Here is a 72089-nt window from a genome sequence, read left to right on the forward strand (position 1 = left end):
AACGACCCTCAGATTCCATCTTACCCCCATCAGAATGGCTAAGATGAAAAACTCAAGTGACACCACATGCTGGCGAGGATGTGAAGAAAGGGGAACACTCCTTCATTGCTGGTGGGAATGCAAACTAGTACAGCCACATTGGAAATCTATCTGGCGCTTTCTCAGAAAACTGGGAATAGGGCTTCCACAAGACCAACTATTCCACTCCTTGGAATATACCAAGAAGATGCTCCTCCACACAACAAGAACATATGCTCAATCATTTTCATATTAGCCTTATTCATAATAGCCAAAACATGGAAACAACCTAAATGTCCCTCAGTCGACGAATGGATAAAGAAACTGTGGTACATTTACACTGTGGAATACTACTCACTTATTAAAAACAAGGACATCTCGAAATTTGTTGACAAATGGATTGAACTAGAAATGACCATACTGAGTGAGTTACCCAGAAGCAGAAAGACTCACATGGTATATACTCATTTATAATTGGACACTAGCCCAAGGGACATGTCCTAAGAAAGTATTCACTTACCAGGAGATTGGGACAGATGTGAGAACATCCTATTGGGACTGTAGTGACAGAAGTATGGGAGAACGGAGAAATAGAAGGATACAGAGGGTCCTAGAAACCTACAATAAGAACATCAGGATGGACAGATCTGGGCCCAGGGGTTCTGCTCAAAGTACTGCACCAACCAAGGACAATACATGCAGTAAACATCGAACCCCTACTCAGATCTAGCCAATGGACAGGACATTCTCCACAATTGAGTGGAGAGTGGGGGCTGACTCTGACACGAACTCTGGTGCCCCATATTTGACCATTTCACCCTGGTGAGGAGGCCTGGTGTCCTCCAGAGAAAGGATAAGGAGGCTACTAAGATGAGACTTAATAGCCTATGATCATATAGTGGGGGAGGAGGCTCCCCTCAATCACAGTCATAGGGGAAGGGAATAGGGCAAAAGCAGGAGGGAGGGAGGAATGGGAGGATACAAGGGATGGAATAACAATTGACACATAATCTGAATAAATTAATAAATGAATAAAATGTATTTAAAAATAGATTAAAAGGTTTATTTTAAAATGAAAGATGGAGAAGTGGAAGGAGAGAGGGAGGGAAGGAGGTGGGAGAGAGAGAGAGAAAGAGAGAGAGAGAGAGAGAGAGAGAGAGAGAGAGACTTTTAGTTCCTCTCCTTAGACCCCAAGTAGGCATAGTTAGGAGAATCTACTGTGACTGTCCCTTCTATCGCTGACTGCCAAAGTGATTCTTGCCTATGAACTGATTCTTCTGACAGAATTGTACCCTTTCACTCTGGTAACAACCAAATGAGGTCCTATGTGACATGATCTGGCCAACGAGAAATATGTAGAAAGAAGGGAAATATTTGTAAAACAGATGGAATTTTTCGCAGCTCTATAAACATCATGCAGACAGGCATTGTCCCTTTCTATTGAGCACCAGATTGAAAAGTCATCAAAGCTAGAATTGTTACTAATTCCAGAGCTTTGGGCCTAAGTATGAGAAAGGGAAACATCTCCTGTTTGGGTGGATTCATAGCTGTTTCACCTAAGTTAACATTACTTGATTCATTCTACCTTGGGTCACTGAGCTAAGATTCTTCTTGATAATGCAAGACTGTATGAAGAAGACTGTCTAGATATATAGATCAGAAATAAACTCATTTTCTCTCACCCTAGGGACATGACCATAAATATTTCAAAGTGTCACCTACAAAAGACTGATAATTATGGAAAATGGTTGAGTAGAAAAGAAGAAAGTCGCAACTAGTTGTGACAAATATTTTAAGAAAGTAGCCTACAGCAGTCCCTATATTATACAGATTTGCTCTCTGTGCTTTACAAGCTTTCATGTGGTGAGAAAAAGCACCTGCTTAAGGCAAGCAACTCTAAAGCAGGTATCATTCATTCATTAGACAAAATATAAACTAGGAACAGCTGAGCTGGAAAGAATAGGAACAAATTGTGGTGAAGGCAGACATGAATTGTATATTTTTGAATTTCATACTACAAAGAAAAAAAATCTCTAGAAATCTAGAATTTTGTGTTTCTTATGATAAATAAATGAATTTGCAATTCAGTCTACCTAAGAACATATAATAAGTTAAGATCCACACAATTCCCATAAATTCCTTGCCTACCGCTTACAGAATATCAGGTTGTAAACTGAAAAAAAAAAAAAAAAAAATTAAGACAAACTTAAAGTAGCATATATTTTTTAAAAATAATAAAGTTTTTCAATGAAAATATAGTCTAAAATGTATTTGCATAATATGCATCCTTATGGTCACGCTCAATTAACGTATATGTATCAGTTTTCTTTTATGTGCTCAACACTTTGTACAGTATTCAAAATCATAACAAAGACATCAGAAATTTAATGCATGTGAAAAGAATATGAAAACCAATTACCTACTGCAATCAGCAGTAATAATATCATAGACAATTTTAAGAAAATAATCAGTAATAAATATCATTAAAATTTCAGTTCAGTTTTGAAGCAGAGGTAAACTGATACATTATGTATTAGTAAGACAAACATGAACTAATGGCAAATTCTAGATGTAGAAGTTCAGAATTTTGGTTAGGAAAAAAATTAGGAATGTAACCAAGCATTATTAAGGAAATCACAGAGAACTACATGAATATGCTTTTTGAAACTACCTAACATCTAGAAAAGGTATTCTGGAAGTTCTACAATGCTATGTACATGCTCAAGAAACATGGAACACCAGAAGCTTACTTATGACTCCTCTCAAATAACACACAACAAGGAAGTAAAATAGACAAGAAAAGTGTGTAGTTTTTAGGTGAGCCTTCCCACACAGAGCCTATGGCAAAGGGTTTATAAAGAAAATATAGTCAAGGAATTTAAGAATGTGTAACCAATACCTGACAGGCAACTAAATTACATTAAACTAAGTACAACCCCTAAAATGTCAGTTAAAAACAAAAACAAAAGCTGGAAACACACACACACACACAAAACTATTAGAAATCTCAGGGTCCATATACACTGCAGGGAATAACAAAGCTGTAGAAGTAATTCAACAAGACTGTCAACCATCAAGCAACAACATAAAGTAGAAGGATAGAACTAACAGCAAATGAAAACCTTCAATGGGGTAGGCTAAAAAGGAAATAGGGATGTCTCTAGCTCAGCCTCTTAGCAGTGGGGGACATGGAGACTGAGGTGTCCATCTTCTAGCCAGGCAGGACCTAGAGTGATGGGAGGAGAACACCAATCCACCTACAAAACCTTTGAACCAAAATTTGCCCTGCTTACAAGATGTGCAGAGATATAGATAGAGAAGACTGAGGGAATTTCCAAAGGATACCTGGTCTTAATCTCATACCCACCCCATAGGAGAGATCCAGCCCCTGACACCACAGGGCTGCCTTGCCTGTCCTCAGTGGATGAGGAGGAGATCAGTCTTGATGCAACTTGATTGCTGAGGCGGGGTGGTGGGGAGGGCTCCCCTTTTCTGAGGACAAATGGAGGGGAGATGGATGGAAGAGGGTGAATGAGAGAAACTAGGAGGAGAGGAGGGGGGGTTACGATTGTGATGTAAAGTGAATATATAAATTAAAATTAATTTCTTTTCAAAGAAATAACAGCAAATGCTGGATAGTTGCTACATCTGACACCAAAAGTGATGCCTTGTCCAAAATTCTAGTTTCATGGGAAAAAACAAAACAAAACAAACAAACAAACAAAAAACAAAGAGAACCAAGAAACACAGTGTATGAGAACTATAAACAAGCCAGAAACGTAGATGGAAAAATACACTAGGAAGAAAAGCCACCAAGAGATAATATTTGAAAGAGATAGCTGTGACTTCTACATGTTTGTATATTATGTATCACACATATATAAGTGTATAAAAATTTACAACTATACCCAAAGTATTGAAGACAGTATCACAAAGACAATTCACTAAAATATAAAATGCTACTGGCAATGAATGATGACATAAAATAGAAAAAATATCCAACAGATTTTCTGTGGTTGATGATACAATGACATATCTGAAAATTCATTGGAGGTAAAAATATTAGAAAATTAATCTGTTGACTTGATAAAAGATAAGTATATGATAGGTAATCTCTGAATAGAATCAAATGAAATGAAAAAAGCAAGTACAGAGCTTGAAATATGTATAGTATTCTGTCAAATATACATACAATGAGTTTGAAAAAGAGAAGGCAAAAAAGAAATAGCAGATATTTGAAAATACTTATTAAGGACTTCAGGAATTTGCTTAGCAATATTATTCTATCAACTCATAAAACTGAAGTATGAAAAAGGCAAAGAGAACCAGCCCTAGTCACATGTTACACATACTGGAAAAAGTAAAAATCAACGAAAAGTCTCAAAAAAACAAACAAACAAACAAAAAACAGAATAAGTATTTGAGAAACATTTTAGAACTATTAAAAGATTAATAACTGAGTGCTCAAAGACTTCTGAATCAAATTATTAGTGAGATAAAATTCTCAGTTTTAACTTTTAAACCAAGAATTCTATACCCAGCTAAACTCCCTTTCAAATCTGAAGCAAACATTAGGACATTGCCAGATAAGCAAAACCCATGAGAGAAAGTGTGCTCTATAAGTAAACTAAATGACTATATTCAGGCTCTAATAAAATATCTAATGGAAATTAAGTCCATATGAATAAAATTTTAAAAACATAAAAATTAATAATATCATTATGATAGGATAAAATTAATTGTAATATTTATCAATTTTTATTTTAATAGATAACATGTTTATAATTATAAAACTTTCATTGATACAGAAATTGTATTTATTATATTTATATAGTGATGGTATAAAGGATGAGCAAATTCTTATCATATTTCAGGAAATAAATTATTCACCCTAAGTCATCTTAAGCACAAATAATATGTTCCTTGGGACAATAAAGGGGGAAAAAGAATGAAATGAAGAAAATACTAAAAGAAACAAGGCAACTTCAAATGAGTACAAATGTATCTATTCAATAAAAGTAATCCAGGAAATGAATATAGAAGACAAAAAACCCACAAAAATATGTAGATATCAAATATTAGTCTTCATTGAAGCTACTAACATGAGGCACATGTCAATTAAGATGTTTATATTCTTATTAGGTGGAAAGAGTAAGTAGTTAGTGATGATGCAAGACCTCAATGAGTCCTAGAATCTATTAAAGGAACCATAAAAGTTCATGCAAGAAACATATACTTAACCGATCATGGTGATTCATGTTCTTAATCCCAGCATTTTTGAGGCAGAAGCAAATGTATCTTTGTGAGTTCAAAGCTAACCTGGTCTACAAGCTAAATCAAAGCTACCCAGGAATAATACATAGTGACATGCTGTATCAAAATGAATAAATAAATAAATACAATTGGTACATAATTAATAATAATTTTAGGGCAAGTTTTCTCACTAAATCTGAAGCTCACTTATTGACTATGAATTCTCCTTTTCCCACTTGTCCAGGGCTGAGGTCAAAGATATCCTGCCACTATGCGTAACTTTTCAAATAACTTTAAATAATCCATTTATTAAATTACAAAAAATGTAATGTTTTAAAATTTTGTTTCTAAATAACTCCATTATGTTTCCTTAACAAAATTATATTCAGAGATAAAATTTATTCTACTTTGTCATGACAATATTTTATCACTGATTATAGATGTAGGTTTTGGAATTTTTATGTATTAAAAAAATCTACAAAATTATATTGAAATTTACTCTCAATACACTGTGAAGGAAATTCTTTTCCAAGGTAATTTTAGACGTGTGAATAGATATGGCTTAACCTTATAATGCTATGGTTGTCAGCATGGATTTTATTCTTGCTCTCCATAATAGTGCAGGTGACACACAGGTGACTCTTGTTACAGAAATGCCTATCAAATTGAACAGAGTTTTGAGGAATGTAGCAAAAAACAAAAAAACAAAACAAAACAAAAAACTACATAGTGATTTGTAATTAAGAATATTACTCTTTAGAGATCCGTTGTCTCCCATTCTAATTTATTTTCAATTTATAAATACAAAAATTGTAACAACTTCACTTTCCAACTATTTTGACCAACTGCTGTAGGCATTCACTTCTGTAATTCTGGGAATTATACCAAAAACAAAAAAAAAAACACGTTTTACTAAGACTTAGCAGGTAATTACTACTTATTATTTTTCACTTAGTGGAGTTCCATACAACTCATTATACCTGAAACGGCTGGTAAATTAAAATATTAATTACATTACAAATTTGCAAATACTTATGATGAAGTTTTTTTTTTTTTTTTTTTTTACTTTGACTTAAAGACATTCTAATTAAAACCTTTCCTCTGCAAGCTCCCTTCCTATTTAAATAAATATTTGCCATTTAAGATTCTTGGCAAACTCAAATCAAATTGACAATTCAATTTGTAAGGTCTTACTTTACATCTAGAGTTATATATAACATCATTTTACATTCTAATTTAATGGATTTAATTCTTTTTAACTATAATTTAAAAAGTAATTTTTAAAAAGTTGAGATATGCAGGCTGTAGGTATAAGGTTATTGTGTAATTCCAGTGCTGACTTCTGTGTCCCACACATGTGCTTGCAGTCCTTGTTCTGAGAATCTCCTGCCTCAGTGTTGTGTAAACACTGCTCCCCAGTCATCCCCTGCTATGCCAATAAAGCAGCTTACAGGCAATTTCTGAGTAAAAGAGAATAAGCGTGGACTTCCTGCCGGCCAGGGAGGAGGAGTTAGAGGAGGAAGTAGGGGGTTGAGCCACTGGCAGATGTCCAGGAGGGAAGAGAATATTCATCTGGTCCAGAGATTGCATCAAGTTTATCGATCTCGGGTATTTATTACTCTGAAAGGACACCAGACATGCTTAGAGGGCAAAGAATAGAGTTAAAACTGCTCAAGATTGTGCCAGGAAGCTTGTTAAACAAATAATACAATAGGGTTTCATTTATTTGTCTTATAGGCAGGTTAAGAGAGAATCTGAGAAACAAACACAATTTTATAAAAATAACTGTGACAGCAGATAACTACATAAGACACATTATTAAAGAGCATTAAGCACAAAGTTAAAATATAGATATAATTATTTTTCTACTTTGTAAGTTATAAATGAAAGAAAATAAATCGTGGTGTTTATTATTTATTCTATAATATCTCAAAATAATGGCTAGGTTAAGAAAGATTTTTTTTTTCCTAAGCTGAGAAATTACTTTGATATATATTTGTCTGAACACGCACATAGCCCCCAAACTCTGCAGTTCAGATTTAGTGAATCATTAAATAAAAAATAAGGATGAAAGTAGTAATGACTATCAATGTCAATGTGCATCATAGTTTCACTTGTTTGTGCTTTTAGCCAAAGGAGAAATTTGTTATATAAATGTGTCCAGTAGCTATAATCGATGTCAAGAAAAATTTAAAAATGTTAAGCCATTTGTAGAAGCAAATACAAGAAACTTGACTATGACCCAAAGAGTCTGGATGATAAAATTTGTCTTTTACTTTTCTTTGTCTTTTAGAAAATATTTCATTTCTGCATAGCACCTCCGCAAGCTTAGTTTCTAGGGGATGGAGAGGTGGCTCTGCACGGGAGTGCTTTCTTTATTCTCCCATTGGACCTGGGATCAACTCCAGAAGCCACATGTCAGATCACAACCATTTGTAACGCCGCAGACATCTCTCTTCTGTAGACACCAGAAATGCGTATGGTAAACATACATGTAGGCAAACATCCAAAATATATCAAATAAAATATATAAAAAAAGATTAGTTGCTGATAAAATTCCTTGACAAAACCCACCTTGGAAGAGAAAGCAAGTTGTTTTAGCTTTCAATTCCACCCTAAAGTTTATCATTGTAAAGAAATCATGGTGGGAACTTCTCCCCGCTGCCCATATCACATCCATAATGAACAACAGGAAAAAAAAAAAATCAATGCGTACAATCTCACATGTTTGTTTGAATCACCTCGGTTTCTCCACTTTATACAGCTCAAGACGCCATGCCTAAGAAATAGTACTGTCGTTCTTTTTCGTGGCGCGTCCTAGGTGGTCAGCTGTGTCCATGTGAGGCTGAATATCTCCTTCCCTGGCACCGGCTGTCAGAAACTAATTGAAGTAGACGGTGAGCGCGAGCTTCTTCCGTTCACGAGAATCGCAAGGCACAGAAGTGGCTGCTTATGGCTCTGAGTGAAGGATGGAAGGGTTATGTGGTGGGAACGACAAACAGGGGTTTCCCACGAAGCAGGGTATTTTGACCCACGGCAGAGTGCACCTGCTGTTGAGTAAGGGCCGTTCTTGTTATAGACCAAGAAGAACTAGTGAGAGGAAGCGGAAGTCTGTTTGTGGATGCATTGTGGGTGCCAATTTGAGTATAATTAAACTGGGTTATTGGGGGGGAAAAGAGAGAAGTATATTTCTGGACTGGGAGATGCTACTGTGTCTCATCGGCTGGGACCTAAAAGAGATAGTAGAATCAGAAAGCTCTTTAATCTCTCTAAAGAAGATAATGTTCGCCACTATGTTGTCAGAAAGCCCTCAAAAACAAATAAGATTAGAAGCCCAGGACCAAAGCACCCAAGATTCAGCGTCTTGTCCCTCCCCGTGTCCTGCAACACAAACACCAACGCACAGCTCTGAAGAAACAGCTGGGCGTGGTGGCGCATGCCTTTAATGCCAGCACTCAGGAGGCAGAGGAAGGCAGACCGCTGAGTTCGAGGCCAGCCTGGTCTACAAAGTGACTGCAGGACAACCAAGATAACACAGAGAAACTGTGTCTCAAAACACCAAAAAAACAAAAGAAAAAAGAAAAAGAAAGAAAGAAAAGAAAAAAGAAAGACAAGGAGGAGGTTGTAGAATATGCTAAACTTTTGACCAACAGACTAATGAAGGAAGCCAAAGAAATGCTCCAGAAACAAATTGCCAAGACAGATAGAGCTGTTCTTCCAGAAAGCTTCTACTTCTAAGTCTGAGTCCCGTCAAAAACAAGTCTTTAAGAGTAACAAATAAATGATCAGACCTTGAAAAAAATAATACTGTCCTCAGTGTGGTGAATCTTCCCACATCAATTCATTAAGCCAATTCCAACACAGACATGCCCACAAGGCACTCCCATTTGTAAACAACACCTCACTGAGACTCTCTTCTCAGGTAAATCAAGGTTGCATTATGTTCCCAAGTAAAGGGAATAAACAAGTAAGTAAATAAGTAAAGATGAGGTGTCTAAAGGAGATGATAGTTATATAAAATATAAGTGTGAGGGAGGCTGGGACACCTCAAGCAGAGGGGTTTTAGGAAAAAGAACAAAAGAAAAACGCCCATCTGGAAATCACTAGTGTGTTTCCTGGAAATTCTCAGCTTGATGACCACAAACTTTAAACATGGACTTGGGAGGGGGCCTGGGGGGGGGGGGGGGAGGAAGAAAGCTGAGTCAGCATTACAAGGCAATTGCTTAATTTGGCATAAGACGGAAGCATAAAAGAAAGCTGAGAATAAGGACCCGTGAGCCATTGTGCCAGACTTCTGAGGTGGCTCCAAGTAGTCCATGCTCCCCAGTGTTCACACTCATTAACTCAGGGAGCCATGCAGCCTTGGAGTTCTACTGCTGTGGAAAGTCATCATGATCAAAAACAACTTGGGCAACAAAGGGCTTATTTCTAAAAATTTTATTTTTGAGCTTATAAAATAATGACAATATTTCTTCCTTCCCTTTCCTCCCTTTAAACCGTTTTGTGTACTCCTTCCCACTGTTCTTCAAATTCATGGCTCCTTTCAATAATTGCTGTTGTGTTCATATATGCATAAGCACATACATATACATGCCTATAGTTCCTTGTGCAGGCTTATTTCATAATAAACTTCCAAGTGACAGCCTATCACTGAGAGAAGTCAGGTCAGGAACTCAAGGCAGGAACTTGGGCACATAACCTGAAGAAGAAGTCATAGAAGAATGCTGCCTATGGCTTGCTCATCTGGCTTTCTTATACCATCCAGGACCATCCACCCAAGCGTGGCACCATTTCTTATGGGATATGTCCAACAACACAAACATCAGTTAATAAAATGCACTCAAGTTTGCCCATAAGGACATTTTTTTTCTGTTGAGTCTCCCTCTCCTCAAATGACTCTAGCTTTGCCCATCTAGCTGGATAGGACACATGCTCTGATCAGATTTGCCAATTTTGAGTTAACCATGTTTGCTTATCTTTAATGAATTTTTTTTTTACCTACCGCTCCTTCTCTGTCACACAGGTTAAGCATGTGTACAAATTCACTCATGAATGTACACACATAATTTCATTTTTCAATAGGTTTAGAGTTGTTGCAGGACCCAGGCTACTAATATTACAATCACCTAATACTATTTACATTGATATTCAAATTCACAACAAATCAACCACATTTTGTGTCAGATTTGACTTTTGAAAGTCAATGCACTGATACCACAGTTTTGCCTATTTTGGATCTCTGAAGTAATCTTACAAGTGTTCAGCCTGAAGAAAGTAGACATCACATGCTGGCAAGGATGTGGAGAGAGAGGAACTCTCCTTCATTGCTGGTGGGAATGCAAACTAGTACAGCCACTTTGGAAATCTATCTGGTGCTATCTCAGAAAAATGGGAATAGGGCTTCCTCAAGACCCAGCTATTCCACTCCTTGGAATATACCCTGAAGATGCTCCATCCAGCACACAACAAGAAAATTTGCTCAACCGTGTTCATAGCAACCTTATTCATAATAGCCTGAACCTGGAAACAGCCTAAATTTCCCTCAGTAGAAGAATGGATAAAGAAACTATGGTACATTTACACTATGGAATACTACTCAGCAATAAAAAAAAACAAGGAACCCCCGAAATTTGTGGACAAATGGATGAAACTAGAAATGATCATACTGAGTGAGTTAACCCAGAAGCAGAAACACTCACATGGTATATACTCACTTATAATTGGACACTAGCTCCAAGGGCATGGCCCATCAAAGTCTTCACTTACCAGGAGATTAGAACAGATGTGAAGACATCCCACTGGGACTCTAGGTAAGACAAATATAGGATATGGGGAAATAGAAGGACCCATTGGGTCCTAGAAACCTACAAGAAGAACATCATGATGGATAGATCAGGGCCCAGGGAGGACTGCTCAAACTATTGACTAACCAAGGACAAAACACATCAAACCCCTACTCTGATCTATCCAATGGACAAGACATTCTCCACAGTTATGTGGAGAGCAGGGACTGACTCTGACATGAACTCTGGTGCCCTATATCTGACCACCTCCTCTTGGTGGGGAGGTCTGGTGGCACTCAAAGAAAGAATAAGCATGCTACCAAGATGAGACTTGATAGCCTATGACCATATAGTGGGGGAGGAGATCCCCCTTGGTCATAGACCTAAGGGAGAGGAATAGGGTGAAAGTGCAAGGGAGAAAGGAATAGGAGGATACAAGTGATGGGAAAACAATTGAGTTGTAATCTGAAAAAATTAATAAAATACATAAAATAAAATGACTACAAAGTACTAGTAAGACCTTTCTTTTAGATCATTTGACATCTGATATTTTATTTTTCATTCCACAACAGGAATTCTCTTCATACAAAATTTCAGCAAAATGTCAGCACTTGTCAGAGAGGAAGATGTCAGCATTGAATCCTGGATAGAGATGTGGAAAATGAGTGAATTGTTTACTTTTAAGTTTCAAAATGTTGTGAAGATAAATTCATACCCCCACATACAATTTGTTTAAGGAAAATTTACTTATTCATGTATTTGAATATGTTTATAACTTTCTTAATTCTCTTGCTCTAAAACTTACTGCCTTTTACCTTGTGCCTTTTGATATTTTAATAGTCACTGCTGTTAACACAATAAAATTGTTTTAATAACCAACTATACTTCCATTTCAACAGAATAAACTTCTATTGTGGAAGATTTCTGCTCTTGTAAAAGTGTATGCTGTGCACAAAACAAACCACATTACTCACAGTTAGTCTATTTGGAATAAGCTCATGTAGAAGAATTTTTCCAACAAATAAAGAAGAGCCACAGCTTTCAGCCTGAGCTAAGGAATCTGTTATACTTTGGATAAATCTGACTGTGTTTAAATGGTCTCTCAGTGCTTTGTGAAAACTAAACTTGGCTGATCATTTGTTTTCCAGGGTGATCATTAAGGACAAAACAGAACTCGTTAGAGCTGTATTGTCACTGGGAAACTTTGCATGTTTGCTTTTCTATGTAATGAGCAGCCAGTGAAACTTCTGCATAGAGGACCACGTTCCAAGCAGCCCAGTGCTCAATGCTGTGTCTGTCTGGACATCAATCCTGTTTACTGTCAGCTTATCCTATACTACTTGTGTTCATTAAAGGTATCTTACTTCAGATATTCACTATTTTCATCTTTTTTTAAAGTTCTTTTAAAAATTTGTATACACTATATTTTTTACCACAGTCTTTCCCCTTCCACAATCCCTCCATGGGGATGTGGCCAATGGCACATCTACTTCTGATCTCTACCATTTCATGTTCTTTCAATCTCTTAAAAAGAGAGAGAGAAAGAAAGAAAAGTCTGGTTTTTGTTGTTGTTGTTTGTTTTTTGTTTGTTTGTTTGTTTGTTTTTTATGAGACAGGGTTTCCTCTTTGTAGCCTTGGCTGTCCTGGACTCTCTTTGTAGACCAGACTCACAGAGATCTGCCTGCCTCTGCCTCCCTGAGCGCTAGCATTAAAGGCATGAGCCATCATGCCCAGCCATATAGTCTGTTTTGTATTGATCAGTTATTCCTGAGCATGAGGCTTGCTCTGGAATATGGTTGACAAATTCCTTCTTATACCATTGAACAAAACTTATTTTCCCTATCCAACCAGCTATCAATTGCAAATAGATTATTGGTTAGGAGTATGACTTTGTACCCAATTCCCCTTTACCTTAATGGGGTTTTCTGTAGCTTGAAGTTGTAAAGTTCATGTATTTGCTGTCATAACATCATATGTGTATGTTGTGTCCAGAAAACAGTTTTTCTAGAATAATCCTGAGTGATGTAACCAGATCCAGAAAGACAAACATGGCATATTTTCTCTTATAGGTAGGTGTTATTTTTATGCTTTAGATATGCGGGGTTTTTTTGTTTTGTTTTGGAATATCTACCAGAGTGGGTGAGGAGATCTTCCAAGGTCTGGGAAATAAAATGTAATGTTATAAAGGGATAGTGGGAGAATTAGATAAGAGGATTATATGGTGAGGGGAGTAGGAAGACAGCACAGAAGGATAACAATAACAAATACTAAAGGCCTTTTTGAAAAGCCATACTGAAGCCCTTCAGTATGAAGTATTGTATGAAGCCTTCATACACACGTGATGGGGACAAAGTGCCCCCTACTAGACATCTTGTGCTACCAAATAAAGCTCTTCATACCCAGAATAGATTACATTTTTGAGTCCTTGTCCAGAGGGGCCTTATAGACACTCCCCTTAAACACCATAGGTTATTCCCAGTGTTATTCATTACCCTTCACAATATCACACCGAGAAATCAAACTGGTGGTCAATTAAAACCATCATCTCTAATGACTAGCATCCATAGTGCTGGAAGATACTGTGAATGGTCTGAAGGAGGAAATTGATCATCAGCCTCAACAAGCTATGAACCATGTGAGCTACTGTAGTTATCTGCCTGATACAATAGTGGCACAAATATTATAGGAGTAAGCAACCACTTTATTATAGACAGTAAGGCTTGTTACATGAAATAGAAGCCATATGTGACACTGCTAATGATGCCAAGAACCTAAGATTAGATAGATCATGGGACCTAGCAGGGAAAACAACTATTGCTGGTATTCTAATACATGAACATAGCAATAAAATAATTTGTAATTATGTCCTGTTATACCTATAGATGACTACATTAATCCTCACTCTTTATAGAAGCTTCTTAATGCAGTAAAATTATAACTAACATAGTGTGAGAGACCTTGGAGCACTCACCCTTAAATAGATATCTTTTTTACACTCATCCCCATCAAGGCTAAGGAATCCATGTTTAAAAGAAGGCAAAAAGGTTGTAAGAGCCAGAACTGGTGTGTGGCTCCAAGCAATCAGCTTTTATTCCATTTAACTTAAAGTACAAATTCTGGAAAGATAATTTTATTTTGTAAAGTCCCTTCCCAGCAAAAATGAGGACCATAATTCTGATCTCAAGAAGGCATGTACAAGGCAAAAGGGTGTGGCAACGCATCTATAAACCCAGAACTCCAGAAGAAAGCACAGAAGGGCAGGCTTATGGATTTTGGACTGGCTAACTTGATTAGCTAGCATATGCCAACTCCAGGTTCAGCAATAAATTATACCTCAATACATAATAATATGAAGAGCAATAGAGAAAAGAAAAACACCAACATCAACTTTGGAGCTTCTATATACATACTGAGCCCATGCACACACACAACACACACAAAAAGCAAATCCAAATATAAAAATAATTGTGATTTATTTAAAGATAATTCAAAGGTAAATGCAATTAACCATGTTACCTATACTCCCTTTAATCATAATGATCAATGATTAATATTTTAACACACTTGCCCAGGTGCCCTCTCTATCCCTCCCTACATCTCTCCATAGACATATATAACCTCACAGAATATGTGAACATGGGTCCCTTTCAGAATCCTCAGGCAACCTACAGATGACATAGGCATTTTTTAGTCAGTAAATACTGCAAATTCTCCTGTGTGTATTTCTCTCAAAGTGAAACATATTCATCAGATAACTGCGCTAATCAGTTACCCATTCAACACTAAAATATCATTTCCATCTATTATCCACTGCTTGTTATAACAGAGGGAGATCAAAGAACGCCACAATAATTTTGCTATTACTTTCACTCAGACATGATCTCTACCTCTATTGACCTGGAATTTGGACTGACGATATAATTTTTACCAACAGAAGGCATGAGACTATGAACGTCTAGTGGCTGTCAGACGGTAATTCCCTACTTCTAACACGTATCAGTTAACTCTGTACTTTGAGAGCTCTCTCCTTCGATACTGATTACATATTTATTTAAATTAGTATATATTTACTGACAGTGTGATAACTCATTGCTATCATTATTGTGATACTGGGGTCGTCTTCATTTGGCCAATATAAAACTCTTCAAACTGTATGTTTTTTCTCTTGCTATAATCTCTTTATAAAACAGACCTTTTTGCATGAGGTATTTAAACATACATTGCATGTTCCCTGTCCCATGTTATAAAAGCACTTTTTTTTTTCTTCTACGATCTGATCTAAATTGAACCTGTACAGTTATTATTTGAACATTGGGTCCTAAGCTTGTACTGCTCTTTTGGAAGATTTTGGAGCCTTTAGTAGAGGAGTGTTGCTGACAGCAGCAAATCCTTAGAGACAGGCTATGAAGCTACACTTGCCTGTGGTTCTGCCTTCCATTCTGTGATTCCCAGTCTACTTCATTTGCCATGTCTTCTGTGCTATGATAGACTGAACCTCTGAAAGAATAAGTAGCACTAAACCTTTCCATAGTCTCTGCTCAGTAATTTGCAATATTCATCAAAAAATAAATAAATACATCTTTCAATTGTTTTGAGTCATCAAATTCCTTCATACTATAACTTTCTGCTAGGATAGCAATAAAGTAATGAAAAGTAATATGTCCATGAATGATTCTAGTTGCATTTCAAAGAAACCTTATTTAAAAGAGATGATACAACTTGTTGAACTCATATTCAAGACCCTAGGTTAAATTCCTAGAAAAATAAATAAATAATAATGGAATTAAATTCATTTAGGAAAAATATAAGTAGTAAGATGGCCTTCAACCTAAGAAACTATAAATCATATATGATATAAATTAACTATTAATCATAAAATAACAGAAAAATTCAAGTTCCTAATATTTCAAGGTTTATATTCCCAGAGAGAAAGAAAATTACAATAAGGGCTTTAAAGAGAACTTACATGTGCACCCTCATGGAAAATGTGAAAATTCTTGGACTCTTAAGATTCTCAAAAGGAGAACCTTTGGCCACTACACAAATAATTTGTGGGATATTGTTTAAAGACCAATACTAAATAGAAACAGTCTTTCAGAATCTTATGCTCATTAGGTTACAATTACAAAAAAAACTAAAAGAAAATCTTACTTTGGGCTTGAAACTACGTATTCATACAATTTTTTATTAACATGTAATATCGTATCACCTAAGTAAAACTATTTCCATACATAATACATATGTGGAGCAGTTGCTTCAAATGTCACTATAAATTACTTGCTCATAAAATGTTCATTAAATGTATTCATACCATAAAACACATGTTATTCTCATGAGAGCATCCCCAAGGACACCCATGCAAAACACTTCTCTAAAGTAACAAGTGCACACACACCGTGTGTTCTCCCAAATGGCAAGGACACTCAAGGAAAAGACCGTGAGTTCTAACCATCAAGTATGCATAGCAAACAGGCATAACATTTAAAAACAAAGGCTTGTTATAAGATGTCTCTCAAGAATTTTCTGGGAAAATGTGACTAGCAATTAGAGATGAAGTTTTTCACGTATTTGCCAAAAACAAACCAGGGAATTGGTCATTTGGCATCCATATCTACTTGTTGATTAGGTTTCTGTTGTATTATTTTTGCTATTTGCTGTGGTAAGTTCCTTCACATTTAACAGATTCAAACTTTAAAAAAATTATCTTATATTCTTGAGTCCATACATCTGCAGTGAGTCTCACAAAATGCTATCCGGCTATGATTTGCTTTTCTTTTTTTCTGTAAGCTTTAAAGGGTACCCAGTTTTATGGTGGGGGAAGGGGTCCTTGGGTGGATGCTGAAATAGTGTCCATCATTCTGCCTAATACACCTACAAAGAAAGTCCTGAGTCATAAGCCAATGGTTAATCAGGAAAAGAATGATATAAAAAAGTAAGACGGAACTCTGAGAACATCAAGGCTATAAAAGACACCATCATCAGAACCAGTCATGCAGGTGAAATGTCAAGTGTAACCTGGATAACATCCTCAGTAGAAATAACAAAGAGAAGAAACAAATCACATTATCTTCTAAACAGAGTTTCAGTAATCATTGGGGAAGGGAAGAAAATCTGTTATTAGAGTAATGAAAAATAAGAGTCTCATCTTTTCTAAATCTCATATTTTAAAGCCATAAACCCTCATATTTACAGGATTGACCTCCAAGGCAGTAATTAAGGCTAAAGGATATTTAAGATGTAATTTTTTCCACAATGTTATCCTTAAAATATAAAGCAGAAATGTCTTACGCAGGCATATTTTTCCTTACACGTGTCACCAAAGGACCATGAGACATTATCATCTACAAACCAGAAAGTTCCCACCCAAAACTGAATCAAGAACCTTGATTTGGATGCTAGCTACTAACCTGCACTTCCTGTATAGTCACATAACTAATTTTATTCCTTCTCAAGTCTCTGATGGGGTCGAAGACCAGATAGTTTAGGTTTACAATTAAGCTTAGTTGTTTAGGGGTTAAGATGTTTCTAGGTCTAGATAGATGTTTTAAGTTGATAGAGATGAGATATGATGCATATTGATTTACATCCAGAATTTTAGACTAAGCAAGATAGGAGAGATGTTTTCTTCAAGGCTGCCAAATACAAATAACCAAAACACAATGAATGTAACATTTATATAATTCACAATTATTCTGTGGTTCTTCTTGCTGTAGTTTATTTTATATGTGTGTAATGATATAAACGTATATGTAAAAATAAAAACTATTTTTAAAAGCCGTTGATTTGATTTTGGCCTTCTAGTTTCAAGAACACTAAGAAAGCGAGTCTTTTTTTTTTTTTTTTTAAACAAAATCAACTCTTTAGTCTTTGGTATAGTAAACTAAGACCAGTTTAGGGAAAGTGGAAGGACAGAAGGCAAATGACTAGATGCCTAAAAGTATTCACATGGAAACCTTATCACTCTGAAAACTGACATATGTTTCCTCAAGCTTAAGCTGCTTAGGCAAACCTCATGCTTGACGAGTGGGTTGTATGCAAGGGAGCTTAGAAAAGAAACTGCTGAAATGATCATTCCTTTAGGGAAAAGGTACATGTATCGTCTCATATATATATGAGAAAATATTCAGAGGCATATAAAAGAGCTCAAATCAGAGAAAGGAATAAGTAGACTGGGCATGGCTAGGGCTATCTGTGAGAAAAAAATGAGGGATCAAGGGATACAAAATTCATACAGTTTATAAGGAGAATGAGAATTGGAAGACGGGTAAGCCATGAGCAGAAACAGCCTGGAAGTTTGGGGTAGAGGTGGAGGTGGTGAGAAGGGACAGGATCCTAGTATGGGGCTTTGAAATGTATAACAAGTGCTTGTGAGCAGGGACTGAGGGAACCTGGAGGTCAGCATTGTCTTTAATACACAATCATAGTATATGTCAATGGAGAGCCATATTTCCCTTCTACCAGAGTCAAGGTAAATGACTCCTTTTGGGACACAGAATCTTGTTTCACAGTGAAGAATGCTGGCATTTATCTAAGAAATCCTCCTATAGTCTAGCTTGAGCTCATTTCTAGACATCTATAGTGTCAGAGACCTAACATGTCAACTTACTCTTATTTGCAAATATTGCAGAGATATTAACAAGAAACATTATTCATATTAACTGATAGTAGGAAGCCATCCATCACAACAAAACTCACCTAGAAAAATAAATAAGTACATTGTAAATATTTATTGAGTTGTTATCTTTAATAGTGTGCAATATATGATACAAAACATATCATATTAATTGATTCTGAAATATTCAGTTGTTTATGTGGCATGCACCAACTCAATGCAGTCAACATTTACTTCAGTTTTCAAGTCAAGAAAGTTTGAAGTTTTCTTGAAAAATTGTGCCCACACAGTTCACTGTGTTTTTGTTTGTGAGTCATTTTTATTTGATAAATTGGTTTTGGAAATTAAGTTTTTAATGTCCAAATTCCTTTCCAAATATAGAAAGCCATTGGAATTAAAAGACAAAATGCTGTCTTTTTCTAATTTCTTGAACTACTAAGAAATAGGTCTCATTGAAAAGAGATAAGTAAAACCTCAGAGCCATAAAAATCTCCATGTTTCTCTAGTTTTCCCTCATTTTCACTTTGTTCATCAAAGGATTTCCAGTATCCATGTAGACAAATTCTGGGTGTTCTGAGAAGGGAATAAATACTGAGTGACTTGAAATTAAATAAAACCTTATTTAACCTTCAGCACATCCTGTCTTGAACAGGAAACCCAGTAAGTAGATATTGGTTCTGTCACAACTATAGGACAAGTAGGTCATAAAAGTCCAGTCTATGTCTCTTAGCCTATATTGGACATCCCTTCCCTATAGCACTTATCCACCCTTAGCGATACCTTACAATACTAGTAGCAGAGACAAGAGTTTTCTTGGAAACAGCTAGTCAAAAAATGTATAATGCTCCAGCATGAAAGCTTATCTAAAACGGATTAGATAAAGAATATTTAAGTGTTTGTAAAGCCCTGCTAGAAAACTCAGTACCAATGAAGATGTAACCACCTGAAAACTGCTACAGTTGACTATATGAAACAGGTTATGCTAAAGTCATGGAGAAACTTAAAAGTGACTCTTTCTGTCTTTTTTTTTTTTTTTTTTTTTTTTTTTTTGGCCCATTATTGGGTACATGGTCCCTCAGCACATCTAAAAGTCAAGAAAATTGAGAACAAGGCCAATAACAGGCCAAACTTATAGTTCAGTGCCTTCTAATGTTACAGGCTTGACACACGCAATACTGGGTATTTGTGAAACACAGAAGCAGAAAAATCTTAATCTTATTTCCCTTGACATACAGACCAATATCCCTCGAGAGCATTTTCTCACCATTGTCACAAAAGGTCCATACGTCATACTTCAACTTTGTTGTTGTTTACCTAAAAACAAAAACAGAAAGAAGTGAAAAAAAAGGAATACTCATTTAAACCAATTTATGTATTTATGTACAATTTTTTTCAGGCTAAGTGACCTAATCAAATCAGCCAGCCTAGGTTAACTATTTGCCAGTGTGAATACATCCCATGTGAGCTAGCAACACATTCCCCAGTTTTCCCATCATTTACTTCTCTTATTCTCCATTATTTTAATAAACTAACTGTTAGTGAAATAATAATCCCCACACCTGTAACCATCTCACTCTTAATATTTAGAAGCATTATCAAACATCTTATATAAAATAGTATAATGAGAATCAAAAGGCCCAATGAAAAAAATGCATTAATAATGAAGGATTGGTACAAAATTTAAAAGGAACACAGAGCTTATTTCAATCTTAGAACTCACTCCTGAGTTTAAGTTAAATATTTATTACATGGAAAAGTCTAATTATCTATAAATATTTGAGAATATAAACACCGAAAAGACTCTGAAACCATTTAATATGGTATAATAAGCAGTTTGCTAATCAGAAATGATGAACTAAAGTAAAAGAAACCTTAAGAGCAGCAATCAGGTAAAATTGTTTATTGTACTCTAAGAACTTTCCTAGGATATGTTCACCAGTTACTACAGTCTTGCTATCAGCCTGATAAAACCATGTTAGAGTTCATTGTTAGACACCTACTGTTGTCCAATGTCACCATGGCATCTGTGCTCAGTCAGCTCAGACCATGTAGATGATCTGAGGCCCACTTCTTAAGACTTTATATGGCATTAGCAAGTGTTCCTCTATTACAAAGAAAAACAACAAATTCTAAACAGAAAAGCCTAATATAGTGGTTCTAATTCTGTTTTGTAATATTAAACAAACAAAAAAATCATTACCAAAAGTCTCTTTTTCAGAATAGAACTGCAATAAAAGCCACAGAAGTTCTACTTTGAGTAAATCAGTCTATTGTGTGCAATTAAAAAAAAAACAGTGTTAAAAACTGCTAGAGATAGCCAGGCATAGTGCTGCATGCCAATAATCCCAGTACTCAGGAGGCAGAAGCAGGCAGAGTGCTCAGAGTTCAAGTCCACCCTGTTCTACAAAGTGACTTCCAGGACAGAGCTACATAGCCAGCTGTTTCAACAAAAAACAAGCAAATTAAAACAACAACAAAAGAAATGCCAGAGAACAAAGCAAAGCCATAAATGGGGACAATTTAGATGTGAAATAAAGGACAATTTAAGAAGGCTCAAAAGAAAATACACAAAGTAAATGATTATGCACCAAATTAAGGAAGAAGTAGACCTTAGCTAAGTCCAGGAATAGTATTGAAGAATGGGTTTTATGCTAACAAATGTGGGATGCAAATATTCAGAATCTGCCTGGCAGAACACAAATAAATCTGTCTTGCAAAAAACAGAAGAGACAAAATAGAGACTTAAATATCATATCCAGGATTTAGCAGTTTATCACACATGTTCCCACCTTTGGTTTTTCCATGAGAAAGCAAATAAACACACTTTTATGCATCAATGCAAGGCACCGCAGAGATCATGAGCAACAAGAGATAAAAGCATACACAGGAAGAAAAATAAAGTTCTCCTATAATATAGAAAAGAAGCTGAATATATCCTAGGCAAGGGTAATCATTCAAATAATGTAAAAATAAATTTATGAAATTTAATTGAGTCGGGAAGAAATGATCTAGGCAAAGCAGTATTTTGGGAAATCTATACAATGAGAGTCATAAAACCAACCAGAAGAGGTAGCAATGGAGCAGGCTATCTATCAGTGACTATGGCTTAAAAAAGTAAAAAGACAGTAGATGAAAAGTTATACTTGCCAAAGCTTTGGGCGTGTTTGTTTAACTACGGGGTATAATATGATTGCTGGAGTTTTCACATATAAGAAACTTTCTCATTTTCCTAGTTGGTTAAGTATTTTTCTGGTCATCCTGGAGAATACTGAAGTTTTTCAATGCTATTTCTGTATCTGAAAAGATTATGTGATTTATAATTATAATCTTAAAAATAAAAGAAAAAGGAATTTTAGGCGTAAAATTTTTACTGAGGCACTGTTCGTATGTCTCTTCAAGTTATACAGCAAGAAGATCTAGTTGTCTATCTATCTATCTATCTATCTATCTATCTATCTATCTATCATTTATCTATTATATATTTATCATCTATATATCTATCATCCATCTATCATCTATCTTATCTATATCTTCTATCTATTTTCTATCATCTATCTAATCTATCATCCATCTATTCATTATTTATCAGTTACTAATATATATATCATCTATATATCTATTATTTATCTATCATCTATTTATGTATGTATGTATGTATCTATCATCATCATTTGGCTATCTATCTATCATCTGTCTGTCTGTCTGTCTGTCTGTCTGTCTATCATTCTTCACCATCTATCTATATATCTCAAGACTATGAATATTTTGATAGGTGATCATTCGTTTCTATATTGAATTAAATTTGAATTCCTACTGATTGACCCAATTTTAATCCATCTCCACATGCTTTTCTAGTGCACCCATTTCTTATTTCTATTATAGATATAGTTATCACAGAGTTGCTAATTCTTAGACAAATGGGAAAGAACTTTATTAACTAGAATATAACATTCATGTTTAATCAATTTACCCTTTAGATTTACATAACTTATCAATTAAAAGTTGTATAAACAAATATATATTTCCCTGTATAAACTGTTGAATCATGTTTATGGATTTTTGAATAAAAATGACTATTCTCACATTTTGCATTAAAAAAAGTTATACTTGCGAGGAATTAATAACTATATATTGGCTACATACATAGAAGCTCTGCACTGAAATAAAAATTAAAAATAAAGGAAAAAAATGATAAAGTCCTGCAGAACTGGAGCACAAGGTGAGCAAAACTTAGAAGGATTGTAGATTTCAATTGACCCCTTGAGGAAAAGATTAGTTCTTGTCCCTTCATTAGCTTCCTGAGGGTCCTGAGTGTTACATCTCAGACAGTTCATATAGCCAGAAACAAGCTTAAGCTGGACTATGGAAGGATTTCTGGCAGTTAGATAGCAGCCATTCTGTGTGAACTGTGTTTTCAGTCCCCAAATGGAGTCGTTTCCCTTGTCTCTGGCAGAAGGGACATATGGCTCTCCATTGACTTGCACCTGCGGTTGCATATCAAAATTGTGCAAAATCGTGCACATTCTTATACAGAAAAGGCAACTTTTGCTAAACGTACACCATACATAAGTACCACTCTAGCTAAAAATCTAGATTTATCTCATACCAAATCCCTCTTTTGACCCACAATAAGCAAACTACTGCTTACTTGCATCCTACATCACGTCTACTTTGAATGCTATCCCTGTAAATTTGTTTCTCCTGTTCTAAACCTTCTTTTGAACATCATCATAGAGCAGAGGTTGGCACCATAACTCCGGGACAAAGCCAACTTGGCATCTATTTTCATCGATAAAACTTTATTAGAACACAGTGACAGTCACTGGTGGTTTCTCTTTCTGGTTACATGCTAAATTGGCAGCTAACTAATTACTGCCAAGACCACATGGCTCATAAATCCTAAAATATTTACAGTCTCTACGGCAGGAGTTTGCCAACCTTTATCATACAATATGTACTCTTTGTATGAAGACCCCTCTCCGCTCAGCATTATTTAGGGTTTCATTCATTTCATTGAGTTTTTTTTTTTTTTTTTTTTTTTTTTTTAACAAGGTACTGGTTCCTATTTGTTGAGTCGCAGCTGAATGTAATTCTGCTGTATTAATACAAGGGAATTTATCAACTACTTTGTTAATTAAAATTTGTATTCTTTTAAAGTCTGGTAATTAATAATAATATATACTGCATCCTAAATAATGTGAGTAAAATTCTACGAGCATTCTTGCATTCACTCTGCTTTCGTATTGTTTAAATACATTAAAGAAGAAGCACAATAGTTCATCATCAGAAGCTTGTGAACTGTGGCCCCTGTGCCATGTAGGCGCCGCACTACCAGTTAAAGGCCCCTCTCACCATTCAAAATTCTCACCAACTCTTGAGCTGTAATTTGATCATTGGTTGTTTGCAGAATAATGTTGCCTTTGGGTTCCAATGTACATATTGCTGATCGCTCATCATCCTGTGCTTTTATTTACGTGCTTCTTGTCCACACGTGTAACTGTCCACGCAACCCAGACTCAAATTTTGCACAGCTCTGTAAGTCATATGTGGTAGCATTTTCTTCGTCACTTCTTCCTTATTTAGGTACAATAAATTTTCTTTCTAAAAGTTGTATTAGCAATTCTAGGTGCTGGGAATTTTCCTGTAAATTTATCTTTTAAATTTCTACCAAAAGAATAGAAAGAGCCTGATGAAATATTCATCAATACTGCTTGAGTCAGCAGCTCTGCTTTGAGTATTTTATATATTGATAGTGTTCAGTTTACCAATTTGATGCATTTTTTATTTCAATTGTCTTTAATCTTTCTAAGAAATATTTCAGTTTTCTGTGTAGAGGTCTACACTTAATTCAATTTAACCATATTACTTTTAATTTTTCTATTTAAAATTGTTCTTTTTCACTTATTTTTCATTTTTACACATAAATACAATATGCTACATACAACAAGAAGAACCACAAAACAATCAGGAATTATATAAATGTTACATTCATAGTGTTTTGGTTATTTGTATTTGGCAACCTTGAAGAAAACATCTCTCCTATCTTGTTGAGTCTAAAATTTTGAATATAAATCAATATCTATCATATCTCATTTCTATCTACTTAACACATCTATCTAGACCTAAAAACATCTTAACCCCTAAACAACTATGCTTAATTGTAAAACTAATCTACCTGGTCTTCAACCCTATCAGAGACTTGTAAACCAGAAGTGCAGGTTACCAGCTTCCCATATAAAAAAAAATGACAGAGACTGGAGCATCATATTTTTAAGGAGATATCACATTTAAAGTTCATTTTTTAGTTGCAATGTGCAAAACACTTTGTCCATAAACATACATATAAGTAATGATATATTTTTGTGATTTACTAAGTTCATATAAGTCTAATAGTAACTTCTTGATGCTTTGATATCCTTCATAAATCATCTACTTAGAAAATGTCTATTCATATGGGTTACAATAATTCATCAATTTTAATTTTATTTCTTTGTTCCTTGTTTCTCAAAACAGCAAAGGTCTTTGGTTAATACTTACTAGAAAATGTTCAATAGTTCCCCCATTATATATCATTTTTGTTGAATGACATTTGTGGATTTTTTTTTTTTGTCAAGCATGACAAATTTAGTTTAATTGTAAGGTATGGTATTTTTACCATAGAAAGATAATTACATTTTGCAGTATGTATGATGTAATATGATCACTAGGGTTACTTGCTTTATGTAATCAGTTTCTCACCTGCACATGGATGTGCATGCATACACACGTGCACATTTTAAATATTTTATTTTCACAAAGCTTGAAGTAATTTCACATATTAATAATCTCAGAGATTTCTGTTTTAACACATGGATTACTCAGAAGTCTGTGGGGTATTTGACCTCTAATTTATTTCACTGTGCAAAACAGTATTCTGCAAGACCTCGATACTTTGATAGTTACCCAGCATTAGTTTATTAAATCACATGTATTATCTTGTTGAGTGTTTTATTTATACTAAAAAGCACAGGTTATTTATGCCCTAGCTTTTGTTAAATGCCAAATTTGTCAGTTTTCTTGATAGACCTGTACAGATCACAACAGTAGAGATTTGGGATATATTACTCAATCTGTTATTGAAAGAGAAGTGATGACAACATCTGTAAATTTTTATGTCTTTGCATGTTTCTATCTTGATATTCTTGATGCCTTTTGTAGCTCTTTTGTATAAGGTTACTATATACTTAGAATTGGTTTTTTTTTTTTCTTCCAGATGAATACTGACAAACTTGAAAAGCCTTACCACGAACTTGAAAAAGTAGAAAACACTTAATATACAGTCAAAATTTAAATCAGACTAGTGTGACTTTTATCTATATACACCCTAAAAAGCTATGTCCATGCACCAGTAGTACAACTATACAGTTTATGAGATATAACTTTTCCAAATAATTCTGATGAAGCTTCCTTAACAATATTTTTTTACCTAAACATTTTTTAACTCAACAAGTATTTCTGGGGAACACATCAATCTAATCAAAACATTTAAAAGAATATCAAGAGCATAACATTTGGAGGGTTCATTTTGCTCAAAAAACTGTCTTAATATTAATAAATTTTTATTTTCTTTTAAATATGAGAAAAATGCTCCATTCTCTAACATGCAAGTCTCATTCTTTTTCTGTTTTGTTTCTCATCTTTTATTTTGAAAAGACAATTCTTTTATGAGTCCCTGTCTTTCTCCTAAAACCTTATTAAATGCAGCTGATAACCAGCAGCTCACGCTAGTGGCATTCTTTTATGGAATGTTTCACCCTAACCCCGATTTATAATGTCATCATGTGTCTTCCAAGTTATCCATTATGGCTTTTTACAGAACGTTTTGAACATGGAAAACACGGGTCACTCTTTCCCCAGATTCCTGTTTCCTCCGTAACCAAGAACAAAACAAGTGACATGTATCCATGGCTTTGGGGTTAGGCAGCCTTTCGTTCCCAGTATCAATTCCATTGTCACTGTAGTATACATGAGTCACAACTTCAACAGCTCTGTGGCTTACTACAGCAAATATTTACTTCTTCTCCATGTTATGTAAGAGCTGATGATTTGATGAGGCTCTGCTTCGGCTGTGACTCCACACCGTGTATTATTCATCTTGCTCCACGGTTACAGGAACACTCACAACATGGCTCATGACAATGGTGACATGCACAATAGCCTAGCCCATGCATTTGGTAACCAGGGGGCCCTTATATAGAACAAATTTACCTCTGAACTTCGATGCTATAGTTAGCCAGAAGAGAATTTGAAAGAAATTATTCAGAAGCCATTTCTCCCTAGACGTAGGGAAATAAGACAACATGGTAAACAGATTAAGGAGTACAGTCTAGTTTCTTGTTCTTGTTCTGTTTTTAATTACTTTCCTGAATGTTAGCCCACTGACCAATAGCTGCTGTTTGATCACCAGCAGATGTCTAGTATGGATGCAGATGGCAGAAGACCACCCTGCAAGCTTTCTCTTCTGTGACTTCTCAGATTGACTAAGGACTTCTCTGGGCCTTAAGAATATCCTTCTATTGGACGAGGAGGTGGCTCAGTCAGTAAAATGCTTTCCATACAAGCACAAAGACCTGAGTTCCTATTCTCAGTTCCCTCATTAAAAGTTGTATGTGGCAGTATGTGCCTATAAGCCCAGTGCAAAGGAGGTAATGAATTCCTAGAGATCACTTGATAGCCAGCCTATCTTCAGACCTTTAATTAAGGGAGCAAGCCAATATCTAAAATTAATGTGGTGGGCTAGAGAGATGGCTCAGCCATTAATGGATACGCTCATAACCAAAAATATAAAATTACGGTGGAGAACAATTGAAGAAGACACCAGATATTGGTCTTTGGCTTCAACATATACACATGTGTACATATATAAAACTCTTCCACTAATAAAATAATAACAGTAATGACAGTGTGTTAGTAATAGTAATAATAATAATAATAATAATAATAATAATAATAATAACCTCCTAGTCATTTATGTCTTCATCTCCTTCCACATAGGCATAAATTTTCATTCATAAAGCCACCTATGCACAAAATCCCATAGTAAGTCTCTTAAGTGGTGGCTTAGATGTGAAATATATGATCACTTTTCTCACTCCACTGGCCCTAGCCAAATAACGTATGGCTTAGCTGAAAGTTTTAGAGATAAAGAATCATTCTGTCATGTGGACAAGAGTGTGTGAATATTTAGCAAAGGAATATAATTGACCACAGAGGAATTAGATGTTGTCTGTGTGGAATGAGCAACAAGATGCCTCCGAAATGCCTAGGTGCCTGGTAAGTGATCCAATTCCAGGTGGAAGGAGTGTGGCAAGCAGTCAGAATGGGAGAAGCCGTACCTCTGTGGAGATTTGAGGAGGATGGCTACCATAAGCTTACACATTCGAATATCCAGTCCCCACTTGGTAAAGGTACTTGGGAAGAATGAGAAGGTAAGGCATAGTTCGGGGACCTGTTTCACTGGGAGGAGGATTTGAGGTCTCAAAAGCCTGGCACCATTCACAGCTCTCACGCACTCTCTCCTGACTCTGTCTGACCCTGGTCTCCTATCTGGGGATCAAGAGGTGAGCTCTCAGCTGTTCCTTCACCATGCCTTTGCTCTGCTATCATGACCTCTAATCCTCTGAATCTGTAAACGGAAATCAGTTTGTTTTATAAATTCCCTAGGTGTTTGATCACGACAAATGTAAGTTACTAAGACAACCTCTGAGGACTAGTGATTCACAGACACTTTGTGATCAGTAACAAATGAATTGTGCCTTTCATAACTTGAATAATTGAATTATTGATTTTTTAAAAATCTAGAATTGAAAGTTGCCTAAGTGATTCTTAAGGACAATAACCTTAACTATTGAAATTCATATTCATAACCAAATTTGTTTGTACAAATGCATCCAAATTGGATTGGATCATCCAAAGGAGTATGTTGTTTCTTTTGCAGAAACACCTTGTCATTCTTTACCTTTCACATATTAAAAGAGATATTAAGAAAAAAAATTGTTTTAAATGCAAAAGAATGTCATATTTGTTCATTTCTATTTCTACTACACATAAAATTAACCTCCTGAAAGCTGGGCATCTGAGCTCACACCTGTAATTGCAATCCCCACGAGTGTGAGGCAGAAGGACAGCATGGGCTACAGCATGAGATCCTCGATCTAAGCGTGACAAAAAGTGGGGGGGACAAAAACAAAAAGGTATGTTTCGGAAACAAGAAAAGGAAAAATGTTCAAGTTATAGTTAAGTTGGTTAAAGTATGGTTAAAGTTATAGTTAAGAGCATGCAAGCCCTGCTAGGCAACTGCAAGGATAAGCTACAACCTAGCTCAGGAGACATGGAAGAAAAAAGGAAGGAAAGGAGAACGGGAGGGATGCAGAGAGTGGAGGTAGGTCTGTCTACTGTGGCCTGAAAAAACAAGAGTTCTTATTTTTAAATTAAGGGGCTGTTTCACAAAGAATGATATAGAAAAATTTTTTTTAATATTCTCTTTATAAATAACTGCATTTTGCCAAGAGGAAGACATATGTGATACATATGTGATATATATTCTTCCAATGACACACCAAATCCATTTTGAAGCTTTCCTTAATCATTCCAGCTATTAAAAACTGCCTATCTCATGGCTCCTGATTTCTAACACTTTCGTAAGTGCAAAATCCTCTAGCTTAAATATATATATATATATGAAATGATCTATTACAAGAAAATTTAATGAGAAAATAATGTCGAGTGATGTCACCCACTTAAAGCTGGGAGTTCTTTTCAGTCCTGGACATTTAATTTTTTACTAAGCAGCTGGTTTTAGGAAAAACCACACTTAATGTGGTAGGGCCCTTCTAGACACTTACATCTGCTTCCTAACTCAGCCTCTCCCTCATTAACTGTGTCACTTAGAACCCCTAGTTCTTACTGCAGAGTTCCATGAAAATTCCTTCCCCTGACCTTCCATAGTCTGACTCCAAGCCGATAAATAACTGAAAACAAATGTACACTGCAAGACACACCTTACATACAAGGTGACTTACACTGAGCTCTCTCCCTCTGCACAAAGCTTAGACATTTCTCCCAGCCACATTTTGACCATTTCTCCTCAGAGTAAAAGTTCTGATTCACCACCTCCACAATTTAAAATTCTGTCTGCTCTTCCAATCACACCAAAACCATTTTGAAGCCTTCCTTTATCACTTATAAACTGCCCATCTCATGGCTCCGGATTTCTCACCCTCTCATAAACATAAAATCTCTAGCTTGAATTGCCTTTATATCATTGGCATTTTTCTCTTTCATCACAGAAAATTATAAGCCAATATAAAGAATTTGAAAAATGCATCTCATGCTTAATCAACGTTTAATACTACTGAAAGTAACCACCATTAGGATGTTGGAGATTCTTATCTACATAAAATTTTAATCTAAATGTTCTCTATTCAGATAGAAGTTACAGGGGGAAGTTTTTTCTTTATGTATCCATGCTGTATTGGAAAGGATGGGACAATAATTCATATTTGATTTAGATGAATGTCGTAAGCTTAGGTAAGCAGAATGGATGCTTCAGGGTCGTCTTTTTATAAATGAGAGAGAAGTGCACAGATGCTTCATGGTTTATCCAAGTCACAGTGGAAATCAGAGCTAATGCTAGGATCAGAGCTGACAGCTTTCGGAGTATCTGCTTCATCCACTCGGATGTAATGTCTCTCCAAAGCCATTCTGATGTTGCCAGGAGAGTGCTTCTAAGCTTTCCCAAGACACTGGATATTCTTTTTAATATGAGTAGTTTAAATACCTGAATGCTCCCACACACACCTCGTGAAAACAGATAGAACAAAGGAAGACAGAGCACATGAGAAACTTAACTAATTTTGGGGTGTATTTCATATTTTTGTGTGGATGAAATCTTGAAAGGTTTTCTTTTGATCTGACTGTGAGATTTACAGGATTCAATTTTTTCTGTACTTCCTTAATACGGGTGCAGGCTTTACACTTCAACTGTTCATAAATACAAGCCTTATCTATGTCACCAGAGTCAGCAGGTGACCAAGAGATGTCAACCCTATCTATTTCATTAACAAGTCGTTTATTCAGCTAAAATTGGATGCCCTAAACTGATTAAGAGGAACATGTTCAATTTTCTGGATATTTGCCTGTGATCAGTTTCAAGGCTTTTGGGTACCTACAATTAGCAATTTAAAACAACTGAATAAAACCAAATCCATTTTCCAAGCTAGTGCCTTCAGAAATTTATCACTTTTCTGCTACTGTTGATACTATTTTATGAGTAATGCTCATAAAAGAGGAGAAATATTTTAATCCATATGACTGCACGTAGCTGATATTTTAACAAAAAAGCAGAATGTGAATTTATTCTCAGAAGTCACATCTTCCAAATTTATTTGCATTCTAAAAAAACAAATGAATGTTTAGTCAGTCAAAATTAGCTGGGCAAGTAAGGTATACAGCTATTAACATGTGCCCCAGTGATCCCAGTTCTTTACATGGGGACTGAATAGGGCCTTACTTTTAATACATAGAGAATCCAAGAAAGAATGAATAGAGCTTCTATGATCAGATTATTTTTTAAAAATGTGAATTTGCTTTTGCTGGACTTCTTCCCTTATAACCCTCTTTACTTCAAATCTTAATAATACAAAGCTCCATATTGTAAGGACACATGTGGTAAGAAACCGAGAGAGGATTTCAGCCAATAACTAGCAACCCTCTGGGCCCACCATCCCAATACCACGCAAGGAACTGACTTCTGCCAGCAACCACCAGAAAGAACTTGAAAGTGGATTCCCAGTTGAGGTTGCAATTACTGTGGTACCAGCCAAAATCTGCTTGAAGCTTTTGAGAAGCTCCAGGAATAACGACTCAACAAGGAAATCCCTGTAGCCTAGCTCACCGAAACTGAAATAATAAATGTGGTTGTTTCAAGCTACCAAGTATTGAGGGATTAGGGAGCTGTAACAGATGATAGATATGGGTAGTTAAAAATTTTTTGAAGAAATAGTACCAGAGACAGAGCTCGTGACTCTGGACAAAGGTAATATGTTTCATTTCTGGATGCAAGATGGCTGGTTTTTTTTTTTTTTTTTTTTTTAAGGCATGTGACTTAAATTGGGCATTACAATGAATCATAAGAAAGTGAATACAGTCGGGCCAGCAAGGCATCTCAGTAGATAAGTATGTTTGCCACAAAAAAAAAAAAAAAAAAAAAAAAAAAAAAAAAAAAATTAAAAAAAAAAAAAAAAAAGTATGTTTGCCACCAAGGCTGAAAAGCAGAGTTCAAGCCCTATAAACTACACTGTGGAAGGAGAATCCCCTAAGATGCCCTCTGACCTACACAGACATACACAATTAATAAATAAATGTTTTAAAAAAAGATGACATTCAATAGAATGTCAGTGAATGTGCTTTTAAAGAGCAACTAGAGCCCAGGTGATACTTAGGAACCACAAAGAGAGCCAATCTTATAATACATCTGATTCCAAGAACAACAGGTGGTCAGATGTGCCCGTGGGCATAGGGAGTATTTATTTATAGATAGTAGGTCAAATATTGCTTGAGGCTGAACAGCTTTAGATTGTTCAGTTATGTGAAACATTTAATGTAGGATAAAGTGAGTTATCTGGGACATAGTTGCAAACTGCCCTCTAATTTCACATGTCTATGCTTTTAGACTAGTGAAGCTTTCGGTCCTCTGCAAAGAAGTTTCCATGTGCTGATGGCTGGCACAGAAACTCAAGATGGAACAATGTTAACAGAGTAAACGTCCATCGATCGTTCTGCCACAAATAGAACACCTACATGCTCCTCTCACAGTCCAGGGATTATCATGAAAAAAGGACTTGAAAATTTATAAGGTCAGAGGTCATGGGAAGTGAGGTCAGTATTTTCTGGGCATCACAGGACCACAGTACCCACGGACATACAACAGCCCCAGCTGCCTGAAAAAGACCTGCACAAGATCAGGCCAAATGACATCTTGGCATAGAAGAAGTAAGGGGCTCAAGGAAGCCACATTCCTAACTCATCATGATGGCTTCTGGGGGAGGGCAGGTCAGTTTTCTTTAAGGCCCCCGGGAGGTCAACAAATATCCAGTGGATGGTCCCATGCCCACAAAGATACAGACATTGAATTCAGTGAGTTAGTGGCTTTTTTTTTTTTTAAAAAAAAGAGGACATCAAGTTGGGGTGAGGGAGTAAAAGGTAGATCTGGAAAGAGTTGGTAGAAGAGTCAGGCCAAAGTCTCCTCAAAATGCATTGTATAACATTCTCAAATAATTAGTAAAAATATATTTTAAAAAGAAATGTGTCTTAACTCTCACATCTTTCATATATTGGAATAACTTAAATTAAGTATTATCAAAGCATTAAAATACTCCAAGCTTTATCCAGTTAAGTGATAAAATAGATCACCCAGAGTAAAGGCAATAATAAGAAGCATATATTCTAGTTGAGTATAAGATATAGGACAATGAGCTAAATGGCATGTGGTAAAATTAGGAAATAATCAATTCAAGAAAAATCAACAAAATTAAATTGTATCTTGACAGCTTTGTAATAATTATATATCAAAGCCAACACATAGAAAAAGATACTTCTGAAGCTGTAGTGTCCTCCCTCTCTTAAAATTAAAAGAGGAGGCAGATGGATCCACTATATACGGGTGAGCGTTGGTCCCCAGAGGGAGCGGGCATTAACCAGAGGGGGGAAGCATTGACCTGATCCTCCTAGGGCCAGATTGGCTTGTCAAGATGTCTTTTTGAGGAGGAGAGGGAGGTCCTGATCTACTGTCTGTGGGTGTCCCCAACATACAGTGAACAAGACAGTTTTTGACATTAACCTCTATGGGGACTCAGAGTTGGACAATCGGGTCCTCCCCCTGCGGTACCTTGTCCCACACCCCTTGCAGGTGCTCATGCCTTAAGTCAGGCAATAACTGAGTATATGCCATTCTCACCGTGTCAAGGAAGGGGGAACGGAGGCTCATTAGTGTTCAAGCTCATCATGGCCTTGGTCGGCCAAGTCAAGTTTATGACAATGCGCCTGTATTGCTTGAGCATCTAGCTGCAGTGAGGTGTCTAAAAGCCCAGGGGCCAAAAGAGATAAGGAGGAGAAATCCTACTAGGGGGCCCAGAATGGAGAGCAACAAGGTAGTAAGCCAAGGGGAGGTGGAGAAAAAGTTATGGAACCAACTCTGTTCCTGTTCTCATTATCTTTTTCTTTTTTCTAAGCCTTATCTAACCTTGGCTATGCTATCTTTGACTACCCCAGAGTGATCCATATAAAAGCAACACTCTCCTTTGAGGGTAGCACAAAGTCCCCCTTGCTGAAGATGCAGCAAGTCTAGACCTCTCCTATTTTGTAGAACGACCTCAGCGAGGGAGGACAAGGATTTTTCAAGGTGGGATATGGCAGTTTCCATCCGCTCCAACTCTTCATCAATTGACACGCAAAGATCTGAATAATGTTTGTTGGAGAGAACAAGAGAGGTTATGCCCACCCCAGTACCTGTAGCACCCAATCCGAGTAGGACAGCCAGGGTAATCGCAGTTATAGGCTCATGTTTGGTTCTAAGTAGGGCTTGTTTAGTAACAAGATCCCAGTAGTGGGAAAATTGTTCTTCAGTGTAATATATTAAGTGGGGAACTAATTGAATAAGGATACAAAAGGTGGTCTTACTGTCTTTTACACGGGGGAGTATATGCAGGGAGTGAGGCCATCGTTACAGGCCCATCAAGTGTAATTACTGGGAAGGATGTAATCAGAAAGGGAAGATATCTCTGTGATGGTTATATTACAGAGACGTTGATAGGAGGAGGGAATAACTTTACCTATACATAACCTGGAGCCTGATACGGAACTCAAGGTTAGCTTGGCGTTATCTAGTTGGGCCCATCGGCAATTTAGAATGGTCAGAGGAATTGGAGATGTTCTCAATTACTGCAATTCCTTCATAAAAAGGAGGGCTGGAGTCATAGCATAACCAACATGAATCAGTTAGCTCAGGGCAAGTTAACAGTTAAACTAAAGCTAGATGAAGACAAAGCAAGATACCCTATGTGGCAGGACATTATGACCCTGCCTGGAATTCCCTATGTTTTGAGAAAAGCCTGCAGCTGAGTTGCTCCATCCCTATCTGAGAACCTGTATGGTTGAACTTTCATTACTATACATATGTATCATTTCCTAATTGTTGACTAAATGACGTAACTGTTAGGTATTCCATACCTAATAATCATCCGAAAGGAAATCAGGTTTTCTTCTAGGGTAAGCATGTATATCAACTCATGGTAAACTGAGATATTATTTTTATAAAGCACTATGGAGAACTCAGGATGAATTCCACATCAGGAAGCCTTATGAACAACAGTAATAATAAACAGGAAGTCTGTTTAAATCAGTGGCATTGCTCAACAACAGAAGTATAGATAAACCAAGTAAAGTGGAACTTTCAAGGCTGGCTCACACCAGCCTGATTCCTTGGCAGGGTCAGTCTATTGTTTTACATTAAAGTAATTAGGGATGCAAAACTGTTGATACGAAAATACTGCATTACTGATTCTATTTTTTAACTCATTTGTGTTACACCGAGGATATTGCTTTTTATTTTCAAATGTTTTTCATGCACTATGTCTTGCTCACATTTCCTGTCCCGCAAATCCTCCCAGATCTTACTCATCTCCACACCCATCTGTGTCATCTTGCTCTCCTTTTCAAAATTACAAAAACATAAAAGTGAACATCAAACAAACAAAACCAAATAATGCAAAAGATACCAAAGCAATAAAAAAGCCCACCAAAAAATAATACTTAAATCTAAACATAGAGGTCACTTTTTGTTGTTGGCTGTCTCTTCCTATGAACTGGCCTGCTCTGGAGTATGGTAGATATATCATCCATTGACACGCCATTAGAGAGAACAATTTTCCTCTTACCAGGACACTATTTTTTAAGACATTTCCCAGAACAACTACTTTGACTCTATGTAGGGATCATCCAAATTGTCTGCATTTTATAGGGATGGCCACAGGGCATGGAGGGAAGAGAAAAATGCACGCTTTTAACAGTGAACTTCATGTGACAGAAGTAATAGTAATACTATATTTGCAAAATCATTGTGACCAAGTCACCATTAGCATGACATTTTCCTTAACTTAAATCAATCTTGTCTTAATTTGTGTTGACTTAAAACTTGAAGGAATCAATGAAAGTAAATCCTAGACATCACTACTTATGAAATAAAATGAGAGAAAAATATACATTTTAACGAATAAAAGGTACTAAAAATGTTCCCCTTTTCTTCTCCTTCATTACGTCTAGATATAACACATATAAGACAAAATTGTCATCATATTCTTCATGTTACAAAATCCTTAGAGATACAGGGGCACGGGGTAAAGATGTGATACCCTGGTTTTCTCAGCACAATATTGGATACTACCCAAGACTGAAGAAAGAAAATCATGTACCTGAATGTAAAAGACTGGAACATAGCTGCCTCACAAGGTCCTAAAATATATTTTTATTTACACCTGTACCCACTCATTTTAGAATCACTCACTCCCCCTTGTGGTATTATACATTTCCTTCATGTTATTGGGAACTGGGATTAAGGGCAGGACTTCCCCATGCTCTGCTTGAAAGGAATGCAGAATTTATCATTTTCCACTGTAATCCAATCACTCTTTGGATTCAACTAGATAGGACAAGCAAAACAAAGCAAAACAAAAAAATTTTTTTTTATTTTTCGAGACAGGGTTTCTCTGTGTAGCCTTAACTGTCCTGGACTCGCTTTGTAGACCAGGCTGGCGTCAAACTCACAAAGATCCACCTGCCTCTGCCTCCCGAGTGCTGGGATTAAAGGCGTGGGCCACCATGCACAGCAACACGTGCCATTGCCTAACTGTTCCTCTATTCTCCCCCAGGATGCTCTTTAGAGGCAACTTCAATGTGTGTGTACTTTGTCTCCACTAGCCACCCATCATTGTCATGCTTAAGCATCTTGCATGTGCAGTATGGAGTCCTCCTCACTAATGGTGATCCATTGAATATGGCTCCAAAAGCTCCTGCCATTGAAACTTTCTGGGACAGCTCCATTGATCCCTTCAGGATTCTTTCTTTCCCAGAGTGTCTGAAGAAAGTGACAAATAGAACAAGGTTTCATCCTTCTTGGGTAAAAGTTACTCTGTCGTCTACAAAGAGAAAATACATATTTTTAAAACCTGTCATCTTTAATCATCTATCCACTAAAGCCATTTGATTTGTGTCTTTGCCCCCAGACAACCAATCTTTTAATAAAATAAGAATATCACCCATTTCTGCCTTCAATTTGCTTTTGGTAGGCTCCTTTCCAGCCCACAGGATGGTAACAGAAATAATAACCCTCCCTCACCTCTTCAGTCTTCTGTTGAATTCAGACTCATGCCTGGGAGCCAATGACTTTTTGCTTTACCACCCATTCGCACCACTGAATTAAGCTCTATTTGAAAATTTACATATTTACTTGACAAGCAAAATTGATTTTAAAAATTAGCAAATAACCAGCACTCAAAGAGGCAGAGACAGACAGATCTCTGTGAGTTCTAGCTAGCCAAGACCACACAGGGAAACCCTGTCTGGAACTTCCTCCCTCAAAGCAAATAAGTTTAAATAGTGTAAAATATATACTATATATTATAATATAATGCCAGGCATAATTTTAAATATTTTAGTAAAATAAAAACAATGATGTAATGTAAAATAATATCAGATTTGATCATTCACAAATAGGCCTCAACAGCCTATACATTGACTTAGAACAGACCAACATTTCCCTATCATGGGCCAATTACTAAGCAGACTACACAACTAGTTAAGTTGGTGGACAAAGTATATTCATAATGAGAAGAGTGTACATTGGAAATAGTCAAAATTGTGATGCAGAAGGGCTGGAGATATGGCTCAGGGCTTAAGAGTACTTGCTATTTATTCTTCCAGAGGACCAGGGTTGGATTCTCAGCTCCCACATGGCAGCACAGAACCATCTCCAACTCTAGTTCCAAAAGACTTGACACCCACCTCTGGCTACCAGGGGCACCAAGCACACATGTGGTGCATTGACATAAATGCTCATATACATAAAGCATATTTTTCATGTACAAACAGCATGCCTTCATATCAATGAATGTAGGAGCATCTGCTGTGTATGTTTGGATTTGAAGAAAAGCTGTTTCATAATTCTTTCATCTTAGCCACAAGTCACTGGCCCATTGACAGGAATCTGCAAACCTCACAGTAATTCTTTCATTTTATTCATTACTGATTGTATATATACATATATACACACATATATATGTATATATATATGATGGCATTATGAGTATATATAAATCTGGGCATGTGCATGCCACAGCGTGTGTCTGTGGTGGCCAGGATACAGCCTTCGTGAGTCAGTTCTCTCCCTGGAGTGTGGGTTCCCAGATTGAACTCCAATCATCAGGCTTGTGAGGAAAGCACTTTTGCTCGCTGAACCATCATGTAAGGCCCTGCCCCAGCGTTTTTGTATAGATGGAGATTTACCAATTGATGTAGCAAGGTTCTTTCCGTCAGAGGGCTGAAGTGGAAGATTTAGTCCAGCCAATTCAGTTTAGGAAAGAAAACCAAAACAAAAGCCACAAGACATACGAAAAAGGAAAGAAAGAAATATAACTATAATGTGCTATTGATAATGAAAATCTGAGAACTATTTTAGCATAAGCCTAATGGGAAACTGATGCTATCAGAAGATATTAAGCACCAGGTACTGGTTCGTGTGTTTTTCAGGTAGTAAATTATGCATTCTTTCAAAAAAAAATATAATAAACATACTATTTTGTCTGTACTCTCAGGAAACTGAGCTACCTTCCCAATGTTGGAAGTTGAAGACACGGGCACTAGGCCAGACTGTGTCTGCTGGAATATTGGTTCTGATCTTATGGGGAACATGTGGATTAATATTTATAAATATGCTTAAGCTATTGTGTGGCAAATAATAATGATAATAATTGCTACATAAATGGGTAATAAGTGCAAAAATGTAACTAAACATATAAAAAATGTGAAGCCAGGCAGTCTGACTCCACATGTATGCTTTAATCATTATGGCTGCGTTGTAACATAAGAAGAGTAAATGGCAGCTGCTACTGTGAAAAGAAAGAACAGCCTGTGTTTAGAGCTGTGTGTTTTGCTAGGGCTACTGTGCACAACTTTAGGGGCTGAGGGTGATATTCTAAGTGGAAAGTATCCCACAGGACACAGGAGTGCAAATGGTGGTCCCTGGGTCTATGCGAAGTGCCAACCTGGATCTGGCTTAAAGTTTCTGTTCTGTTCCAAGTCTGGTTGTGTAGTCAGATTCCCATGAATGCTGTTTTTTGGTGGAGGATCCAGTGGACCCTACTGAGTGCAAATGGCTCTTTGTGACAAGTCAGCGCTAAATTAGGACATAGATATATTTGGGTAAACTGAGAAAGGCTGTTTTTATGCAATCTCAAAGCATCACATTAACACAAGCACATATAAGAATATAATTATTGTGTTATAAAGTTACCTTTATCCCTGGAGTTTGAGCCTATTAACATCTGTTTTCATTTTGTATGATGTTAATGTGTTCTGTGTTCACATGCTAATGGGCACCAATGTACCAGATGTCAAACGAACATTTACATTGACTTAACAGTTCAGTGAGGGTTGCATAAAGTCTGTCATTATTTTATTGTCTTCTGGTGTGTTTATGAGAGGAAATGGAAAAGACAGCTTGCAACTTCCTTTAGCTTAATAATTACAAGTGCTTGCTTAAGATATGTGTCTGCTTTTGACTTAGTCAGCACCAACATGCGATTAATAAAAAATGTTTTTCAGAACGTATTTCTAAAAATATCTCTGCTTTTTATTCTGGAAGGGTGAATGCTTCCCTAGCAAAGCAGATTTCGAGGTTTGACTATGTGACACACAACCGGTTTTCATAATGAAGTTTTCATGATTAACATCTGAAATATTATCTAGAACCTCATACACATTATATAACAAAGACTTGACAAGTGAAAATAGGTCCAAGATATATCTTCTTTAAATCAAAATATGTTCTAGAAGGACAATTTAAATTAAGAAAAAGCCTTTAAATTATTCCATGTGCATTGTATTTGTTCATTCTCCTTTCTAATGAATAAACAGCTTAAATACTCAAAAAGAGAATCTGTAAATCTCACTGCTTATGTGTTAATTTCTCAAATTAGGATATTGATAAAGCATTATCTAGAATGTATCATAATCATTCAGTTATTTTAGTATTGGTACCATGGTACTGTAAGCAGATACTTTTTAAAGATCTATTTTTACATACCCACAAAGACAGGAAGTTGAAATAGTGCAATATTAGCAGTAAAGGTAAGTTTTCAAGTTAGTTCTTTTCAGGTACAAAAAATAAATAAAACGCAGTTACATACAGAGGTGAGCATGGTGGCCTCACCCATGAGAATCAAATAGATAATTAAGTAGCAAGCAAAGTTGTTCTCAGTTTGCCTGGATACTTGTTAGAAATTGCTTAAGACTAACAACCTTTGCTCTCCAGCAATTGAATACACATATAAACGTACAAACAAACTAATTTTCATCCTATTCAACAGCACATAAAGGCAGCTGCTCATGCATTTGTAAACACAAGTCAGTAGGCTGGGTGGGCAAGATGCAGCTAGATTTCATTCTGGCTTGTACAGAGAAGAACCATCTCGGTACTTGCAGATCCTACTGAGAAAAGAAAAATCTTCATTTCCCACAGAACTTTAATTCTAATGTGCTTTTCCAAGATTGAAATAAAAATAAATATTGTTTAATCTAATATCACATTAATGTATGTTTTCTCTATGCTGCCTGGCCCCCAGGATAAAAATAAATAAATCATTTTCATTTAATGTGAGACTTACAGAAGAAATGATTACCTCTGTAGGTTTTTTTAAAAAACATTGATTTACTTTAAAAACAACAAAAAAAATAGAAGTCATACATATAACTAGGGCTTTGAGAAGAATATTACAAAAGAAAATGTTTTAATGAGCCGGGCGTGGTGGCATGCGCCTTTAATCCCAGCACTTGGGAGGCAGAGGCAGGTGGATTGCTGTAGGTCCAGGACAGCCAAGGCTAACCCAGAGAGACCTTGTCTCAGAAAGAAAAAAAAAAAAAAAAGAAAGAAAGAAAGAAAGAAAGAAAGAGAAATTATCTACAGCAATAGTAATACAGGCACACATTTGATGATCTAGGAAAACAATAACAGTAGGGAAAGAGATGGCAGATAAAGTAGCTGCTATGAGTAAATGCCTCCTTTCAACAAAAGAATTTAGAGTACTTTAAAAGCTGTTAATTCAGAAACCTAATGAGCTGTCCCCCCTCCCCCATCATTCTTCACTGTCATCTTCATGATTTTCATTTTTGTTCAGTTAGTTCAAGCAACTCCAAACTATACAAAAATTACTCTTTCCTCCCACATCTTCACTTATACCACTGAACAATTTCTTTAATATTTAGGGATCCAATTTTACAACTTTAAAGATGGGTTTACCCACCAAATTTAAAAGAAAAAAGAGGAAAAGCTACAAATAAAGTGACACGTGAGGGCCAAACAATGGATATTTGTCTTTAGTAATAATAATGTTCTTCAAATTCTCAAGAGAGAATCACCATAAAGCAGAGAAATGTTTTCAGAGAAACTGGAATGCTTTCACTACATTAACTTGAAACTAAGGACTCCCCAGGGAAAAGTGTATCTAGCAACTAAAAATCAAGAATATAAAAGAAAATGTGTCAGATAATGTTCCATGATAGCCATAATTTACTTTTATTTACTACGATATTTGTCTTTCAGACAACATACATTTATTTTATAAGCCACATTTCAGATTATTCATCATTTCCCCTAGTATCTGAGATTCTAAAAGGGTCATGGGTCAAAGGAAAAAGGAAAGGAGAAGTTTGAAACAGTTTCTACGATTACAAACAGGCAATGTGTAATGAATATATCATGAAACAACACAGTGAGTCTCACTAATTACATGCGTTAATCACATATTATTAATTTAAAAATACATATAAACACTACATTAGTGGAGTTGGATACATGTTTCGTCTGGTGATTACACATATCTGCTCCCTTCTCTCTCTCTCTCTCTCTCTCTCTCTCTCTCTCTCTCTCTCTCTCTCTCTCTCTCCTCTCTCTCTCTCTCTCTCTCTCTCTCTCTCAAAAGCAGAAACCGGTTTAGTCAATGTGACAACACTAGTGAGAGAGAATAATTAGATCCAGTGACACCACCCACCCCCACACCCCACACTCCTTTCCTCCACCACACCACCAACCATGTCCATCTTTGGAGTACTGAACTGAGATTAACGTTTACAATTAAAGTAAATGGAGGGGATTCCAAGATGGCGCCGACCATTAAGCCATGTATCTGATCTACTCTGAGGAGACCAGGGACATAAGTGGAGCCACAGATTGCTGGACTTTGAGAACTGTAGGAAAGTGGGGCCCCAAAGGCCACAGACCAAACAGGGGGCCTACCCCCTGGGACAAGCAACATCCCGGAGGTGCTAAACGCACTCCTCAAACTCTGGAACGGAATCCACATGCAAACTGTAGCCGGCATATAAAGCACAGACTCGCTGTTTGTGGAGGGGATTTCCCAGAGTCCCCAGCCAGAGGAGTCTCAGTGAAGAGGGTGAATCTGCTCTAGGATTCCTCCTTCCACACCACCCCAAACTGCAGAGGTCACCCGCCTAGGCCGAGTGGAAACACAGGCAGCGGGACCCAACAGAGACAGCTAATGTGGGACTGTAGCTCGCTGGCCATCTGGGGCCAAACTTAACACCAATCACAGCGGACTGGGCCTGCAAACAGCGGCAGTGAGAAATCAGCTTGGACTGCTTCCACAGACCTATCGGGAGATGTGGGTCTTGCCTAGAGTGATAGCTGAGCATCATAGACCTGCGGGAAGACCTGGTTCCGCGGGCAACTGAAAGAGCTCTGCAGCCCTATTATTCCTAGCCTCCCAGCCACAAGGCACTTGCCCTGCACTCCCTTAAGGAGAGAGCCTAGCTGGGGCTCCTGGCCCGAGGAAGGCAGGCACTCTCACATTATCAGGAGACGAAACATAGGTCTTGCTTGCAGTGTCTAATTGCTGACCAAGAGTGACCTTGGTCCCTCCAGGCATATAGTTCTGGGAGAGGTTGGACACCTCTACAGGGTATGGAGACAGAGCTAAAAGACAGCTACACCCCGAGAAGGTCTGATCTACCTGGGGTCTTGACTTCAAAGACACAGGAAGGACAGGCAGCTGGGATCAACCTACACAACCAGAACGTTTGTGTGCAGACCTTATTCTAGGTCCCAAAACTGCTGATCTGAATTACAGCAGTAAAGTCCAAACAGAAATTCTACTTTGGCTGACTTAGCCTGGAGCCCACGATGCAGAGGAAAATCACCAGGAGTGAAACCGGATCGCCTACCTGTTCCACGGAAATACTCCCTGATCCCCACAGGCAAGAGCACCTGACCTATAATCAGTCATCAATTAACCACTCTCAACCAGCGAAGGTCACTACAAAATACCTTCCAACATCAGAGCCATCAAAATGACAAGAGGACAGCGAAGGAATGCTAACAAAAACCAAAACAGTTTGGCATCTCCAGATCCCAGCATTCCCAATGAAAATAACCTGGAGAACCTAACAGCAATGGATAGTCAAGAAAATGACCTCAAGTCCTTAGTAAAGAAGATGATAATGGAAGAAACAAATAAAATCTGTAAACAAATGCAGGAGGAGGCAAACAAGACGGCTGAAGAGTTAAAAGAGTCATATAAAGAGGCACTTGAAGAATTTTAGAAAAATATAAATAACCAGGTGAAAGAAATCATTAAAACAGTCCAAGACATGAAGATAAAAATGTGTCCTATGATACAGGAACACACCAAAGAAAAACGTGATCAAGAGGCATCAGAGAAGAAAGCAAGCATCTCAGAGGTGGCCTTATCTAACAGACTGCAAGAAATGTCAGAACGAATATCGGGACTTGAAGATACAATCACAGAACTGGAAACAACTATCAAGGGAAGTGCTAAATCTGAAAAGTTACTGACACAGAGCACTCAAGAAATAAAAGACAACATGAAAAGATGAAACTTGAGAATAATAGGGATTGAAGAAGGCAACAGACTCCACAGCCCAGAAAATATCTTTAATAGAATAATAGAAGAAAATTTCCCCAATTTGAAGAAGGAGGTGCATACGAGCATACAAGAGCCCTACAGAACACCAAATAGAATAGACCTGAAAAGAAAATCTTCCCGCCACATAATAATAACAACACAAAATATACAGAACAAGGAAAAAAATATTAAAAGTGGCAAGAGAAAAAGTACGAGTAACAAATGAAGGCAAACCTATCAGAATTACTCCTGACTTCTCAGCAGAGACCATGAAAGCCAGAAGGGCCTGGACAAAGGTTCTGCAAACCCTAAGAGAACACAGATACCAGGCAAGACTACTATATCCAGCAAAATTATCAATAACCATTGACGGAGAAGACAAGACATTCCATGACAAAAACAAATTCAAACAGTACCTAGCCACAAATCTGGCTTTACAGAAGTTACTAGAAGGAAAACTCCACCCCAACTGGCCAAACTACAACCAAAACTACATAGGAAATAGGTAACTATACCATTGCAAACTCAGAATCTCACAAAATCTCGACTGTTACAAATACCAAAAATGAAGGGACTTACCAATCACTGGTCATTAATATCTCTCAACGTCAATGGTCTCACACACAAACAAAGGCTCCCACATTTGTAAAAGAGTTATTAACAAAGCTTGCCCCACTCATCGATAACCACACATTAATAGTGGGAGACTTCAACACCCCACCTTCACACAAGGATAGGTCTTTGATTCAAAAACTAAGCCTGGAAATAACCTCATTAACCAATGTCATGAATCAAATGGATCTAACAGATATCTACAGAACTTTCCACCCAAATGCAAAGGATTATACCTTTTTCTCAGCACCCCATGGAACGTTCTCTAAAATTGATCACATAGTTGGTCACGAAGCAAACCTCAACAGATACAAGAAGATTGAAATAATACCTTGTATCTTATCAGATCACCATGGTCTAAGGCTGGACTTCAACAAAAACAGAAATAACAAAAAGCATACTAACACGTAGAAACTAAACAACTTTCTACTTAATGACACATGGGTCACAGAAGAAATAAGGGAAGAAATAAAAGACTTCCTGAAATTCAATGAAAATGATGGAACAACATACCCAAATTTGTGGGACACATTGAAAGCAGTGCTAAGAGGAAAATTCATAGCACTAAGTGCCTTTACAAAGAAAATGGAATCATCCCACATAAACAACTTAACAACACATCTGGAAGCTCTAGAAAAAAAAGAAGCAGAAACACCCAAGAGGAGTAGACGCCTAGAAATAATCAAACTCAGGGCTGAAATCAATAAATTAGAAACAAAGAGAACAATCCAAAGAATCAACAAAACCAAGAGCTGGTTCTTTGAGAAAATTAACAAGATAGACAAACCATTAGCCAATCTAAATAAAAGACAGAGAAACACTATCCAAATTAACAAAATCAGAAATGAAAAGGGAGACATAACAACAGACACCAAAGAAATACAAAGAATCGTAAGAATCTACTTTAAAGGCATTTATGCCACAAAATTCGAAAATTTAAGAAAATGGACAAATTTCTCGACCAATTCCATTTGCCAAAATTGAACCAAGACCAGATAAACAAATTAAATAGCCCTATTTCACCTATAGAAATAGAAGCAACCATTGATAGTCTCCGAACCAAAAAAAGCCCAGGGCCAGACGGTTTTAGCACAGAATTCTACCAGTCCTTCAAAGAGGAGCTAATACCAATACTATTCAAGCTATTCCAAAAGATAGAAACGGACGGAATATTTCCAAATTCCTTCTATGAGGCCACAGTCACATTGATACCTAAACCTCACAAAGACCCAACCAAAAAAGAGAATTTCAGACCAATTTCTCTTATGAACACTGATGCAAAAATACTCAACAAAATACTCACAAAGTGAATACAACAGCATATCAAAGAATCATTCACCATGACCAGATTCATTCCAGGCATGCAGGGATGGTTTAACATACGGAAATCCGTCAATGTAATCCACCATATAAACAAACTGAAAGAGAAAAACCACATGATCATCTCTTAGATGCAGAAAAAGCATTTGACAAAATCCAACATCCATTTATGTTTAAAGTCCTGGAGAGATCGGGAATACAAGGCACTTATCTAAACATAATAAAGGCTAGATACAGCAAACCAACAGCCAACATTAAATTAAATGGAGAGATACTTAAGGAAATCCCTCTAAAATCGGGAACCAGACAAGGCTGCCCTCTGTCCCCATATCTCTTCAATATAGTTCTTGAAGTTCTAGCCAGAGCAATGAGATATCAAAAGGAGATCAAGGGGATCCAAATGGGAAAGGAAGAAGTCAAATTATCCCTATTTGCGGATGATATGATAGTGTATATAAGTGACCCACAAAATTCCACCAGAGAACTCCTACAGCTGATAAACACCTTCAGCAAATTGGCAGGATACAAAATAAACTCAAAAAAGTCAGTAGCTTTCCTGTATACAAATGACAAACAGGCAGAGGAAGAAATTAGGAAAACTACTCCCTTCACGATAGCCACAAACAATATAAAATATCTAGGAGTAACTCTAACCAAGAAAGTGAAGGACTTTTTCGAAAAAAAACTTTAAACCTCTGAAGAAAGAGATTGAAGATGACATCAGAAGATGGAGGGATTTACCTTGTTTGTGGGTGGGGAGAAACAACATAGTAAAAATGGCCTTCTTACCAAAAGCAATTTACAGATTCAATGCAATTCCTATCAAAATACCTACAAAATATTTTGAAGATATTGAAAAATCAATTCTCAAATTCATATGGAGAAGTAAAAAACCCAGAATAGCAAAAACAATCCTATACAATAAAAGATCCTCCGGAGGAATCTCCATACCTGATCTCAAGCTGTACTACAGAGCAACAGTAATTAAAACAACATGGTACTGGCAAAGCAATAGGCTGGTGGATCAATGGAATCGAATTGAAGACCCAGAGATGAATCCACACACATTTGCTCACTTGATTTTTGACAAAGAAGCCAAATCTATTCAATGGAAAAATGATAGCATCTTCAACAAATGGTGCTAGTCTAACTGGATGTCTACATGTAGAAAATTGCAATTAGTCACCATGCACAAGTCCAAGTGGATTAAAGACCTCAACTTAAAACCAGAGACATTGATTCAGTTAGAGGAAAAAGTGGGGAAGAGCCTGGGACACAGAGGCACAGGAAACAACTTCCTGAACAGTACACCAACAGCTCCGGCCTTAATGTCAACAATTAATAAATGGGACCTCATGAGGCTGAGAAGCTTCTGTAAGGCAGGAGACACTGTCAGTAGAACAAAGCAACAGCCTACAGAATGGGAAAAGATCTTCACCAACCCTTCATCTGACAAAGGTTTAATATCCAAAATATATAAAGAACTCAAGAAATTAAACGCCACAAAACCAAACAACCCAATTGTGAAATGGGGCTTGGAACTTAAGAGAGAATTCTCAACAGAGGAATATCAAATGGCCAAGAAACACTTAAAGAAATGCTAGTCCTTGTTAGTCATCAGAGGAATGCAAATCAAAACGACACTGAGATTCCATCTTACACCCATCAGAATGGCTAAGATCAAAAATTCAAATGACACCACATGTTGGCAAGGATGTGGAGAGAGAGGAACACTCCTTCATTGCTGGTGGGAATGCAAACTAGTACAACCACTTTGGAAAGCTATCTGGCGCTTTCTCAGAAAATTAGGAATAGGGCTTCCTCAAGACCCAGCTATCCCACTCCTTGGAATATACCCAGAAAATGCCCTACCACACAACATGGACATATGCTCCACCATGTTCATACTTGCTTTATACATAATAGCCAGAACATGGAAACAGCCTAAGTGTCCTTCAGTAGAAGAATGGACTAAGAAACTGTGGAATACTTCTCAGCTGTTAAAAACAAGGAATTCCCAAAATTTGTGGACAAATGGATTGATCTGGAAATTATCATAATGAGTGAGTTCACCCAGAAGCAGAAAGAGACAAACGGTATATACTCACTTATATCAAAACACTAGTCCAAGGGATACGTCCCATGAAAAACTTTACTTACGAAGAAAGTGGGTCTGAGGAGAGGACATCCTATTAAGACCTTAGGCGAGAGTAGCATGGAAGAATGGGGAAATAACAGGACCCACAGGGTCCTGGAAACCTACAAGAAGAACTTTATGACAGGCACATCTGGGTCCTGGGGTCCTCCTCAAACTAAGGCACCAGCCAAGGAGAATATAGGCATTAAACTTCAAACCCCTACCAAGACCTAGCCGACGAACATGATATTCTCCACTGTTGAGTGGAGAGTGAGATCTGACTCTCACACGAACCCTGGTGGCCCTTTTCTGACCACGTCCCCTGGATGGGGAGGCCTAGCGGCACTCAGAGGAAGGATAGCAAGTTACCAAGAAGAGACTCGATATTCTAAGAGCATATATAGGGGGAGGAGGTCTCCCTCAGTCACAGACATAGGGGAGGGGAGAAGGAGGGAAGTGGGAAGGAGGGAAGAATGGATATGCACATCTAAGCAGTTCCATTCACAGTGTGATCACTGTGTACTTTAACTCCTCCCACCATTACATCATTGTATAGTGTGATTGCACTCATAATTCGCAGACCACTATTGACAGGCTATTATATAGTGTAATTCCTCCCACCATTAACAGGTCTTTATCTTGGTTTTAGTCTCATCCTGAAAGATGGCCAGAGAAATGGGTAGAATTGCTTGAAAGCTCCTTCCAGGAGACAAGCCCCCATCTAGCCAATACCTTTCTCTTCTCTCAGCAAAGAAATTTTATTTGTTCAGGGACTATTTGTTTAATAGTAAGACTGAAAGATTCAAGTTTCTGTTTAAACTATCTTGTTAGTCCAGTTACAGTATGCCACATTATGTTTTAACACTAGATCTTGGGTTGCAATATGTCTATATCTGAAACAAATATAATTTTTAAAAATCAAGTAGGAACCAAGGCTAGGACACATTAAGGTAGTGCCAGATAGTCATATATAAGAGCCATTTTTCATAACTTTCTTGTACTTAGTTATCTTTGGAAGGGTTGGCACAAACCACTCCAACTTGGTGGCTTGAGAAATGTCATTTAAGGTCTTACTCATCTGAGAGCTGTGAGTACTACAATAACAACTGACCTGGCAAGATATGCCCACTGGTATAATAGTGGCAAGAATGCTGTGGGAGGAACCGTACATCTCCTGGTTGGTTTTATGTCCAACAACTGTTCAACATACAAAGAATAAGACACTTTGGAATGTTCAACTCTAAACTGAACATCTTTATCATCCCCTCCCTCAGGGCTCTGGATTAGTGCAGGAGCTGCTGGCCTCAAACTTCCTGCTTCAGGTACTCAAGTGCTGTGTAAAAGTAACTTTTATTTACCTGATGTAGTTGTCATCTTGGAGGCTTATGGCCTCCTTTAGCTAACCTAGGCCTAGTCCTGGAAGATTCTAGTATCCGTACAATCTAATCTAGGCCCAGAATGTTTTCAACACCTGAGATTTACTGCTGAATAACCGCACATTTTGTTGCTCCATCTGAACTCTGACTCAAACTGCTTTCCAAGCTGACTGATTTAATCTAGCTTCTCTGTGCTTCTCATTGTGTTGCTCTGCTTTGCCTGAAACTATGCCCAGCAATTTGTTCTAATTTTCTGTCTCCTTCTTATTGTTTGGTTTCTCTGCTGGCCTGCACTGAACTGCATGAAGTCAGGAATTAACTCAACTAAACTCAACTCCACTATACTGTCTCTCAACTGACTCCCAACTCACTCCCAAGGGACTGCACAGAACTCCACTCCACCTCACTGAACTGACTCAGCTGACTGAACAGAACAGACTGACCCTTCTCTCTGACTGACCCCTCTCTCTGACTGACCCTTCTCTCTCCTTACTATTAAATAGCTTGTCTTTCCTGTGCTGTTCTTGTGAGAGTTTGGCACATCCTGTCTCTGATTCATTGTGTCAAATCTTTCATATTCTTTACTTTGTCTGTCCCTCAATTAGACATCACTTTCAAACACCGGCTGATTCCTTCTACAAACTAGCCTTACCTTCATTGTTTAGGATTAAAGTGTGTGTGTGTGTGTGTGTGTGTGTGTGTGTGTGTGTGTCTATATTCCAGTCAGGGGGATTAAAGGTATATACTTAAGGACATGTCTATATTCCTTCCAGATCATACTGTAATCTAGAGTGTGTCTGTATTCTATCAGAATCATGTAGACCTAGAAGGTCTTCGGACGTGATCCCTGGCCAAAGCAGCCATGATGCTGGATTAAAATGCCGCTACAGAAAAACACCACAATATTCATCTCACTTTGGGCTTCAGTATTCAGTATCAGTGTCTTAATCATTCAATTGCATAGCTATCTATGGAAAATAAGGGATTCCTAGAGATAAGAATTGACAATAACCTAACAATCTTTAGTAACCTGTTCTCTAATGGATTTATCTCACTGTCAAAAGCAATTTGTCCGTATGTGAAGTCTTCTCTAGCAACAGATCGAGGACATAAGGAAAACATTGGTTTCTTTACTGAACACTTTGAATACACCTTATGTATTCTAGACATCAGCCTTCTGTCAGATACATAGCTGATATAGATATTTTTGCCATTCTTCAGGCTATTCACTAAAACATTGGTATCTTTTGCTGTTGAAAAGCATCTTAGCTCTATGGCATCCCACTTGTAAATTGCTGGTCTTGATGCTGGTACTATACTGAGGTTCTGCTCAGAAAGTCCATCCCCATGCCTATAAATTGAAACATACTGTCTATGTTGTCCTCTATCAATCAGATTCAGGCTATAAAGTCGTATATTGAATTTCTTGACCCATTTCTAGTTGAGTTTTATATGATATAAGAGAGAAGATCTTGGCTTCAATTTTTATACACAGATCTGTCCAGTTTGACTCTGCAAGTACCATTTGTTCAAAAGACTGTCTTTTGTTCCATGTATGTTTTTTGCTCTTTTTGAAAAATTTAGGTGACTGTCAGTTTCTCATTTATATTCCTTTGATCAAGGTGTTTGCTTTTACACCACTAAATGCTGTTTATATCATCGAGACTCTGTAGCATTCTTGAAATCAGCATGGAGATACTTCTTGGGATGCCTTTATGTTCAATAATGTTTTGACTTTCCTGGGTATTTTTTATGATCCTATATGAATTTTGAGGTTACTTTTTCAATTTCTGTGAATAGTTGTATTGAAATATTGATGGTTGATGTATTGAATCACTTGAAAAAGAAAAATACAATATACTGAAATAAATATAAGAATGTGAAAGACTTGTACATTGGAAATTTTAAGACCCTGAAAAAGAAAACTGAGGAAGATGCCAGAAGATGGAAAGCACTCTCAAAATCATGGACTAGGAGAATTAATGTAAAAATAGCCATCCTCTGCAAAATTTGGGGACAAATTGATTGAACTAGAAATGATCATAATGAGTGAGTTAACCCAGAAGCAGAAAGAGTCAAATATATCTTATATCTCGACACTAGCCCAAGGGGCATGTCCCATGAAAGTCTTCACTTACCAGGAAAGTGGGACAGAGGGAAGGACATCCTATTGGGACTTTAGGTGAGAGAAGCATGGGAGAATGGGGAAATAGAAGGATCCAGAGGGTCCTAGAAACCTACAAGAACATTATGATGGGCAGATCTGGGCCCAGGGGTTCTGCTCAAATTATGGCACCAGCCAAGGACAATACATGCAGTAAACTTCGAACCCTTACCCATATCTAGCCTAAGGACAGGGCATTCTCCACAATTGAGAGTGGGTCTGACTTTAACACGAACTCTGGTGCCCCATATTTGACCATGTCCCCCGTATGGGGAGGCCTGGTGACACTCAGAGGAAGGATAGCAGGCTACCAAGAAGAGACTTGATACCCTATGAGCATATACAGGGGGAGGAGGTCCCCCTCAGTTACAGTCATAGGGGAGGGGAGTGAGAGGAAAATGGGAGGGAGGGAGGAATGGGAGGATACAAGGGATGGGATAACAATTGAGATGTAATATGAATAAGTTAATAAAATATATTTTAAAAATAGCCATCCTTCTGAAAGTAATCTACAGACTCAAGATTGAGTATTATAATAGAGAGAATGAAGTTTATTATAGAACTCTTTCTTATAAAAAAATATGCAAAAGAAAACATTAGCTTATAATGTTGTTGAATGTCTTATCATGTTAATATTATACAAACTATAATTCTGAAGAAATTTTTGTCTCTTTTGGTCATGACTGTGTTTACTCAGGTTTTGAGGCAGGATTCTCACTCTGAAGCCTGGGCTGGCCCCAAAGCCATGGTCTACAAGCTCAACTTCCTGAGGCATGCATCAACTCATACATAGCTACTGGAAAAAATTTTAAACAAGTAACTATACCAAGTTACAATTACTTGGTTAAGTGATTTTTGAAGTATTGGTATATACTGGCTTAGACATGACATAGAATAATAACCTAATTTTCATTAATTATTAGTCTGTCTGCAGTGAATTTAACTTTGTGTGTATGAAGTCATTTTCTGAGTAAAGGCACCTTTAAATTTTTTCTTAAGATGTTAAAAAATTTAGGTAATTAAACACTCATTCTTCATCTATCTATGCATATGCTTTACACTCTTACATTTGCACACATAGAAATTTTGGGCTTCAACTAACAGCCTACAATAAAAAAAACATATAATTAAAGGGTCAAAAAGTTAAAGAAAGTGTAAGCACAAACTTGGAAACAATTCTAGCATATAAACTGAAGTAATATGGTAAGCTGGGCTTCATTATGTTTTTAAGATCCCCTGTAAATCAAAGTAAGAGGGAGGGAAACACAGAGAGTTACATATCTCAGGAAGCATCTCAGAATGCCCTTGTTTGTTTGCATGTTTCTAAGATTGAACTATAAAAGAAACACCTTTAATAATTTTTTAGATAATTCCCAAATTGATGATGTAGAAAATAAAATCAAAAGACTCAAAAAAATTCACAGGGCACCAACTTTTGTTGCATTAAAGCACGGCTCAATGAACATGTCTTTGTGACCATAAGAACACAGCTTTCTACATTAGAGCTCATCACCTTGTATTAGCGAGAGTAAACATGTCAGAGCTTGAAGAGCTTCGATGAATTACTAAGTAAACTTTTAATGAATTCTGTTGTTTCTGATCATCCATCTTTTCATATTCTTAATATATTTGCAAATGAAAAGTAACTTGTTATTTCTTTATCCTTCTAGGCGCTTTACAAGAGAAGGCTGTTTATCTCAGATCTCTTTGCTTTGGAGGTATACGACAAGAAACTGCTGGGTTTGCATCTAAGCATGAATTCTTATTTGGTATTAGATAAGATCCCAGGGGCTAAAACTCTGTCTCTTTAGGTTAGGTTTGCTTTCATCATGCCCTTTAGATTATGTCAGCAGTCCTTGGCATATTGTGTGTCTCCTGTACACTAATAAAAATGGACACTCTTATTTCTCTGCTTTCTAGCTAAGTGACTGATTCAGCCCTGGAAAACAAGATCCAGATCAAGGGAAGACTCTGAAATTGAGTAATTTCCTTTGCCAACCAGTGGCCCAGGTAAACTTGAGTTCTAACTGCCAGGAACTGTATGGAAAAAAAATGTCTAAACAAAAGACATCATGAGACAGAAAACCTACAAAAATACAATTGCATTCATTTTATGTTAGCTATCTTATAAATTCTTTATAACAAATGTTTAATAATTAAAACAGATGTTTTAGAATATAACTTGATAATAAGAGACTTTTCAGTTAAACATTCTCATGGTATCCTGGTCATAAGTACACATGTGCTATCATGTGTCACACTTGGCTATATGCTTGTCATAACACAAGGTTATGTTAAATATCAGATTGTATATTACATGTATGAATAAAAATAAATAAACTAATCATTACTATTTTGAAGTATAGTAACAATTTCTTTTCATGAGCATAGCTAGTTTATCTTAGGGTTTGAAACAGAAGTTTATGCATACATTTTATATAAGTTGGGTTGGAGAAAGGTATAATAAAGGCAATTCATACCTCCTTCTACATTATGAAACTTTGATACAAATTACATATTCTGGAGTTCCTCTGACAGGCTCATCAAGCACAACTAGCCTTTCCATGTGAATGTAGATAAACCAGTCACAAGCATCCTCTTAGTCCTTCTACCTGAGAAGTGAGGACCATAACACTGGTCTCACTGGGCTGTAGTAAAAACAAAAATAACTCATATTTATAGAGCCCTGAAGCCATCCCAACACAGGGAAAGCACCATAAATGCCAGCTTTATTATCCCTGCTAACACTTTAGTAAACCAGCAGAGCCCTCCAGAATCACCTATTCCAATTCCCTACATAGGTATGTCTATATTCCGGGCATTGCACTTTTTATAGTAGGTAGCTGACATATATTATAGACATTTGCCACAGTGACGGCTAGCAGAATAAATCAAGTCAGAAAAAAAAAAAAAAAACCTGGCAGCTAACTTTTAAGTGCTCTGTGAAATCAAATTTGTCTCAAAGGGAAAAAAATTAATCAATGTCTGAATACGATGGAAATTGGATGGTAGACGATTACTTTCCAGATTTCATCATATGTGGTTCAGATTTTTAAAAGCCACAAACTCTCTAATAAAATTAGATTGCTGAAAGGTACAAGTCATTTAGTAATATTCACGTTCTTGAAGCAGCATAGCCACTGCCTTCTTTCTGGCTTGCGTGTTCACTGAGGTTTGCCTATGAAATGACACAGAAACTTCTGAGCTGAAAACGATTGGACCAGAGCACATTTTCCCCTTTGTGTGTGTTCCATTTTCACTTTTGAATGCGTGATTCCAAACTAGCTATGGGTATTGATATATTAAAAATTCCAGGTGGGATCTTCAAGAATGTGAGGTTGGGTAATTTATTGAGCTATTCATTTGTTTTCTGTTCTCACTAAATTTTCCCTTTCCACATTTCCATAAGGTATCCAGGGTCTTTTTGCCCCCTTTATTATGCCCACCACAGGCTGTGTTGGTAGAGTTTAAAGTTATTAACTGCTTTCAGGTTCTTTTCCTTGTTTGGCAGTTTTGAAAACTAAATTTCTGGGATATGGGGACGGAGGAGATAGAGCTTTTTGACTCGGATGGAGAAAACATTCCTGGATCTTGAGAGGAGAAGAGATCTGTTTCCCCTGCTGGAAGCATGCCATGATGCAAGATTTGAGCCATGGCTGCATCTAGGTGACCAAACCTAACCCTATGAAATGAAGGACATGCCAAAGATCCCTGGTCCCGCACTGGAAATAAAAGAAACAGTGATGATAAACTGCAAACTCCAGACAGGATTTTATCAGCAGCCATCTTGGTAAACTTGGTTGCCTTCGTCTTGTTAGACTTTGCACAAAGAAAGTAGGCATGCATTCTCCCATAGTCAAATAACAGAAGCTTTAGTTCTTATAAGCTCAAAGTCGAATTGGATCTGTGTGTGTGTGTGTGTGTGTGTGTGTGTGTGTGTGTGTGTGTGTGTATACTTGTGTGATATTTTTTGGTCATCTAAATCTACGGGCAATATGTCATAGCTGATAAGAATATATATTAATATAATTTCCCATGAAGATATATGAAAAACACTTATGTGAATTTTCAAATTTATATTACCAACATTCTCAAGTTCATATAAGAATAAATGAGAGTGTACGTGTTGTTTTGTATCAATTAATAAAGGAGTAATCATTTGAGAAAAATGTTTTCTCTTTAAAGAAAATAATAGGCTTACTTTCAAAGTCACTGGGACAAAAGGCCACACTATTTTTTTTAAAGGATAGAGTAAAGGCTACATTATTCACTGGTTGCTTATTGCATGATCCAGTGAAAGGAATCACAATGCTAGAACTTCGCCTCCTTTTATCACTTAGAAAAGCAAAGCCTATTCTTCAGAAAACGTTGTGTGACAGTATTGTATCCCAAGTAACAAATCATTATGATTTGCTTCAGCATTCATCGAAGGAATGCTAATCATAATTAATGTGCATTTAATGTGTAATTTCATAGGAGTGAGGCTATAAATTAGCATTCATTACAAGGGTCCGCCTTCTTTTGTCTTTTGAAGTGCTTAGCAATTCCCTTTAAGTCCCAGCTTTCAAAAGACCCATTATTCAGTCTCATACTTTCAAGGTGAATCTGGCGCACAACGAATCCTTCAATCAGTGGAGCAAAAAAAGGAATTCAAATGGTTTTTCCTAATCCTTGCAACTTTTTAGAAAGAAGCTATAGTTTTTCTGTTCTGGTACAAATCTGGTGATACTGAGAGAGGAAGAGAAGAGAGGGGAGGGAGAAAAGGGGACAGACATAGAGAAAGGCAAAGGGACAGAGACAAGGTTTTCTATGGGTATATGTACCTGTTCCTGCTGGTACCTGTGCACCTGCATGCTAACGGAGGTCAGAGGCTGACAGTGAGCATCTACCTAAATCACTATCCACCTCCTCTTTTGGGAGAGTATCTATGTGTCACTGAACTTAAAGGTCATTGCTTAAACTAGATCGGAGGGCCAATGGGTTCCAAGAATCTGTCTGTTGCTGCCTTCCCTGTACTGGAATTAGAGACACACGGGAGAATTTTTAAATTCTGAATTAAACGTCAAAACCCACTTAATTGCTAAGAGAGGAATGAGAAAAAGGCACTTGGTCTTCATGAAGCCAGGTCTTCTTTGCTGAAAGTTTGTCACAGGAGAAAGAGTCACTTGCCTGTTTTGATACTCAGAATGCATTGTTGGAATAGAAGTCAACAACTATGAACGTTATGGAAAATTACTATGCTTCCTTTCTGAAAAGAGATTTGAGCACATAAGGGAATGGTAGCCAAAGCTGTCCTTTTCTGGTGCTTTCTGCTAGAGAAACAGCATATCTCAAGCCATAGTGCTTGTGCGGTTTCAATAAGATTACTCCCCACAACTGACACTGCAAGCAAGAGCCCTGCTACAGTGGCTTCTCGCATCCGAGGCATGTTCTGCCATGGCAGTCATGCAAGGGTGCTGTCACAGTGCGTTACCATGCCTGGGATACGTCTTACTGACAGAATCACAGTCTTTTGATTTACATGGACCAAACTTAAAATAAATGAGCGGAATATTCCCTAAGGCATATAATCAATTGCATCTGTTGCAATCCTGGTATTTCCTTTGCCCTGTTTATGCCATTACTGCCTCTACTGAAGCAGTATTATCGTTAAGTGTTTCCATGAATACATCCTGGCACTAGCTCCCAGTACCACTGCTCTGCTACAAACACTTCCAGCCTCAGAGGAGACCAGTATTGCTGTGATCCTGTATTGATTGCGATAAATGTTATGAGGGGGAAGAATATGCATTTCTCATTGCATTTCTCTGTTATCTTTCTGCTTGGAGGAATAACACCAAAATGTTGGGGGGGGGGCCACAGAAAACATCTGTTAACAATGCTGAAGTAATCTTCTGTTCTGCAAAATAATGCAAAAATAAATTACCGGGCATTTCTTAACAACATTCTCTGAAGTCTATAAAAATTGGAAGCATTTGACTTTGTTGTAGTGAGATTAGAAAATATCAGACCAAAAAAAATGTGCTTTGCATTTAAAACAACATATGGTGGGATCAGATGATTTCTGGGCCACACCATGTTATTTATAGGAATGAGATGTATGTCAGTTCACCTTGCTGAGACTCTGTTCTTCGAGGCCTCTTCTACGTAGCTTAGGTATCCAACTGGATAAAAGTCAGAGGGGTTAATATCACTTTATTTTAAAAGATGAAAGAAAATGTATTATTCCATAAAAACCAAACAATGGAAATACAAGCCTATAAACTTTCAACATTGCCCTAATGTTTGTTTTAATTTAAAACCAGTATCATATACATTATTACATGTTCTGGTATGATTCATAAAAAGGACATAGTTTCACAAAGAAATGGTTTTGCTTTTCCTTATTAAATGAGTAAGTATTCAAATAAATACAAGATTTCCCTAATTTAAAAAAATAAAAGAAACCTAGTAATGAAATGATTTTATTTTGTACAATCTAACAATCCTTTTTTATTAAACTTCAGTATAAATGAGGTTTTCTTTTCATGTTGGAAAACACTTTAAAGTTGTATAGTTCTACAGGTTTTTAACTATATCAAGTAGCTTATGCTAAATTTAAACTGATCTATCAAATTCTTACTAAGAAGTTATGAAAGTCATTATGGTACTTCTAAAACTAAAGGAATATTATCTATTTTAAATATTTAACTTTATTCTTAGTTTATGTATAGTAAACTCAACAGCATGTTTTCTTAAATCTTCATGAGTAGATCAAAGTATAAGTTCTTTAAGTTCACCTGATTAGCATATCAATTACCATCAACGTCTTGTGCTACATCCATGCAAAACAACTCTAGCACTTATAAAAATGCTCCAATATTTGATACATCAAATATTATTCAAGACAATACATTTTTATTAAAAATAAAATTTCCAGTTTTGCAGCTCTTTATTTATCTCTCACTTCCTCATCACGAATACAATCAAACATAAGCCAAATATTGCTACAAAAATGTTCATATTCAATAATAGCAGATTAGGCCTCTTAAAATAGAAATAAGTCAGAATGTAGACATAGGTATGCGATGCACTAATGATTCTTAATGCAATACAAATTCTAATTTACCCATTTGACCTTTATTTTCTCTATTTTAACATGACCTAAGCACTATGACAGGGAAACTGTCCTACAAAATTTTGTGCTCAGTCACCTTCACTTTATACCCAAAGGCAGTGTAGTGTTTGGAGTCTGAGCTTTATATATTCAGGTTCTTAGCCTCTTATGCGAAGAGCAGCAAATGTAACAAGGACTCTTTATCCAAATGCAAAGCAAACAGCACAGCTCAAAAATAAATACAACACAAAGAAGCAGCAGACACAGGAGTGAGAAAACCCTTAGGAGCCCAGATCCTCTTTATGATGTCCTTTTATGGAGTTCATGGGAAGGAAATATTGGCTTGCTAAAGGGTATAGCATGGGCAATTATCTATTTTAATTAATATATTGAGGCATATAGTCATTTTTCCACAGTGTATGTTCTTTGCCATAATGCATCTGATATTCCATATGAAAGCCCAATTATAAAAAGCATAAGATGGTGAGTTAAAGGTCATTTGAGGGACACAGTTTGCTTTATTGAACATGTACCCCAAACCAGCACAGGCTAAAAGGGGCTTTCCGTTCTTCTCATCGGAGATACTAGGAACATATTTAGATAGAAAGTTTCTAACTCTCATTATCATTGAGGAGAGAGAAATTTTGATGAATGTGAAGAACTTACATGAAGCCAAGTGCAGATTAGAGTCTGGTGAGGTTTTGAAATTGCTAAGTGTATTGTTGGGGGCAAGGGGTTGCATAGTACATGAAGGTAAAGGTTTCCAGGTGCATCACTATAAATAGGGTCCAGGACCAAATTGTCTCCTATATTTGTCTTTCTAAATCAAGTCACTTAGAGCAGAGTCTGAGACATGAAAACAGGGTGTAGTGATTCCAGTGAAAATAGCCCCGAGAGAAACAGGAAGTGGTACTATTAGGTGGCACGGCCTTGTTGGAGGAAGTGTATCACTGGGGGGCAGCCTTTGAGGATTCAGATGCTCAAGGCAAGGCCTGTGTGACTCTCTCTTCCTGCTGCCCAAAACCTACACAAGCTCAAGCCAGACAAAAAACCAGGATAAAGGAAGGAGATGGCCATGAAGTCCCACCCTTATCAAAGATGGTACTGGCAAGTGATAGCTCTTGGAAGAAGAAAAGTCAGTTCTCTTTAAGCAATACTGATAAGTTGAACTGTAAAAAAAGCACCCACAATCCTAGTGCTCCTACATGAAGATGGGATGTAAAAATGGAAAAATCTATGAGGTGCACAGTTCTCTCTAGCCTAGTTCAGGCAGTGGGAAACAACAGAGAAGCCATATTTCAAACAAGGCGAAAGTCAATGAGTGACACCCAAGGTTGTCCTCTGGTCTCTACATGTGTGGCATGGCACACACATGAATGCCCACCCACATACATACATGAATGCATATGTACAGCCACTTTGGAAATCTATCTGGTGCTATCTCAGAAAAATGGGAATAGGGCTTCCTCAAGACCCAGCTATTCTACTCCTTGGAATATACCCAGAAGATGCTCCAGCACACAACAAGAAAATTTGCTCAACCATGTTCATAGCAGCCTTATTCATAATAGCTAGAACATGGAAACAGCCTAAGTGTCCCTCAGTAGAAGAGTGGATAAAGAAACTGTGGTACATATACACTATGGAATACTACTCAGCTATTAAAAACAAGGAATTCCCGAAATTTGTGGATAAATGGATTGAGCTAGAAATGATCATAATGAGTGAGCTAACCCAGAAGCAGAAAGAATCAAATGGTATAGACTCACTTATATCTGCATACTAGCCCAAGGGACATGTTCCACGAAAGCCTTCACTTACCAGGAAACTGGGACAGAGGGGAGGACATCCTATTGGGACTCTAGATGAGAGAAGCATGGGAGATAGCAAAGTAAAAGGATCCAGAGGGTCCTAGAAACCTACAAGTAGAACAATATGATAGGCAGATTTGGGCCCAGGGGTCCCACTCAAACTAAGGCACAAGCCAAGGACAATACAGGAGGTAAACTTTAAACCCCTATCCAGATCTAGCCAATGGTCAGAACATTCTCCACAGTTGAGTGGAGAGTGTGATATGACTTTCACACATACTCTGGTGCCTCATATTTGACCATGTCCCCTGGAGGGGGAGACCTGGTGGCACTCAGAGGAAGGACAGCAGGTTACCAAGAAGAGACTTGATACCCTATGAGCATATACAGAGGTAGGTAATCCCCCTTAGGAACAATCATAGGAGAGGGGAATAATGGGAAAATGGGAGGGAGGGAAGAATGGGAGGATACAAGGGATGGGATAAACATTGAGATGTAACAAGAATAAATTAATTTAAAAAATTTAAAAAAACAAATAAATAAGGACAAATGAATAAAATCTCATCCCTGAAAGCCATAACATAAAAAAAAAAGACAGAATGTTCAGAAAAATAGCCTACAAATATGTATTTTTACTATGTCCTACAGGTGTTAATTACATAAGCCAGTGTAAGCAGCAATAGACTGGCTAAGCAAGTCTATATCTGCAGGGGGTGGATCCCCACTGAAAAATTCCTATTGATAAAATTAAAGAATATTCCTCTCTCATATCTATTATGAGGAATAAGAAGCAAAACAAAAATATAAGTATTTTATTAAGAATTATTATCGGCTGGTCTATTAGATAAACGCCTTCTCATTAACGGTCCCTTATTTTATGTACAAGCCTCAGAATCCCCATTGTCTCTCCCTCTTTCCTTCTTCTCTCCTGTTCCCTTCTTCCATTTGCTCTTTCTTTCTATTTCCCCACTTACTTTCCCTTGTTTGGCTCCTGTCTTCCTATCTGAGTTTCTTATTCAAGGACCATCTTCAGAATCTCTAGTTAGAAGTAACGTTTAGTCCCATAAAAATATAAAATGTCTGCACTAAACTTGTTGGTACTGAGAATTCACATTCGTTTGCCAAAACTGAAACACACTGTTTGCATTCTCAATCGCAGCTTACTCCTTCTCAACAGATGTTCATTTATAGAGAGACTGGCCAAATTTAGGGTCGAGCTTTTAGTTTTCAGACTTCTGTCTTACTTAAAAGAAGAGATTTTTTTTTTAACAAAATGAATTGTTTCTTTTGTTGAAATGGAATTACAACCCTATCCCTCCTGTTTCCTCCTTCAAAAACTTCCAGCTACCCTCTCCTGAACCCCGCCCATACCTACCCCTCCCTCCAATTCATTGCCTCTTTGCATGTCATTATTATTGCTCTGTGTGTATACACATGCAAACACACACATGCACATGCATGTGCACACACACATAGACACACACACAAAAAAAGAGAGATAATGTATAAAAACTGTAACTACCTAGTAACAGCCCGTTTGCAGAAGCCCCTGTTCCCACTCTGCCTCCATTCCCTTAGGACTCCGCCTCTTGGTCTGGACCCAGTATCTCCCTAGTCCTTTCATCTCTGTCTCTAGAGACTTATTCTTGGCTGTACTGCAGCCAGCCTACAGGAGCCCCTCCCTTCACCCCACTCGATTTCCCAGGAGCTACGCCTCTTGGTGCAGTGCCAGCCTAGCTCTTTCCCACCTATCCTTTCAGATTTCTCTTCTACTCTATCTCAATTACTTGGTGTCAGCTGCCTATGGACAGAAAAATACTTTCTATCAGGATGCTCATAGAAGGATCCTGGGATGGAACTTTGATCTCAGATCAATGGCTCATTCAGTCCTCTTCAGAGAAGCTTGCTCTAATAGATGGGAACCAGCAGAGACCAAACTGGACAATGGGAAGAAAATGAAAGACTCTGAAGGACCCAGACATAAATATGATGCCTTCACCAAAGCCCTCCACTAAAGGCCCAGAGGACTATTTAGAAGAGGAAGTGGAAAGATTTTAAGAGCCAGGGTTGAGGACAACTTCAGGGAAAGTGTCTTCCAAGCTCAAGAGGCCTAAGGTACATATGAATTCTCAGAAACTCTGGCAGCACACACAGACCCACACATGTTCAAGCCAGACAACTTCTCAGCATAGGGAGGAGGGAGTGGCCACAAGGTCGTATCCCTAACCAGGAAGCTATCTGATACCCTGGAACCCCACTTAAGGGCAGTACTTATGGCTAGGAGTAGTTGACCTATACAAATTAAACTCACTGATGGGCGTTTGTTTGTTTGTTTCTTTTGTGGACTTGTTTTCTAATTTTGCCACTGTTATCATATTGGTGCTCTGCTTGTTTATTTTGATTGCTATTTCTGTGGAGTTTTTGAATGTATACATCTGTCTTTTTATTGGTTTTGTTGCTTTATTTTTGTTTGTTTTATTTGAGGATGAGAGAAAGAACTGAAGTTGGGTAAATAGGGATATGAGAGGATCTGGTAGGAATTAGGGGAGGAAAACATAATCAAAATATATTGAATTAAAAAATAAGCTAAGCGCTGAAGAGATGGCTGAGAGGTTAAGAGTGCTGTCTGCTCTTCCAAAGGTCCTGAGTTCAATTCTCAGCAACCACATGATGGCTCACAACCATCTATAATGAGATCTGGTGCCCTCTTCTGATGTACATGCAGGCAAAACACTGTGCATATATGATAAACAAATAAATCTAAAAAAATAATAATGACTGGGTTATCACTTAAAATATTTTTTAAAAAATAAGTTAGAAGAATAACTACTCGTGTTCTTTTCTCGCATCTGGTAATAACCACAAAGAATTTGCTCTGGGCTGACAGCCCCTTTCAAGATCTAAAGGGACAATTTCAAATATAGATCTCAAGAGAAAGAATATCTTTGGATCATCCAATTCTAACTCCCAATAAATAGAGAAACCTTTGCTCTCTTAAAATGTGAATTCTCATTATCAGATGGGTCATTTGTTTAAAAGACTGGACCACATAAAGAGCATTCTGTACCCCTCTGGTTCTATTTGCTCCTTTACAAAGATGCTACAAGAAAGAGTGTACCGTGAGTAGCAATGGGGTATGCTGTTTCTTATTTTTAAAATTTTTACAAGATTGCTCTTTTCAATCTTCTGCACTGTAAGTAAAGGCTTGGAGGGTGTTTTTTTCCTTGCTTTCTCTTTTTAGTCTTCTCTTTTGTCTATAAGTTTGAAATCAGTTAGAGTAACTTCCTCCCTTGGGTGAGCTGGAACTCTTCAGTGTTTCCCAAACATTAAGAAAGTTAGAGGCCAACACTTCTGCTTAGTGTGACTTTTTTCCCAGCCAAGCCTCTCACGGGAGGTTAAGCTTTGCCTGGACTCTGCAGGCCTGTGATGATGTCTCTTCTGTCTCAGCTCATAGTAGATAAATTCCAAAATTGCTCTGAAGACAAAGTGCACTATCAGATGTAAAAAGAACATCTCCACCACTTCTACTGACATGTAGAGAAGCAATCTTCAAGCATTTTAAAGGAAGATGCTGCATGAAATTGGGTTTGAGCAAAGCTTAGTGGTTAGCACCTTTAATCCCAATACCAAAGGAGAGCTGAAAATGCAGACAAATCTCTGTGCTGAGATCATCCTGGTCTACCAAGCAAGTTTAAGGCCAGCTTGGTCTATATAGCAAGTTCCAGGCCAGCCTGGACTGTACTGTGAGATCCTGCCTCAAAGAAACATGCTTTGTCCTTTCAGATTTATGACTATATGACTTTCTCTGTTGTAATAACATATAAATATTACCATAAAACATCAGTATCAGCCTCTATTTTAAAACACACATATACTTGAAACACATACAAATAGAAATCCATTTGTATTGGAATCTCTTGCTTGCAATTAAATATGAAAAAAATGTTATAGAGAGAAAGGATATATCCATGATCAGCAATCCCTTGATTATAGCAAGCAATAGTCACAAAATCATGCTAAAGGCAAGATCTGGGTTTCACTTTTCCATGAACTAGCTGTATGACCTACAGTCTCATCTCCTCTCTCTCGACTTCCATTCCTTATCTTTAATAGGAGCCTATTATACTAAAGAAAAATCTTTAAATGCCTTAACAAGTTGACAACACTCCCATTCTGAATAAATCAGGGAAAGGTTTTTACAGCTAGCATTGCAGAGTGCATCATAAAAAAGAAAAGCCTATTCTGGTAAGTAAGCAAAGGAAATAAAAGAATTTACAGGTCTACACAGAACCATGTCAGGAGATTATTTCCTAAGCCAAGCGACTAGAGCTATGATATGTTGAAAAAAAAAAATATATATATATATATACATATATTCAATATGTATATATCCTAATATCTAAAGGAAAGAAAATTTTAGTTGATTAAACAGAATTCAAAGAGTTTTAAGACTTCAAACAATTCTACAAATCAATTTACTTATTTCAAGTTCAAGATCCAGGCATATGGATTACATTGAGAACAAGCATAAACAGGTCAAATATTAAGTCAGTAAAAGCTTGAGAGAGAAAATAAGAAAGTAAGATTTTGCTTGCCCTCCATTGTCTGTAATTGAATTATGTCTGAATGTGGAAAGATTTTTCCTGTCTCCTGTATATAATACAAAAGTCACTAAATACTGAATTTTTCTGTCCATTTCTTCTTACTATTATTAGAAATTTTTTCAGTGGAAAACGACTTCATCTGGAACAAAATTTAAAGTGCCATTTATGGCTGCTTTTCAATGCCCCTCTACATTTACTTATTTATTTATTAGTTTGTTTGTTTATTTATTTATTTGAGCCTCAAGTGCCACAGCATATGTGGACATCATAAGAAAACTAGAAGAGGCCAGTTTTCCCCGTCTACCCTTCCATTTCCTGCGTCCTGGAGACAGACAGAATTCAGGTAACCTGGCTAAGTCACAATCACTTTTACATTTGAGCCACTTCGTTGACTCTTTATCCTTGCTTTAGAAAACATTTTTCCCCTAGGGTATCAAGAATAAATTAATAAAAAAAAAAAAAGATTTGACAATCTGCAATAAAGATCTTATTGTGGAAGAAAAAAAAATAATAATTACAATATAAAATAAAACATATGGTAACAATTTAAATTAAAAAAAATAAAAAAGAAAACATTTTTCATCACCTACCTTTAAGTTACCAGGAACTTCCAAATCTTCCCAGCTTGCACTCTTTAATTTGTAGGTGGAAACAAAACCACATTCAGGTAAAGTATTGCCTAAGTCAAACACATAATGGTCCATGAGCTAAAATATTTGTCGCCTTATACACAGATCTAATTTCACTACCCTGGTGTTCTCAAGGCTCTATATATAAATGAAGCAGGGAAAATAAGTTTCTTTGTCAAGTCTGTACAGAAAATGCTGCTTAGCTAATCCTCTTCTCAGATACTCATTAAGCACTTAAGGAAACAATAAAGAGCCTCCTATTATAACTATGTACTGATCTCCAGCCACAGAAGAACTGTGGGTATGGGTAATTCAACAGAAGGCCCATGTCAAAGCCCGAAATGACTACAGTGACTTCTACTTCCCTCTGTTTACTCTTTAGGATGACTAGGTTCTGTGACTTGTTTGTAACAAATAGAATATGTCAAAATCAATAGTCTCACTCAGGGTTTCTGCTACTGAGATAAAAAGCAGAATGACCAGAAGCAACTCAACTTGGAGAAGGAAAAAAAGCTTATTTAAGTTCACAACATTTGGTTCACCTTTGACCCCTGAGGGACGTCAGGGCAAGAACTAAAGGGAGGAATCCAGAGGCAGGAACTAACACGAAGCCATGTAGGAACGCTTGCTGCTTATTGGCTTGATCCCCCTTGGCTTGCTCAGCTTGCTTTTTTAATATCACTCAGGACCACATGCCCGACAGCGGCACTGCCTCCAATTAGCTTAGCCCTCTATCTATTGTTAATCAAGAAACTGCCCTGCAGACTTGCCTCTAGGCCAATATTAGGGGCCTTTTCCTTTTCACTTGAGAGTCTCTCTTCCCAAATGCCTATAACTTGTGTCAAGATGACATGAAACTAACCAACATAGCAATGTATGATTTTTTTAATAAAGTACACATTATACAGAAAATGCTATTAGAAGTCAAGTCCATGATGAATACAGACACACACACACACACACACACACACACACACACACACACACGTGGGGGGGGGAAGGGAGAGAGAGAGAGAGAGAGAGAGAGAGAGAGAGAGAGAGAGAGAGAGAGAGAGAAATACCTTACCAGAAAAACAATATTGGGTGGGAAGGACAGGAAGTTAGGGACAGAAGGAGTAATATTATCAAAACTCATTGAATGGAAATCTAAGAAACCAATAAAGGTATCAAGTCAGGGCAACTTGTACACAACCCAAATAAAGACTGTTACCTATACATAGTCACAAAATAGCAATGAGGAACTGTACAAAATGGTTTGTGTCACATCACTGCTGCTAAGGAGAGCTGTCCTGCCCATCAGGAACATGTGGTTCCTGTTTTGCAATCGGACAAGTTGAGAGCACATAAGGGGTCTATGGATGAATATTGAGAAGTAAAAATGGACTGCTGGTCTGGGTCCTCTGCACAGGCTCTGCAGTTTTGCCAAGCACGTTTTACATCTCCCTTCCCCATTTTTCCGTACTACAGACTCTGCTGTTTCCGCCTACCTGAAGCCTATAAACTCCCTTCCGCCAATTAGAAGCACTCTGGGGGGATAGTTGGAAAAATATATCCGTGAGACGACAGCCTTCATCTAGCTGCTCGTTCTAGAAAGAAAGGCTCTGGAGACCTGGGCAGCACAAAGCACAACAGCCACACTTTCCTGATCCCTGCATTACACACACTGCTATGTGTTCCTGGAATCAAGGGCTTCAGTGTTAGAGCCCTGAGTCAAGCTGCTCCAGGATGCCCAAGAATTTTGTAACTACAGCAGTACTTCAGCATAGCACTTTGTAAGCACAAGATTATAGACTTTTCTGCCTAACATGTCTAGACCGTTCCAAATGTAGAAACAGAACAAATTGTTCTCCATCCAATAAATAATGCCTACAAAATAAAAACTATAAAATGTTCTTAATCCAATAATAAATAACTGCAAGTGCTAACCACTGTCTATTTTATTCACTCTTATACCGTTAAATCTTCTAGCGAGCACAAAAGGATAATGAAGAGAATTAAAGACATATGCATCAGAATGGAAGACATAATCTGTTATTCGCAGATGCAACGCTTTGTGCCTACTGTATATCAAGATGATCTACAGATTTGGCAAGTAGATGCCACAATGCTACTGCACAGTAGACCAAGGTGGTGTAATCTACTGCTACTTACACACTGATACATCCTTACAATAGCAAGAAAAGTCATCAAAGAGAGGAGGATCAGTGACATAAGGAATTTTCAGGAAAGTGGGAAGAAATTGGAAATTGTTATACCAAGCAGAATAAGACAAACTCAGAAAGACAACATTGCATTTTCTCTCACATGAGGTATCTAGGCTTAAGTGTATAAGTGTGTGTGTATGTGTGTGTGTGTGTGTGTGTGAGAGAGAGAGAGAGAGAGAGAGAGAGAACTGAGACTGAGGAGATCTCAAGGGGATGGGATGAGAGGAAAATAGAATTCAAAGAACATGAAAGCAGGAAGAGATCAGCAAGGAGAGAATTCAGAGACAGGAAGGACTGTTCAAGATACAGATGAATAAGAAGCAAGTATACATGAAAGTACCAAACCCAAACCCATCACTTTATATGCTCATTTTAACAACTGCTAGAAAAAAAGATATCTAAGGGTACTCAGAGAAACTTTCAAATTAAAATCTGAGAAGAACTACTATGTATTCCTGTCTGCCATACATCTCAAATCTCCACGAGAAGAGATGTTATTCAAGGCTTCCATATTTGGATCCCTGAGGATCTAACAGATTGCTAACATAAGTTCCACACTCAGACCCGTGAAGTACGCTTAAATACTAGATGCCATGTCAGAAGATAATGGAAGTGTTTTAGGAGAAAGGCCACCCACAATACCTGGAAAGGAAAAACACAATCTCAAATGTCCCATTGCAATGTCTCATTGCTCTTTAAGAAATAAACGGCACTTTAAAAAAACATTTGCTTTAGCAGCTTTCATGCAAATTGCATATCTCTTCCTAATTATCTTAAACTGCTACTGTTGATTAAGTACAGTAGGTTCAAGAAATAGCAGCTCAAATTACTTTCATTCATTTTCAGAAAGATTGTGATTTGAATTGATTGACAGCTGGAGTGCTGAGCTCTTCAGATGAATGACAGAACCCCAGGTTTTTGATATTTTGTTTCAGGAGAGCCTTAAGAGGCATCACCACGAGATACAGAAGGAGTGCTAGTGAAGAGCTCCAGTAATGCCTTTAGATATGGGGTCTAACCTCAACCACGTCTCTTCTACCAATCATGAGGCCTAGCGTCTGCAACTCTGATAAAAATAACATTATCACATACCCTGTGACATTCACAATTAGTAGAAGAATAGAGTCCTATACTGCAAATCTGAGTGGTCATAATTCACTTCCATACTGTGGCACCAAGAAAGAAAAATGATGGAGTCTCAGTAAATTTTCAGATACGTGATGGATTAATGAAGAAAAAAATACTGAATCGAATAATGCTTAATAAAAATGATTGACAATGGCATCCAATATTATTAATAGCTCCTCTAGAACATTGATTTGAGAGGCAGTACCTTTTATACCACTGGACTAATAATGAATGTGTGCTTATAACTTTTCATTTCTACCCGGCTTGAGGGAATATAATCTTATAACTTGCAAACCCTTAGTCTTGTTTAATTTTCAGGATTGATGGCACATTCTTGTAATCCCAGCACTCAAGTGGTGTTGGAATAATGTGAATTTGAGCTCACCCATGAACTACATAGTGAGTACCAGCCAGCTGGGGCTACATATCAAAACCTGTCTCAAATTAATGAACTAGCTAAAACTCACTTTTTAGAGGTTGAATCTTAAACAATTTAGAGTCCTCCCACTCATTATATTAAGCACAGATGGCATCTAGACTCACGAAAAACCTCTATATAATTTCTTTGTGCCACAAGAGGAGAAATTCTACTGTAGAAATAAAATCCAAATAACAACCAGAAGAATTCACTTGGAGATTTCCACAGCAGGTCTGCTCAGCCCCCATCAACCTGGTTAACAGAGGCTCTAGGTCAGAGGTAAAAGTAACAGAGCTTTACAGTGAGAGCAAAGGCATATCCCAGAAGGGGATGGTTTGTGAAGTCTGCACCAGAAAGCTAGATATGAGATAAGGAGAGTCAAGGACTTTAAGTGGTTAGGAGATATGCTGGATTTTTTTTCACACACTGGAAATAAGAAAGAAATACATGCAAAGTTTAAAAGCTTTTAGGTATTTCTGCAAAATTCTACATTATGAAAGGTTGTTTTCTACAGTTATTGTGATTTGATGATGTAGACCAGTTTCTAAAAAGCCTGTAAGATATGCATTTCTAGTGGGTCTCACCATCATCTATTGTGTAGATCTCATATTTCTACATTTAAAATAGAATGCTTTCTACCCCATGGAGTGGTTCTTATCAGCCTTTGTGTTGGGTTGTCCTCTGACCCAATTAAAATGTAAGCTGTAGCTCTACAACTTTCAGTTGCCAGAAACAAGAGCAATGCTGGGTCTTCTTTCTAGATACCCATCTCTCAGCCATTTCTACACTCCGCCAGGGGTCATGGAAAGAGAGTCTGAAATGTTTGTCAGACACACTGGACTCTGGTCTCCTCAACTAAACTTGTCCTTGTTCAGATTACCTCAGGACTACCCAATGACAGGTCTGTGTGCTAGCTCTGCCTCCTGACTTCCCTGGCATTCCCACTAAACTTTCTGCTTTGTTCATTCTATCCAGTTTTCATGTTGGAAACAGAAAATACCTTTTCCTTAAAATGTACAATCAATAGGCCCAGTTACTTTTCCTCTGATTCTTTTACTAGTTTTGAAAGGGAAATGAATAGGGGTTATGCTCTCAAAAGTATTTTCCTCTATTCTAAGGTTTATATTATATATTTTAAGCTCTGTGTGCTCTGGGATTCTGTGTGTGTGTGTGTGTGTGTGTGTGTGTGTGTGTGTGTGTGTGTGTGTGTGCGCTTAAAGTTTTAAGATTCCGTAACTTGAGCTAGGTTAACAAGCACATATTCCTGTAGATAATAGCATCTCCGTTCAGTTGAATGCTGTAGCTCTCAGTGAAGTTCTCTCCTGCAGCTTCCTAGTAATCGCCTTAAAGGATCAGAAGTGAAGAACTTAATTCATCACTGCCTCTCCAGTGTTCCTATGTGAAAGGAGTGAACAGACAGCATCAGGTACTCATTATGGCATTTGAAAAGGAGGGCAGAATGGGTAGGCCTTTGCCCGTGCTGGGGAAAGGGGTTAGCAAAAAGATTTGAAAAAAATAAAATCTTTCTCCTTTTGCACTTGACTTTTGAAGTAGCCTACTTACAAATAAATTGACCACTTTTTCTAATGAAGACAAAGGCCTGTGAATTTGATCAAAATAACACAATTTACTGCTAGCAAAGAAAAGGAAAATAAAGTAAAACCAAGAAGTTGCTTCTTTAACAAACAAAATTTGTCATAGGGGTACACCATAGTAAAAGAGTTTGTAGTTCGGGCATTTCTTAAAATGAGTTGGTAATGGTTTTTCTTGCTTTAAATATTTAATATTCTTTGTTTAATTCTACAGCTAGCATGTTCGGTAGTAAGTGATAATTTGACAGGGACATCTCATCAATTGTCATTGTGCTGTTCTATGTTTTAAATTCTGGTAGAAACTGGACTTCTAACATCTATAATTTGTCATCTTCAATAGTGTGGTGGAACTGTTTGCAAAGTATTAGGGTAATCTCAGAAGAGGGAATGGAAAGAATATGAAAGTCAAAGAAACAGGAAGCATGTAGTGAGAATTTTGTCTCCTAGAAATGTCAGAGAGGCTACACTCATGAAGACTCAACAATATGGCTCCCTAAACAAGAACAAGGGAAGTGCTAAACTGTAAGGGGAAAACTCTAAGGACCTCAAGCCTAGACCAAGCTATAGGTAGTTGAGGAATGCCGAGAGCAGGAAAAAGAGCCTTCCCCAGGGAAGAGATCCTCAGTTGATTTTTTCAACACAAAGGGGTCAACACTGGGATCACAAACATTCAGGGAACAAAATACACACTAAGTAGATTGTAGTTGTATATTTATCAATGTGTATGTGTGTTTGTATGTGACAGTTAAAGAAAAAGAGGCCATGAGTTTAAGAAAGAGCGGTGGAGGGGGGGGGATGTGATACATGGGTGGGGTTGGAAGGAGGAAAGGGAAGGGAGAAAATTATGTAATTATATTATAACTTTCGAATAAAAACAATATAAATAATTTAAAAATTAAAAATATAATGAAATAGATATTTGTATACTTTTATAATATTATTAATAGCATTATTAATGATAAATTAATTTGAGACTATTTTATTTAAAAAATAAGTTTATTTTATCATGAACAAAACTCAAAAAACTATATTATTAGGATGGTCAGGAGAGTGATTGGACACAAAGATAACACAGAAAATATGTA

This window comes from Acomys russatus, chromosome 31, assembly GCF_903995435.1.
Source record: "Acomys russatus chromosome 31, mAcoRus1.1, whole genome shotgun sequence".
Classification (NCBI taxonomy): Eukaryota; Metazoa; Chordata; class Mammalia; order Rodentia; family Muridae; genus Acomys; species Acomys russatus.